At 42.4% G+C, this 65,224-nt stretch overlaps 1 protein-coding gene and 1 non-coding gene across 2 annotated transcripts; both read right to left on the bottom strand.

Moving 5' to 3' along the window:
• Positions 1-5,706: 5,706 nt before the first annotated feature.
• On the bottom strand, positions 5,707-31,269 carry Spdl1 (spindle apparatus coiled-coil protein 1). Its single transcript, XM_052196370.1, has 12 exons — positions 31,110-31,269; positions 28,539-28,710; positions 23,340-23,516; positions 21,303-21,500; positions 20,643-20,792; positions 20,460-20,558; positions 20,267-20,377; positions 18,969-19,109; positions 17,880-17,989; positions 17,238-17,425; positions 8,872-9,205; positions 5,707-6,373 (listed from the first exon to the last, which is right to left on the bottom strand). The coding sequence occupies exons 2-12, from the start codon at positions 28,692-28,694 to the stop codon at positions 6,226-6,228; spliced, it is 1,812 nt and encodes a 603-aa protein (XP_052052330.1). The 5' UTR covers positions 28,695-28,710; positions 31,110-31,269; the 3' UTR covers positions 5,707-6,225.
• A 9,895-nt stretch (positions 31,270-41,164) lies between these two features.
• LOC127695715 (small nucleolar RNA SNORA17) lies at positions 41,165-41,292 on the bottom strand. Its single transcript, XR_007980080.1, has one exon. It is a non-coding gene; the product is annotated as a small nucleolar RNA SNORA17 (small nucleolar RNA).
• Between the last annotated feature and the right edge of the window lie 23,932 nt (positions 41,293-65,224).

The following is a 65,224-nucleotide window of genomic DNA, read 5'->3' as shown; positions in this document are numbered from 1 at the left end:
AACTGTTGGGGAAGAGAGAAGGACATTTCAAGCCTGAGTTAAAGGTAAGGACCTTTTGAATAAAACTCTAAATAAAGCCAAAAGAAAAGAAGCAAGAGAAAAGAAAAAGAAAGAAAAAATTTAAAAAAGACCTCATGGAACTAAAAGCTTCTATGCAGCAAAAGAAACTTAATTAGCTGAAGAGACAGCCTATAGAAGGAAATCTTTACCAGCTACACCTGCGGTGGGGGATTAATATGCAGAACATACAAAGAACAAAACTAAACAATAAGAAAAGAAAAAAAACCCAATTAAAAAAAAAAAAAAACGGGTAAAGCAACTCAACAGAGTACTCATGGGAAATGTAAATGGCCAAGAAATATTTTAGCAAGTGTTTAAAATCCACAGCTACAGGGAAGTGTAAATGAACACTACCTAAATGCCACAGCACTCCAGGCAGAGTATCTATTATCAAGAGGACAATTGGCAACAGATTCTAGTGAGGTCATAGGGACAGGGGTGCTCATATTCACTGCTAGGAGGAGGGCACCAGTCCCAGCAGCCACTATAGAAATCAGCATGTAGGTTTCTCAAAAAACTAAAAGGAGAACTACCATATACCATTACTTGATACACGCCCAAAGGACTCTCTATCCCACCACAGAGATACCTGTGAGCCCGACCATGTTCATATGGCTCTGGTCACAATCACTAGGAAAGGGAATCATCCTAGATGGATGGATAAGGAAACTGTGGTTCATAAACAGTAGAATTTTAGTTGTCTGTAAAGAAAATCCAGATTGTGGAGTTTATAGGAAAATGGATGAAATTGGACAATACTACACCGAATGAGGAAACCCAGGCAAATAATGCATGTTTTCCCCTGTATAGAGATTGTGGCTTTGACTTCTCAGTGTGTTTAATTTAGAAAGCTTATAGGGTTAGGAAGCTAGAAAGGAGACTGGGGGAGGTGGGATAAAGACAGTAAGGAGGGAGGGATAGTGATATGAATGCAGGAGGAGGGGGCTAAAATAAACCTGGCAGAAACAACAAAGACATTCTAAAGAGATACTTGTCTCTCAATAGAACCTTCAGACTACTGATTTTTTTTTTATTTATTTATTTTTTTATTTATTTATTTTTTTTTTTTTTTTGGTTTTTTCAAGACAGGGTTTCTCTGTGTAGCCCTGGCTGTCCTGGAACTCACTCTGTAGACTAGGCTGGCCTTGAAATCAGAGATCCGCCTGCCCCTGCTTCCCAAGTGCTCCACCCCTGCCTGGCACCTTCTGACTGTGAAACAATGGAGCGCCCATTTAACAACTTGTTGGGCCACAATGAGATTGACACCCAAACAAAGAGGGCCAGATCACACCTTGACCAAGCGGGATGGTTTGTATATGCTTGGCCCAGCAAGTGGTAAAACCCTAAGACATCAAGACCACTTAGATGTGTATATCTCTTCTTTGGCCCTCTATTTAAACTTTAACCTCACTTCAGGACCTCCAAAGACTTGCAGGCTGTCTTAGTCAGTGTCCCACTGTGGTGAAGAAACACAACAACCACAGCACATTTTATAAAATTCGGGCATTTCATTGGGGCTGGCTTATAGTTTCAGAAGTATAGTCCATGTCTGTTACTGCTGTGAACAGACACCGTGACCAAGGCAACTCTTATAAAGGACATTTAATTGGACCTTGCTAATAGGTTCAGAGTTTCAGTCCATTATCATCAAGACGGGAGCATGGCAGTGTCCAGGCAGGCATGGTGCAGGAGGGGCTGAGAGTTCTACATCTTGTTCCAAAGGCAGCTAGGAGACTGGCTCCCAGACAGCTAGGAGGAGGGTCTTAAAGCCCACACCCACTGTGACACACCTACTCCAACAAGGCCATACCTCTTATGGTGCCGTGCCCTGGGCCAAGCATATGCAAAGCACCACAGTCCCCTATCCAATGGCAGGTGCATGGCTGCACATGGCAGGCAGACATGGTGCTGGAGAAGCAGCTGAGAGTTCTACATCCAGATCCACAGGCAGCGGAAGGACAAGAGCCACTTGGCTTGGCTCAGGCTTTTGGAATCTCAAAGCCAACAGATTTCTTCCAACACGGCTACATCTCGAAATCCTTTCAAACAGTGCCACTCCCTGGTGACCAAGTATTCAAATCTAGAGGGGATTCTCATTCAAAGCACCACAGGGGGCATCCCCAGATATGTCTGTCCTCCTTGCAATGTGGCCACTTATACGAAATTATCCTGTTCTATTATTAATTTGAGCCTTTCATTGTCATCACCATTGCTGAGGATGGGTGACTGGAACCGTTTAGAGAACACTAGGACTGTGTCCCTAGGCTATGAACAGGCTGTGAGCACTAGGAATGAAGATCTTTAAGCAAGAATGGGAGTGCTCTAGAGAAAGGAAGAGAACAGGGTATGAGGAACGATTAGCCAAAACCAAGGATATATATAAAAAAACAAACAAACAAACAAAAAACCCCTAGTGGGTATCTATTCATTTATAATCTTATTAAATATATATGTATATATTATAATTTATACATATATATACACATGTAATATATGTATACATTATAACCTAAACATACACATATATTTATATATTATAATTTATACATACATATACATGTAATATATGTATATAATTTATGCATACACATGTAATATATGTATATATTATAATATTTATATATTAATATGTGGGTAAATAATACTCCCCAAAGAAGGCATGAGGTTAACCAAAAATCTCAGTGTCAACTGTGAGATACCCGGTTATGAATCTTTGGTCAGGGAGACCTCACCCCCAGTACAGACTATGGCCATGGCTTTTGGTTGGCTAACAGAACTGCATAGTAAGCACCGACTGCTGAAGAGAACACACACTGGTTTCAGGACACAAGAAATCAAGCTGGGACCCAGATGGAAGGTTCTTCTTGTTGGCTACCATTATCATGCCTGAAAGGCGTTATGTAGGTAGGCTGCAGGAGAAGAAAAGTCATCAAAGGTCTTACCCAGCAGTGGATCCTGCAATTTAAAATAGCTTGCCAGGCAAGTTGTGCCCCCTGGCACAATAGTGGTGTGATGTTATGGGACTAAGCAGTCATATATTTTTTAAATAGGACTTGAGGACCACTTAAACAGAGGGCGCTCAAGCCAAGTCCTGCAAACCTGGTCAAGGGCTCATGGGTGGGCGGTCATAGACCCTATTACTGCTCATTTGCAAACACTGTCCAACTGCCCTCTGAATACTTATCTTTATACTCACAGATGATGACTATGGTCAGCTTTTGTCAGGGAAACTTCTTTTGCACTAGGCAGTGGCTGATGGAGAGTCTCATCTGGCTAAGACACAGAGTCAGAGCCATTGAAGTTCAGCCCTGGTAGGGCATTCTTACAACCGTTCTAAGGCTCTGGGAGTATTTTTGAAGAGGGGATAGAAGGAACGTAACTGCTGGAGGGTGGAGAGGAGCGCTACAGAACAGACATGGCTGTCACACTGGTAAACTCCCAGCAGCTGTGGTTGCATGCACAAGACCTGCACTGCATTGTGATTGTTTATATCCCATCATGGAGGACAGTCTCATGATACCCCTGCCCCTACTGATGTTTTAGTGGCTGCTGGAAGTAGGTAGGTCACTTTCCCCAGGTGTGTGACCACCGGTAAGTTGCTCATGCTTTGGTAAATAAGCCTTCACCCATATTCGTACATGCAACTCTAAACTCAGTGGGTCATACACTCCAAGACATGAAAGCAAAAGAGGCGACTGCTGGGTTTCATGGGAGACAGGTGGCGATCAATGAGATGGTAAAGATAATCAAATTCATCATATATACATATAAAACTGCCCCAAACAGTTCACATCTACACTCTGAATATTCTATGATACCATCCTCCCTATGTCTTAGGAAAATATATAACAGCCTAGACAGCTTGCTTCTCCAGCACTCTAACGTAAGCTGACTAGTCCTTTCCATTGTCATCACTCCTGACCTTGATAGGCAAGCTTTTACAGTCTTAGTCACGCTGCTTATCTTCAACATGAGGCTATTGCACAGTCAGGTGATATGTCCAGTTACATGTAGTAGAGTGTAGAGTATCATTTATGCACTGGGGATTTGCACAGGGAAGGCTGATCATAATGAACTCTGGCACTACCACAGCCATCTCTTCTCATCCATTTAATGGTGAGCTCTGAGGGATTCTTTTGTTTATGGAGATGCTCACATAAGAACCGTGTGTGTGCTGGCTGGTTTTATGTCAACTTGACACAAGTCAGAGTCATTTGGAAAGGAACTTCAATAGAGAAAATGGCCCTATCAGATTGGCCCCGGGGGTGCATTTTCTTGACTAGTGTGAGAGGGTCCAGTTCACTGTGGGTGGTGCTACCCCTGGGTGCAGGATGAGGAAGGCAGGAGGAGCCAGCACTCCTTTATGGCTCTGGTATTAGCTCCTGCCTCCAGGTTCCTGCCAACTTCTATGGTGGACTGTAGTGTGGGACTGTAAGCTGAAGGAAACCCTTTCCTCCCCAAGTTGCTTTTGGTTACGGTTTTGTGTCATAGCAGTAGAAACCCAGCTAAGACTGTTGGAAGAAACTGATACGCATTTCTCCAACACACCATCTAAACAGACTCTAATTTGATACTATCCTCAGGTTGAAATTGTTATTTATTCCCTAGTGCTTTACCTACTATTTTGTGAGATATTAAACATAAATATTCTAATTTCCTAAAGTATGCTCTTTGCAAATTATAACAAGCATGCTTACTATTGGATCTATTTGAATGCTAGAGGCAATTTGCTGTTACCTAACATGTTTTAATAGACTTATTTGAAATTGTCTTTAATTTTATGCCTAGGCAATGGTGTTCAAGCATATATGGTCAAACATTTTTCACTGTTTTGGGGTGAAAGGCAAAAAAGGTTGCTTTTCTAACATGGGTGGATCTCCCAATGTTGAGCAGTCTGTGGGCAGCTGGGTCCCTGGGATTGACTTTGAGGATATGAAGAAAGCACGGACATGATGTCTGACAAGGCTTTTTTTTTATTGAGTATCTTCTTCATTTACATTGCCAATGGTAAAACCTTTCCAAATTTCCCCCCTTCCAGAAGCCCCCCTCCCCAAAGATTCCCTAGCCCTCCTCCCACCCCTGCCTCCATGTATATGCCCCTCTACCCAACACACTCCCACCTCCTCCCACCCTCACCCCTGTCTGTTTTAACATTTTCAATGTATGATAAATATCTTTAAGGCTGACAAAAAGGCCCAGGAAGGCCTAAATAAAAATATTAAATAAAATGGGGTTCCAATCACAGCCAGAGACCAAAGCTGGGAGCGCTCTCACCTCTTCTCAAGCCTGCCAATCCCCAGTGTGTTTAGACTGAGCCTATGAGCTAACTCCTGAAATGCAGTCTCCTCTCCACCATCTATACATACCCTGCTAGTTTTCTGAAGAGGCCTAAACTACTCTCTATAGGAAAGTAGTCATGAAATTAAGTTATAGACAAATCTATAATCACTTAAATTAAAAAAAAAAAACTGCTTAGCAAATTCAGACTCAAGTATGTTTTACTATATGTGTGACCATAAGTTACATAAGAGATAAATTAAAAAATATATACAACTATGTTATCAGGAAGAGTCCAGGAAGCTCAAGTTTCTTCTCATTGTCTTTCATTAGCATCCTATTGTTTACACAGAATTAAAAAAATACAAATAGAAGAAATTGTTGTAATTTTATTTTAAATTTCAAAATTATTTAGATGCTTGAGTCATGAAAACCTAAATTATACATATGAATATAGGTACTTCAAACTTTAAAAACATTTTGTAATAATACATCTTTTAAGCCATTTTCACTATTTTTACAAGACAAAGAAAATATAAGTCCAAAAAGATGTACAAAGAAAATTATAATAATTGTTTTAATTTTCTAATTTTTGGTTCTTAAGATAGATTAATCACATAATGCTCAAATTCCATATCCAACACAGCAAATAGGTTTAAATTATAACATTCTCTTCCGAAAATAGTCTGTTCCCTGTGATTCACAGTCCTGAGAAGGATTATCAGTTAAGGAACCTGTGGTAAGAATCACAGCCACATCTGAATTCTTGGTCACAGAGGTATGAGCACACCAGGTCTCAGAGCTGCACTGGCTCATGCAAATGCTCCACAAGGGTGTCCCATGCATAGGAGTGAGTGACGGTTAGCACAGCCAATACACAGCACCTTACTACTGCTGGGGGCACTGCATCTCTGGGGTTGACTTTGAAGACACATACATGATGTTGGGTGGCTTCTTACAAGCTCCTTTTTCCAATTTGCTTGTAGTTTCTTTCCTTTCCGTCACTTTTGTTGGAAGCCTTGACTCTGCAGTTAACCTACCAACATTAAAGAATATATTCTGAATTCAAGTATGGTTAAGAAAAAGAAGAACATGCCTAGTAGAGGGGGTGCCCAAAAGGGGGAGTGCTATTTTATATACAGAGGACAAAAGCAATTAGTAGACTCCATTATGATACTAAGTGGCTGACTCTAAAGTTATTTTTTATATCAGTAAGTTTAACTTTTAAAAAATGTTTAGTATTTTTAAGTCTGATAAAAGATCAAGGGATGCCTAAGCTAAAGTATTAAGTAAAAGAAGATACCCATCATAAGAACATGGAATTCAAAATTCAAAATGCTAAAGCAATATTTTAAGGTTGATACCACATTTAAAAATTTCAGCACAAAGATAAAAACCAGAACCCCAGGCTTCCCAAGTACATGCCTGTCTCAGACAAGAAAGCAGAAAAAACAAACGAACAAACAAAAACCTTTCAACTGAGTTTCCATCAGGCAAGCAGTAACAAACAGTGCAGGAGATGTTTGAAAGAATGTAAATTCTCCATGAAGAGCATTCATTAAAGCAGGCAGGATCACAGTTCTCAGCAAAGCACATCTTTACCGTGACAAAGTTAACTTTGAACTGTGTGTCTAAGCTAAATAAGTAGAAAAGATGTAAGGTTAAAAAAAATTTTTTTATTAAGAGATTTATTTGTTTGTTTATTTATTATACGGTGTTCTATGTGCATGTATGCCTGCCCACCAGAAGAGGGCATCAGATCTTATCATACATAGTTGTGAGGCACCATGTGGTTGCTGGGAATTGAATTCAGGACCTCTGGAAGAGCAGCCAACACTCTTAACCTCTGAGGTTAAGCTCTCCAGCTGGGATGCAAATGTTTTAAGTTAGTAGGTAGACTTAAACACTTGTTTTGTTGTTGTTGTTTTTTAATCAGACAAAAATTTTCCAGTGTGCATTTTAAGACCATTAGTGGTATGCATCTATGTACTGTTTCTCAAGCGACAAAGGGCAGGAAGATTAACGAGCACTCCAGACAGCAAGGTGCAGTGGCCATCTAGAAGTCCTCTAGAGACACACCATCAGACAGGCATCACAGGCAGTGCCTGCTAAACTCCTCTCAGAACTGTTTGAGGCTGGAGATATGTGCTAGAATATCAGGTTTTAATTTCTTGTGTCTTATAGATTTAAGCATTATTTTAAAAATCTAACAAACTAATGTAATAGTAGTGGCTGATGTTTTTCCTGGTGAATACTTTGTTTAGTAGCACTGGAAACATAAAATCCCATGCAGTACCAGGAGGCCCTAGTGATGGGCTGTCACTCGCTATCTCATTAAATGTCTGATTCTGCACTCACTCTGTAGAGATTCCTGGAGCCCTAGCAGTTCCCAGAGAGCTCATCTCATGCTGCTAATGCCCGTGACTATGCTCAACTTTAAATGTGTGCAGGTTCATTTTAAATACATTATCACTGCACTGCATGCAGACATCATTTGTCTCCTTAAAACTACCTGAGTCCTTCATTTTCCTTATTTGCTTCTTAAAACTTTTTGTACAAGTGTGTGGGTTCATGTGTTCCACCCTTTCTTGTGCCTGTCCCTTCCAACTTTGCTTCTGTTTTCATGTCACATGCACATATATGATTTTATCTACATATAAAGTCTGGGTGTCACAAATGAGAGAAACATGCACTGTTGGCCTGAGACCGGTTTAATTAGTTTAGCATGAACATCTCCACTTGTATTCATCTTTCTCCAAATTACCCAGCTCTGGGCCACACACCCTCCACCCATGCCTGGGTTGCTGGGTACCTAGGTCAGGTCTACACTTACTACTGTCCTGATCCTACTGTGATCAGACCTTCCTTCTGTCAGGTGCCTGGGCTCCAGTCACTTCTCATCTCTATGAGTTTTACTTTCCCAAAGGACAGAGCCCTTGAACAATGATTCCTTCACATACCCTCCAATACTTTCTGTTAGTCACAAACTCAATTACACACAAAGCTGGAAGCTTTGAAGTTTTGAAATAAAAATGAAACGAAATTAGCTTTGATATTTAAAAATGTCAAGTAGGCATTAAAGCTCATTTCTGAAGGGTTAATATAAATATGGAAAACCATATTTATCTTACCAAAAACCTTAAGTCTAAATGTTTTAGACTACTGGAAAGCCCTCTGAGAAAGTTGGTTTTTCTTTCATGGCTACTCTTAAACTGAAAGTACATTTATCCACCCAGTGAGACCCTGTGGCATGCTGGGCTAGACTGTCTTTGCTCTGTGGATTGGGAAGTGTGACTGCCTACATCACTTGTTCGAAGGCCACTCATCTTGCAGTCACTTTAGTCTGCCTGACCCTCTGAAAAGAACCAAAGGAAGGCCACTCACACTGCAGAACTCCGAGGCTCACAATGCCCAGGCCACAGAGCTCCAGGGCACATAGTGCTGGGAACACCGAGAGTCACACGATATAGCGTAGGCAGCGAGAAAGGAAAGATGGAGAAGGCTGCTGGCAGCCAGGCAGAGAGCCGCACTGACCTGGGAGAACTGGGGGTGTTCCCACTTTGTTCATGTAAGGCCTCAGATTTGGCTGGACTATCCACAAGCTTCACACACTTCTTCTCCTTCCTCGGCTGTGTATCCAGATGCAGGCTCTTATGAGGAGAGAGGCTGGCTGGCTGCATGCATGCGGAAGCCTGCTGTGTCCACTGCACAGCATTATCTTTTAAGTTACTAAGACAGGACTCCTCCTCCCTCTGAAGTGGGGGTTTAGAAAATTCTTCTCCAGTGGTAGCAGCTGTTTCTTCTGGGGTGGGTATATCCAACGGCAGCACCTCACGCCTCTTTTTGAGTACAGGTACTTCAATTTTCTCTGAAAAAAGTCATTAAAATAAATTCTTATTGAATAAAAACAAAGATACACCCAAGGAAACTCAGTGAGTTATACATAAACTCACTTCCCTTCTTGGTACTCTGAAGATACACTTTTCTCTTTGATAAAATATATACTTTTAAATCAATTTTCATATAAGTACATATTGCATGTTGAGCACCCCACACACGTGGTGTGCCCCGCTCCCTTGGCCCTCCTTCCAGTCCTCCTCCCATGTTCTCGGTTCTCCTTCTGCCTCCTTCCCTCTCCTGGTCACCTTCTTTCCGCTTCCGCCTTCTGTCTTCACCCTAGGCACTCTACACTGTTTTGTTTCTGTGGTCCAGGAAAGGAGTCCAGGCTTTACCCTCACTGAATCCCAGCTCTGGCCCCACACCATCAACTCTGTCTTTTAAGATTCTCTGCAGCCTCTTGTCAGTTCTGTAACATATAGAGCCCAGGGTGACCAGGCTGTGCAGGTGACAGGAGGAGAGCAGGATGTCCTCCTGAAGCCTCTGGGAGGCAAAGCACAGTGGCTGAGTCCAGGAGTTCTGGGCCGAGTCCCACACTGCAGCCAGGTGACCTCAGGCAGTAACTTCTCTGCACTTCAGTATCTTTAAATTGAAGAACACCAAACCTGCTTTATTCAGTACTGTCGCACAGAGATGAAATGAAGGATGGAACTCTGAATGTTGGCAATGTATGTCTACAGGACTCATCTATAAAATGTATTCAGACTCTGGTCACTTCTGTGATGCAGCTCTCTTAGTTCCAACCACACTGCTTCACAGCAGCTACTGCTAAGCCTCTATCCTCATGGCCTGCTGATGCCCTATGAGGGTCCCACAGCCACTTGACGACTTGCTCTAATGCCTTTCTCCCACCGACATCAATGTCCTTCACTTTGAACATCAGACCATCAGCAGTCTGAGGTCCTGCAGCAGGAGGGCTCCTCGCTCACACTGCTGCTCTCAGTTTAGCAAGCACCCCTACCCCCCTTTCTTTTGCACTGTGTTTCTGAATCACCCAGACCCACACCACCTCAAATGTTTGCTGGGTTGGCAGACCTTTGAAATTCATAATGCATTATTCTTAATCAGAGGAGCCTATTGGAGTCAAAGAAAAAAAGGATAGAGAAAAGAAGCCTTTTAAAAACTAAATATATATACATACACACATATAAACTTCCTGTTGTGAACAATCTCCCTCTAGTGGTGAGACTTATGGGATGACTGCAGAGTTAGGCAAAGGTAACCTGGTTAAGAATCCTTAAACCAAAACATGCTAACCCAGCCTTTGGGGGTGGAGATGGGTCAGAACCACAGCATTCATACATTTTTTAATACTGACTTTCTAATTTTCAACTTACACACAATAAAACCCACTGTTTGTAATATATCAGCTGCAAAGACGGTGTAGGTACGCTATTTTCTAAGTAATTAGAATTAATTTAATTCCCCCATCGAAATGTTTTTACCTAAAAGTAGAACTCTTGAGCCAGGCATGATGGTGCATGCCTTTAATTCCAGTACTGAGCGGGCGTCAGCAGTAGGTTCTTGAATTCAAGTCTAGATTATACAATGTCTATGCTCACCAGGACTACATAGTGAGACCCTGTCTCAAAGCAAAGTAGGAAGGAAGGAAGGAAGGAAGGAAGGAAGGAAGGAAGGAAGGAAGGAAGGAAGGAAGGAAGGAAGGAAGGAAGGAAGGAAAGAAGGAGAAAGGAAGGAAGGAATTCAAGATGAAAGGTGGAAGAAGATGGTAGAATCCCCTCAATTATCCTCCCATGTACTCAAAAATATTTCATACAGCTCAGCAAGCCAAAAGTCAAAAGTAAGACAGTGAAGACTGGGCACACACCCCAAAGCATACACACACACACACACACACACACACACACACACACACACACACACAGAGCAAGAGAGAGAAAGACAGACAGACACACACACACACAGAGAGAGAAAAAGACAGACACACACACAGAGAGAGAGAAAGAGAGAAAGACAAACACAGAGACACACACACACACACACACACACACACACAGAGAGAGAGAGAGAGAGAGAGAGAGAGAGAGAGAGAGAGAGAGAGAGAGAGAGAGACTGAACTATAAACTGTTCTCCATGCCTAAGATTTCCTTTTCCCCAGCCACTATGGGATCATGCACAGAATTCAGTGACTATGCTCAAAGAATGATGTGAAGATGGAGACATTTGACTTCCCTGTCATCCTAATTCACTTTGTGGGGGTTTTAATCCTGCACTGTTCCATAGTGGAGTCTACCAGAGGGCTTTTCTACCCCAAGTCAAAGGAAAGCAAGCTAACAGAAATTAATATCCAGATTTTGACAGCAGCCTTTTGTCCCTGCCAAACATTGCTGACAGATTACACATAGGTTTTATTCACACCGCTGGAGGCATAGGCCACACGGCCTTTGGACTTGTGTGTGTGTCTGACCCTCCCACGTCCTAGGTGCCCTCTTATGGATTGTCCACAGGCCCATCCAGAGTGGATACTGTACCAGCCACAGAGCTATCGCAAAACTGATGGCTAAGCTGTGCTGATCCTGACTTATAAATGCTGAAGTGGAATGTAAAGAGTGGGCCTGCTCAGTTCCCAAACAACCAACCCCACTACCAACAAAGCAATGAAACAGAAGTCACGGGCACAGACAAATGGCAAGGAATGTAACAAACACCTAATTCATCAATCCATCACATTTTGGAACTGAGAAAGCCAAGAATGGAGTTCCTTAATGTACAGAGCCATATTGGGGCAGTCTTGCACTTGGTCAGAGTTTGACTTTGGTCAAGGTTAACTTCTCCCAGTTAGCCAGGATCCTGCTCCACCTAGGGTGGAGCGCTCGTAGTAAAGGTTAAGTTCATTGTTCCTCCAGGTATAGGAATCCCTGAATTAAACAGGTGACCCACCCAGCTGCCGGAGCAGTCAAGGCGAAGACCTCCAAGAGAAGCTAGACAACTTCCACCGGAACTCAGCCTGGAGTCTGAGGGGAAGGGTTTGCCCAAACTGTTAAAAGGTCCGGCGCCATTAAAGTTTACGGCTTTGATCAGTGAACATTGACTTGGCCACACGTTCGTTCTTTTCGCCCCTCTTCCCTATAACCCCAAAATTCTCTCAACAGGTAACCCGGTTTACATGTGGCTGCGGGCAGCTACACCTTAAAAAGGGCAAAACAAGGTGCTCATGACAGAACTTAAGACAGGCATGTGAGTGGTCTGCTGGACAAAGAATGTAACCATTTAAGAAAATCTAGAAAACTTCAAACCAGATGCAGATAATGAAACATATGAGGGAAAAAAAAAAAAACAGTAACTGAAAAGTGAAGTAGATGACAATAAAGGCCAGAACTGGTCAAGCAGAGTACAGAACAGTCAGTCTTAATGACAGGCTGTTTGAAAATAAAGAAAGAGAAAATGAGTGAGAAGGAAGGAAGAAAGAAAACACCAGCAGTTTAGGAGATGTGTCAATGCTGATGACACAGAAGAGAACTCGAGAATGACAATAGTGCAAAGTTTATTCAAAGAAATAACAGGAAACCTTATAAACCCAAGACATGTAAAAAGGCGAGAAGGTCAAAAGTCTGGTCAGACCTAGCTCAGAGTCAAATTCTCAAAGGTTAAAGAGAACATCCTATGAGCAGCACGGGGTGGGTGAGGGGACGGCAGCGTCCCAGTGAACCTCAGAGAACCAAAGAAAAAAGCCACCGACACCACTCCCCAATAAAAGCTAAAGGATGCTCAAAAGGAAAGGGAGAAGATGCTAATGTGTCCCATGAAACCATGTGAGGTGGGGTGGAAGGACACGGCTCAGTGGTTCACGGCACTAGCTGCTCTTCCGAGGCCCTGAGTTCAATTCTCAACACTCACAGCAGCTCACAACTATCCTGAACTCCAGTTCCAGGTTACTCATCTAACCAGGTTATCCTCTTCTGACCTCTGCAGGTGCCAGGCATGTACATGGTGTATAGACATACATGCAGACAAAACACCCATACACATGGAAATAAACAAATCTCGGGTGGGGGAGAAGACACATCTGAAGGTTTAACACCCGAAATGCTTAGAGAAAATCCTTGGCTATTCAGACTTGAGAGCCTCAGCTCCTATTCCCTGAGCAGGGAGATTTAAAAACAACACTAACAAAGGAACAATTCAATCAATTGTTATGGGATAAGAAATATAAAAAGATTTGAAACTTGACAACAAAATTAAAACCAAGGAGAGAAATGGAGCTAAGTGAAGGGTTTTTTTTTCCTTTGTATTTAAAACTGTCACAGTTCTGTTCAATATAACTTGTTTTAATTATTAAATGTTCTTTACAAGCCTCATGGTAATTATAAATAAAAAAGTTAAAATCTAAGGCATGGAACCAAACATAATGAATGAGAAACATCACTCAGCAATGAAGACAGTAGGAGAGAAGAAAGGAAGAAAAGACCTACCAGAAAACAACCAGGGGTGTGGCAGCACCAAGTTCTTAGCGATCAGTAATTGTCCTGGATGCAGATTACATAATCTAATTAAAAGACAGAGAGTGGCTGAAGGGATTAGAAAAACAAGAGCAAATCATGCTGCTGACATGACACTCGCTTCATCTGCAAGGATAAGAATGAATAAAAATGTACTCCACCAGAGAAAGTGAGGTATTTGTGTCAAGTCAAATAAACTTCACATCAAAACCAGAAGACTGGGACATTAAAGAATGATCAAGGGGCCCAGACCAGGTCTGTAGCATAACTCTAAATAGAAGCACTGCATGCAAGCGTGATCAGATCTGTATTAGAGAGACAGCGGGATAAGCAACTGTGGAGGGCAACACTCCACTTACAGCCATGGAAGTCATCCAGACAAAGTCAGCAACACTGCATTTCAAGTGCACGCTAGCCTTCAAGGGAGCTGATATAAATTCTACAGCTGTCTATCCAACAGCTGTAGAATTTCCATCTTCTCTACTGCATATGAAGAGCACACAGTAGGGAAAAAAACAGTTCTGAAGAGAAACAAACAAGAACCAAACTCAAACCAAGGCCCCATCAAATGTTTTCTGACCCCAAGGAAACCAGCAATAGAAGAAACACTGAGTAACAGAGCTGAACAGAACCAGACCTCAAGCAGTACTACAGAGCAATAGTGTTAAAAACCACATGGTATTGGCACAGCAACAGATAAGTGGACCAATGGAATAGAATTGAAGACCCAGAAATGAATCCACACACCTATGGTCACTTGATCTTCGACAAAGGAGCAGAAAACATCCAGTGGAAAAAAGATAGCCCTCTCAACAAATGGTGCTGGTTCAACTGGAGGTCAGCATGCAGAAGATTGCAAATTGATCCATTCTTATCTCCTTGTACTAAGCTCAACTCCAAGTGGATCAAGAACCTCCATGTAAAACCAGACACATTGAAACTAATAAAAAAGAAACTGGGGAAGACCCTTGAGGACATGGGCACAGGGGAAAAGTTCCTGAACAGAAGAACACCAATAGCTTATGCGCTAAGATCAAGAATTGATAAATGGGACCTCATAAAATTACAAAGTTTCTGTAAGGCAAAGGACACTGTCAAAAGGACAAAACGGCAACCAACGAACTGGGAAAAGATCTCACCAACCCTACATCCGATAGAGGGCTAATATCCAATATATACAAGAAACTAAAGAAGCTAGACCCCAGGGAACCAAATAACCCTATTAAAAAATGGGGTGCAGATCTAAACAAAGAATTTTCACCTGAAGAAATTTGGATGGCTAAGAAGCACCTTAAGAAATGCTTAACATCATTAGTCATTAGGGAAATGCAAATCAAAACAACCCTAAGATTTCACCTCACACCAGTCAGAATGGCTAAGGTTAAAAACTCAGGAGACAACAGGTGTTGGCGAGGATGTGGAGAAAGAGGAACACTCCTCCACTGCTAGTGGGATTGCAAGAAGGTACAACCACTCTGGAAATCAGTCTGGAGGTTCCTCAGAAAACTGGGCATGTCACTTCCTGAGGACCCTGTTATACCACTACTGGGCATATATCCAGAGGATTCTTCAGCATGCAATAAGGACACATGCTCCACTATGTTCATAGCAGCCCTATTTGTAGTAGCCAGAAGCTGGAAAGAACCCAGATGTCCCTCAATGGAGGAATGGATACAGAAAATGTGGTATATTTACACAATGGAATACTACTCAGCAATTAAAAACAATGAATTCATGAAATTTTAAGCAAATGGTTGGAACTGGAAAATATCACCCTAAGTGAGATAACCCAATCACAAAAGAATATACGTGGAATGCAATCACTGATAAGTGGATATTAACTAGCCCAGAAGCTCTGACTACCCAAGACACAAGTAGCATATCAAATGACTCCCATGAAGAAGTATGGAGAGGGTCCTGATCCTGGAAAGGCCTGATCCAGCATTGTAGGGGAATACCAGGACAGAGAAAAAGGAGGGAGGTGGTTGGAGTATGGGTGTAGAGAAGGCTTATGGGACATATGGGGAGGGGGGAACTGGGAAAGGGGAAAGTGTTTTGGAATATAAACAAAGAATTTAGAAAAGAAAAAAAAAAAGAAATCCGGGAAGTAATTAACCCACCAACACACAGCCCCTATGCTCACAAAGTCCAAACATGTAACAGGGAAAGGAGGATTTTTTCAATTCATTGCACTAAGAAAACAGGGTGATCGCTCCATGACTACACTAGTGAAGAAAGTGTGAGCAATCAAAGCAAAAAGAAACATGAGGGAGGCCCTATCACCCCAACACTCCTGCAACAGCAAAGGCAAGAATGAAGAGAATCTACAGGGTGCAAGGAAACGTCGGCAAATTACACACCTGATAAAACATGAGCACCTACAAGTGATAAAAACCCAAAAGCAAAATACCTCACAAACTATGTGATTTTATACAAGGGCAAAATAGGCACTAGTGAGATGGCTCACTGCGTAGCTGCTTGTCTCTATCTGAGAATGGAACTTCAAGATCCAGAAACTACAGAGGCAGAAAGAGGAAACCAGCCTTACAATGTTGGTATCCCATCACCACAATCATGCACACATACATGCTAGAGTAATAAATACATGTTTAAAAATGGAAGCTCTAACAGCCACAGTCAACAGTAATGTACTATGCATGACAGAGTTAGAAAGAAAACTTTCAGAGTTTTCCCAACTTCAAAGGGATAAAAGTATAAGATAAAACTTAAATCATGAGTAGTTCTGAGATGTATCTACAGGGATGGATATTAATTTACCTTGATTTGATCATTATACAACACATACATAAGTGGAAACATCACATCGCCCCTAATAATTGTGTCCAATCACTTTGTGTCAGAAGAAAAACAGTAAGAACTCTCAATACAGATAGCTTCTGAGGCCAACACTTCATCTTCTCAGCATTTCTTGTGGTGAGTCCTGGGACACATGACTAATTTCTGCTCAGGAGAATGACAGCAGACAACCTCTACAGAGCCTGGATCCTAAGATGCACAGTACTCCACCAGTCCTGGAATGCTCCTCCAGAGGTTCAGAGGGGAGAGGAAGGAAGATGTAAGTCACTGAACCTAAGCCTGGCTTAGTTCTTCTATAATCAAACTTAATTGGTCTAGCTCTCAGATTCAGCTGCTTCACAAAAATGAACTCTTTGAGTTGGGCTTGGGCAACTATGATCTCACTCAGGAGAATAAATAAGATTATGAATATGAGGCTAGCCTGAACTATGCAGTGAGACCCTTCCTCAAAGTACCTTCAAAACTCTTTGGGACACCCTAAGATACTACAATCTTAAAGGAGAAAACATTAAGCCCTTGCTATTCATTGTGTTGAACTCAGATATCCTAAGAGAAAACATGACTATATTCATGTTTATGTAGTAACCAATTCTCTTAATTTTCCTACACATTTGACAGCTACACTGTACTACAAATACATAATAACAAGTTGGTTTATAGTGACACAAAATACTTTGTTTCTCAGAGCTACTCTCGATTTGAAAGGTAAGAGCCTACTAAACACACCTTCGGGTTCGTACTTCAGCTTGAGTTCGTCTACCTTAGCTCTCAGTTTCATGTTTTCACTTTCTGAGAGCTGCAGGTGTCTTTCATTTGCAAACAGTTTCCGCTCAAGATCCAGGGCCCGCTGGCTCTCAAATAATGCCTTCATCCTCTGGATGGACAGCTCGCCCTTCGTGCTTTCATTTTCTTTGCTACAGTAACAGGAAAGAATAATTAATGAATATGAAAATAATACATGCCACAGACATGGTGGGATAAACCTTGTGTGTTAAAAAGGCACTTTTTCTGAGATTTTAGCAATAAAGAAACAATGAACAATTAAATAAGTCCTAGCAATGCAACCTCCACGTGCTTTTTACAGCATCCTTTAAGAAAATGGAGAAAATATTTTTCCCAAATGAACACGTACATTTTTGAATTATTTGGAATTTATTCTTAAATTCTAACTGAGAAATTTAGAATCCCTTTCACTTAGTAACTAGATGCTGAACATAAAATACATACTTTATATAAACCCATATGCTGCACAAAGATTTTTATTGACTTTCTTCTGAAATTTTTGACAGTTAAAAAAGAAATCAGTATTATAAGTATTATAAGCAAGCAAACCCCTTCATCTGTGTCTTCACAATCACAAACACTTACTTTAGTTTATCAAGCTTCAGCTGAAGTAACTCTGCATAATAGGTGCTGTCTTCTAGAGTACAATCGTGGTCTGATGCAGAAGGTTTGGAGTCCACACTTTCATATAAGCTCTAGTGAAAGCAAGCACTCTTGTTACACAAAGCAGACTGCAGCCCAGGTCTGCTCCAGGGGCAGCAGCACCACTAAGGTACTCATCAGCTAGAAGCTGCCATGCTAGCCTAATCTTCCTAATCCACCTCCTTCTGGGGTAGGGAGAATCAGCAGCCTCCCTTTTTCACGTAAGGAAAGTGGCTCAATTTGACATGGACATGAAAATAATATGTTTAATTCTGAGACTAAGGCTCCCAACCACACCAGCTCCCACCCCTCCCCTCTTCTAGCTCTTACAATGGAAAAGCAATGACTGCTGGGTCCAATTCTGGACTTTAGAGAAAGTCATTAAACGGAAAGCCATGGAGAGGAAACTTAAGCTCCTTTGATAGCCCACCATCCATTTCCCAGCACTGAAGAAAATTCTCTGTATTTCTCTTGGGGATGGGGGTGGGGGTAAATTTCTTCAAAAAATTGCAAGCAATTTTATAGGCCACAGAAACCCCAATCCTCCTAATTTCAAAGTACAGTGTGTGTGTGTGGGGGGGGGGGCTATTGTGCATTAGACAACAGGAAAGCAAACATGTAGAGCATCAACAAAAATAACTGGAGCATCATGAAGAAAAAACTAAGGGAAATAAAGTCTAAAACTAAAAATAAAAGCATATCCTACATAACCCCTGTAACTTAAATAATAACACTGCTCTACAGAGGTAAACCAATACCCAGAAAATGTCAAGAGATGCATGCACACGTAGCAACTCGGTTTCTGATAAACCTGCATCTCACTGGGGCCACATTTAACACATGAAGCTGTAACTGACTTCACATCATATATATAGGACTGAGAGATTGCTGTGAGTTCAAGAGAATTTAAACATTGGGTCAACTTGTACTGCAACAGAAAGTAGATTGCATAATAAACTATGGAAGCTAAAAAACATTGAGAAATTCAATTCACAGAATTTGACTATGCTTTTGAAAAGATGTTACATATACCTTAAATTTCTCCAGTTTATTAATTTCCCCTAAGAGGTGTTTTATTTCCCCATTCTTCTGTTCTACCATGGCAAACAACCGCTCCTGCTGCTCAAATTCAGTTTGTGATCCCCTCATCCTCAGCAACGTGGAGATTTGTAACTAGGAAAAAAAAAATCACATACCCCAATCAAATCGAGATCCTGGTAAACATATTTCTGGCATATGTTTTATGTTCCAAGATTTGAATTCATGTTGGAAAGTAAATAGTTCTTTTTCATCTCATAATCTGAAAACATTTGCATGAAAAGTTTTATTCTGAATCTAACTTTGGAGAATTTGACTATTTTTTCATGCTTATCTGAAATCTTTAATACAATTATTTATGTGTCCATGAGATGCACATTAGACTACATTCTGTAGGCCTGGGAGCATGCTGATTCTGACAGTGCAGGAGACTGGCCACACCACGCCTGCTCCACATGGCCTACGGGGAATTTTCCAAAATTTGTAATTAAGTGAGGAAATTGTTAAGTTATCTACAGAAATAAATGACAAAATTGGGAAGGTGTTTTACTACATGTCAAGTCCAGGACAACTCTAAGAGGTGAGTGGTGGCTACCACCCTCCCACTTACACATGAACCCTAACACCACATCTTGAGTAGCTCGTCTAACTCCCAAGTCCAATTCCTGAATTTGGTCATTGCTTTGTAAACACTTATAAAGAAAAAACAAGAAAATAGATGCCTTTCTAGCAATCCATTACTCCTTTAGCAGCATCGGGCAAAAGGGAGGAGGAGTCAGAGCCAAAGGACAGGTCCAGACACGACTGTATTTTTCTCAGTGCTACAAGCTTCTTCTTAACTTCTCGCTTGACTGGAATGAGGAAATGAAGAAAGAGCCTTCCAACTCAGACAGTCTACACCGACTTAATGAGCTGTAGGGACAAGGGGCCACGCGCAGTATAGATTCTAATAAAGCCTACTAGGCCTTCGTGTGAGAACTGGCGAGAGAGTAAGTCTAGATGAAGCAGGAAACAGTGTTATGCTCAAGAAGACACTGTGTTATGAGGGAAAAATCAACTATCTCTCATTCCAACTGGACAAGACTCAGTGTCTACCTGGCCAAGTCAGTGAGGAACTGCTAAAGCAATCAGCAGCTGCGGCCCCAAGATTTTTTTTTTTTTAAATAAAAAAATAAGAATCATGCAATTCAACAAATAATCATGTGAGTATACTTTCTGAAGGAAATGTTCCTGTATATACTTGCATACGCAGTGCTAGGGCTGCAGATGTGAAAGCCTTTACCAGTCTATACCTTCATCTTGTTCATCTGCTCTCTGGTGAACGCATTTTGCCTCTTCAGTGAGCGGTATTTGTCCTTCATCAAGGTGAGCTGCCGTTCCATTGCCACCCTTCGATCCTCCACCTGGAACAGATTAACGTGCGTGTTCTTATAGTAAATGAGAAGCCAGTCCAGTCAGCTCAGTCAGGAGAGCGCTTGCAAGTACCTCTGCGAAGAGAGAGTTTCCTTTGCTGTTGGGGTCTGCCGCCTGCTGAAGTGCATGCCCCAGCTGCACCTGAAGATCCTGATTTTCCACGCGAGCTTTCTAGGTGGAAAAGAAGCCAGTTTCAGTAGTGGAGCCCAGCAGAGGCATGGGGACTGCCGGGAAGCATGGTGGTCCTCGCCATACCTCCAAGGCATTACAGTAAGAGACCGCTTCCCTCTCTCGCTCCTCTTTCTCTTCCTTAAGCCTGTCGACCTGGTGCAGTAAGGAAGCATTGAGACACTCCAGCTGCTCTTGTTTGTACTGCAGTTCGTTCACCTCTTCTTTGAGGGCATTCTGTTCAACAGGAACACAGACATCATTTCTCACTCAGCAGTTGATCCAGTACTTATAACTGGTTCCCAACCTACACTAAAACAAAACCGTTCAAAGGTTGCCAAGTATATTTTATTTTTAGCAAAGAGCCAACAAAAATACCTTGGAAAAGCTCCCCTTTTCCTGTGAATTTTAAGTTTTAATTATCTTTAGTTGAAATGAAAACTCCATATTGACATGCACTTTAATTTCTACTGTGCTAATATTTTATCTAGGCTTTTAAGACCCAAACTCAGGTCAGAATAAATGCCTATAAATGATCCCAGAGTTTCCAGAATATAAATCTGCCTCACATAATCATAAAATACAAATTATTTTAAGAATGAAGCAATCCACACCTGAAAGTTCTGCAGCATGATTTTGGTTGCATCAAAAACCATTTCAGTCCTCAAACTAGTTCTTAAAAACAATTACAAGAACATGCAGGACTATTCTAAAGTACAACAAGACAACACCTGAGTTATAAATTACCTTCGCACCTTCCATGTCAGTTAGCTCAGCCTGCAGAGCCAGCAGCTCCGAAGACATGTTATTGAGTGCTCGCTGCTCAGACATTAGCCGAAGTTCTTCCGACTTGTGAGAGAGAAGTTCACCCTGGCGATCCAGCTTCTGCTGCAGCTGCTTTTCACTAAGCCTTGCTTCATCTAATTCCACTTTCAGACTTTCTAGCTAAATCCAGAAAAGAGACAAAGATTCACATTCTCCAAACCCAAAGGCTATCTCCCCTCTGAAAGCCCTAGAGAGTCCATACCTGACTTTGCAGTCGCTGTTCTACAGAACCTCGCTACATCTGGGTGACGTGAGCCAAGTAGCTCTCCCTCCTACCCACGGCTCTGTGAACTGGATGCAGGGTCTTGGGTTTTCAAGTTAAATATCTCCCACCAAGTTACAGCCCTACCCACTAAGTGTCTTTTCAACAAATTCAGGGATAACCCACACTAGTCATCTGAGTAGACCTGGTGGTCTTAGGAACAACTGAAGGTGGTCGAGGTAACCATGAGGCATCTGTAAAGATTGGGAAGTACTCCTCATCCCCAGGGAAGAGGAGGAGGAGGAGGAGGAGGAGGAGGAGGAGGAGGAGGAGGAGGAGGAGAAGGAAGAGGAATAGCAGCAGCAGCAGCAACAGCATGGGTAATAGTGTTGCTGGCAGCTAACCTGACCAGAAAACCACAGTAGTGTGATGGCAGTCTTCCTGATCTGGACTACAGGGACAGGAGCTACCATAACATTTTATAAGTCAATTCCTTGTAACTCAATGACAGATTAAATGTGAGAAGTAAGAAAAATGAATAAACCATGAAGATATTAAAAACAAATGGTTTGAGAATATCAGCAACACCATAATTTTTTTAAATTTATTTTTCTTCTATAAAAAGTCCATCTTTATGATTATCTTTGCTTTACCTAGTCCCCAAATATTTCCTTTATCATATCTACTTAGATAATTAGGAGCTATTGCTCATTCCATGTGGGAATGAAGATCATCATTTTCAGTTCTCCATGTCTCAGATCAGATTAGCTGCAAACAGGATTACTACCTATCAAAGCCATAGGCAAGATGCACAAAAGCATTATTTACATGAATATGATTTCATTGATACCATTACTTAAAATGGAAAAATATAGTTTGTTGAATGAAAAATTATAGGTGAAAACAGATGTGGAAAAATATTAAGAGACACTATATAAAATACTAAGAATTGAAAAACTGACTTCTGAGAAAATAAGGCATTAAAAAATCTTATCAAGTTTTCATAGAGTAGGATCTGAAAAACTCAGGTTACAAATTTTATATGCGTAAGCAAAGCCCTACATTATTTCTTAGATGCAAACTGAAGGCACTGGGTGCTGGGGTTCTGAGGGTGACTGGACTCAGTCAACAGCTGCCCACTCTGTACCTAGAATGGAGCCAGTGCGCAAGGCACCACTACTCCAAGTGCAGGAAGCCAGTTCCAGGCTATCCTGACAATCTGTGGTTCTTATCTTGTTCAATTTTCTCAGTTTGCCTAGACATTAGCATCCTTGTCTGCCATAGTGGAGAGTTACCTCCTTCAGAGTCCTTGTGAGGACTGGTCATCCATATTTCTTCTATAAACACATTACAAAGTTTCACCTCTAAAGCACATTCCCTTACCACGCAGGACGCTTTGTACTGAACAACAGCTGCACAAAACTGCAGCAAACGCTGCAGTTATCTTGCAAGGTGAACCACATCACATGCTGTACGGAGGCTACACTGGTCACTAATATTACAAATATTTCAAATACAAATATTCAGCTACCCGATTTAAATAATTAAATAAATTATTGCATGTAATTAGAAGATGTAATTAGAAGACGAGTATCTATACAAATTCTTTAATGCTTGTTTCTCAGTATTTCCACTCAAAACATTAAGATAGAGAACCTTACCTTAGCTGTTCTGCAGAGTTAGTACTTGAGCCCCAACACCCAGTCCCTACAGCAGCCATTCGAGCTCAAGATATGTTACCCTGAACAGATGCAAACCTTGTTCCTCAGGTCGCTCACTTCCTGCCTGTGGCTTCTGTGTAGCTGCATCTCTAACTGCTCCAGCTGCGTTTTCTGCTGCTGTTTCAGAGCTTCACACTCACAGCTCAGACTTTCCAGCATCCGACTCTTGAGCTCTACTTCTCTCTGAAGGGCATACTTCTCTTGGTTATAACTCTGAAAACACAGTTAAATGCATAAAAACCTTCAGTCACTGGATATTATCGATGATCAGCAGTTAGCACCTTAAGCTGGTTCACACCTGTTTCCTTTGCTGCTTTCCAAGGAACAACCACCTGTCAAATTGGGACTAGCAGAGCTAATCTGTCTTTCACTTTTTGAGGTGGGGGCAGGGTTACATGCATGTTCACATCAGGAAGCACACATATATATGTATGTTACTGTAGGAGAGATGACAACCTCAGGTGTTATTCCTCAGCTAATGACCACCGTATTTTGGGGACAAAGTCTCTCACTGACCTGAAACCTGCCTGCTAAGGAGGGCAGGAGGGATAGCCAGTGGGCAGAGCCCTAGGGATCCACCTACTTCTGACTCTCCTGTGCTGGGATGGATAACAGTAAGACACTGGACCACTGTGTCTGGGAACCATACTCAGGAAAGCATTTTGCCAAATGACCTAGGAGCCCTGCTAATCAGTCTTAACAAACCTCAGAAGGTGTATCTGAGGACTTCAGGGATCTCAAGTTCTCAAGCTGAAAGAAGGAAAGGCACTGTCCCAGGAGAGCACTAACTTATGCTTTCCAGTCTGTGATCTCTGCTTCCCTGAAAGCCAACAGTGCCAACAGTAATGGAGGAGGCAGTCTCAAGGCTTCAAAATCCAAAAGAAACCTCATAGTGCTAAATGTTAAGGATTTCCTGAAAAATTCTAGCTCTTGGCTAAACAATAACTGTCATGGTGGTAAGCCTTATCACACACGGATCAAAAACTAAGAATTTGGCTGGTTATTAGAACAGTAAGTTATTTTTTATTTAATACAGTACAATAAGGGAATCTTTCCATAATTAGAATCTACTTGAGAGACAACAAGAAAAAGCAAAGGACCCTTTGGTATCACCAGACCAGAAACCCGCAGCCCTCATTCCTCTGCAAGACTTGAACAGCTAGCAAACGTGCCGGGTAACAATCCCAGAAATAGCTAAAAGATCCATCTAAACCCTCTAAGCCACAGTGAGTGGTTCTGCAGACAAGGGCAGGGTGAGAAGAGGCTCTCTAAGGGAACTGGAATGGGAACCCATTCTCAAAGCAGCAGGAGAAAATGCTCATGGATGCTGGAAGCTGGGATACAGAATTCAAGGGGAGCATGTCAGACACACCACCCTGTGCAGACATCAAAGCTCACACTGGATGTCACGTGCATCTTACCTGCCAGGACACGCTTCCAGAACCCCTGCCTGATGGTTGGATCACAAATATTACCAAACTCTACATATACCAGGCTCACCCACACCCACTATATAGTGTTTGACCCGACAAAATTTAATTTTAAATTTGACACAGTAAGATATTAATGATATAACCAATAATAAAAAAGAGCAATTTAAAAAGTTATGTGTCATTTTTCTCTCAAAATCTTACTGTACTATACTCACTAGTCTTAGATGCTAGATAGTATAACATCCATGTGATGAGATGAAATGTGTGACAGGTGTAGTGTAAGGCGCAAGACATCGTGTTAGATGGCTCACGACCTTACAAGACATCAACATCTTACAAGACCTTACAACACCTGCTTCACCCTGGACAGCGATTCATGTTCCAAGCAGAATGTAACCATTACAGATTTATAAATTATTATTTTACATAAATTATTTATATCTAGAATTGTCCATGTATTATTTATGGACAGCAGTAGACAGGAGAAGTATGCCAAAGTCCGTGCTGAGGGAATAGCAATTGCTGCAGTTCTGTCAAGAAAGGATAAACCGCTTGGCATGCTGGTCTATCAATCCCTAAGGAAAGAGAAAAGAGGATACTTTACCAGCACTCAAATGTTCCTGGTAAGCGTTATTAGTTGATAATGAGATGTTCTTCCTTAACAGCTTTGAAAAGCAGTGAAAAAGACGGAGAAAAAGGAAAAATACTAAATACTTTCAGAGCATTGTTATATTTACAAAATCACTATAGACATGCCATGGTTTAAAAAAGCACTTCAGTTCCTTCCAATTTTTTTTTGTTTGTTTGTTTTTAATGAGATAAAGCAGAGTAGCGGAGGGATTAGGGGGAGGAACAACTAACACTGAAAATCTGGCAAAAACTCCTATAAAAGGTTCCTAAGATGTATGCATCTGTAGAAAGGCTATTTAACAGTGTCACCATATAATTCTGGGTAGCTGTAAGACCCAAACCAGACAGCATATACTACCAAATAAAACCCAACACCAGCAATGGGTTACACATCTTTGAGTTGTTGGACAATAGACTTCCATAGGTGTCTTCCCCACCAGCAGTATTACAGACTATTGCCAAGGTTATTGGTTGTCCTCCACAACTTGCTGTAAGACCTGTTACTAGAGACACCAACATGGAGAAATCTAGAAGCTTCACGTGACTGGCTGGTGTTTAATATGCTATGCACAATACCAGAGGAGAAAAGTAATAACTGATTTCACTCAGTTAAAACCCCTGTGAGCTACACCTTCCTGAATTCCTGGATGTTAGGTGCAGTAGTGGCTTGAGTGTTAGGAGAGGAAACAGCCACCTTCTAACCTGAATTTGAGCTCTCCTATCCTCTTTTACCAGACAAAATCCATACCTGACACTGTCAATGAAGCCAAGAATCTGAGGCTAGAAAGATGGGTCATTGGCCCTAGGGGAAAACCTATAACTATTATTCTGCTAAAAGAACACAGACCTCAAGGTTCAGGGATCCATTTGGAAGAGGGGACAGAAAGAGTTTAAGAGCCAGAGATGGTAAATAATCTCAAGAAACAACACTTTCCAGACATGACAGGGCAGATACGCATATAAACACAGAAGCTCTGACAGCACATTTGAGGCCTTCATAAACAGGCAGAGAAAACCTCAGCTCAGGAGGGAAAAGTGGGTACAATTTGCCACTGACAGCTGTTGGGGGAGGGTAAAGTCAGTTTTCTTCAATGGAGTGACATTGGATAAATCAACCACATTCTAGGACATGCCCCATCCCCAGGAGTAGTCAGCCAACACAAACTGAACTCCGTGGCTTTGTTTGCTGTTTCAAGAAAGAGAAAAAAAATATATAGGTGGAGAGGTAGAGAGAATCTGAGGAGGGTTTGGGGGTGGCAGAAGAACATGATCAAAATATACTGCATTTTCAAAGAATAACTAAAAACATTAAAACAAAACTAAAATAAAATAAACAAAATTCAATTAAATTAGGGAAAAGAGGCTAGAATTATTTTTCATCACCCCACCCCCCCAAGCTCTATTTTAAAAGAAACCTAAAGTTCATGAGCTATTTTCAAAATAATTGTGCAATATGACTTTATTTCCATTCTGAGATACATAATCTTTGTTTCATGATTTGGCATTGAGTACTTATTAAGAATAGTAGTACTTGGAAAAATGACAGCTGCCATTAGTGATGTCTACCCGTTATATTTATAATTCTGAAATTCAGTTTTAAGAGACTAAACATTTAATATTAAACTGATTTAGTAATTTTAAAAATTTGTGTGCCAGGCAACAGGTGTATTAATTAGTGAGTAAGAATAGACAAAATTTCCTCTCACGAAGCTTGCAACTTTGAAGATAATCAGCAGGAGAGAATTAAGAGGGCATGACAACTTTACATTATACAGTGTTAGCCATCATGCAGATAGGACATTTAACTGACAATCTGTGGTTGAGGACAGAGTCAAGAAGAGTAGTTGGGTAACTCCAGAAGAAACATCCAATATAAAGCCAGTATAGGAAAGACTACAGAAAACACATTTGAAATGTGGTGCTCACTTAGGCAGAGGTCAGAATACGAGAATATACAAGGCCAAGTAAATGGCTCAGACTCTGCTAAAAATACAATAGAAAGCCCCATGTGAGCAGGGCAGTGGTGGTGCACGCCTTTAATCCCAGCACTTGGGAGGCAGAGGCAGGCGGATTTCTGAGTTTGAGGCCAGCCTGGTCTACAGAGTGAGTTCCAGGACAGCCAGGGTTACACAGAGAAACCCTGTCTCGAACCTGCCCCCCCCACAATAAAAAAAGAAAAAAAAGAAAAAGAAAGCCCCATGTGGCTTTTGGAAGAAAGGGGACCTCATGACCACTTGGATGTGTGATGTACGAATGGTAATGATGGAAGTTGGCAACCAGTTAGAAGCTCCTGGAGTCAGGTGGAAAGACGGCTGTGGTCTGGACTAGAGCAGCAGTATCTCAAGCAGATGTTTTGGTTGTGCGGGTTGTTTGTTTTTTGACAAATTAACACAAACCTAGATATATGTGTGAGGAGGAAATCGTAACCAAGAAAACGCCTTCTTAAGACTGACCTGCAGGCAAGTCTGGGAGGCATCTTACTCACTAATGATGGAAGTAAGAGGGCCCAGCTCACTGTGGGTGGTGTCACCCCAGCACACGTGGTTCTGGATAGTATCAGAAAACAGGCTCCCTAAGACAGTAAGCAGCATCCCCCCAGAGCCTCTGCATCAGTTCCTGCCTCCAGGCTCCTGTTCTGACTTCTCTAGATGAAATCAACTGTTTCCTCCCAAGCTTCTTTTGGTCATGGTGTTTTATCACAGCAATAGAAACCTAACTAAGATGTAAGTCAAGTCCTTAGATTTATTGATGGATAAAATGTGGGAACCCCTTGACTTCAGGCTCAAGCAACTGGATGAAAGCCAAGCTACTTACCAAAGCAAGTGAACAACCAGTTAGCAGACAGAACAGCTGTGTCAAGCTTGAGACGTCCATTAACGGCAGGCACTTGAATACACCAATTTGGCCTTCAGGGAGAAGTGAAGGCTTGGTGATATGCCAGGGAGTGCGCAGAGGTTCAGAACTACAAAAGGAGTGAGATCACAGAAGCAGAGCATGGGCCGAACGACACCTGGCAGTAAATGTAGATGGGAAAGCAGGCTGACCGCAGAGCCAGCCAAGTGTTGGAAAGGACACTGGAAGTTTAGGTCTTCAAAAGAGAATGGGACAGTTACCACACAAAACAAGCTTAGTTCCTAAGCACATCCTTGTACACAGGTGTACTGGATCCTACCTCGGCTGTGGACATCATCTCTTCATGACATTTATCCAACTGACTCTGCAGTTCCGCCTGCCTCTCCAGGAGCTGTAGGCCATAGTGTGCGGCCTTCAGTCGCTCGTCTTCACACTCTTTGAGCTTGTTTCGAAGACTTGTGATATCTGCCTCCATGTTTTCTGTTTTCAACCTAAAGACAAAATGTAACTACTTGAGATGAACTTGGAACTAAATGTAGTGACATCTGAGCAAGAGAAGAAACATATATAGTCAACAGTCTCGCCATATAAAACCAAAAGGATTAGTGTTTGCTTTCTGAACTGTATGACAATTTCTCTTATCAGCGATAGCACAGGGTAGTGAGAAATGACTGAACTCTACAAAACGTGTGAAGTTAACTTCAATACAATTTTCTAATAGGTGAATTCTGGGAGGTAAAAAGGGAAATGAATATAGACCTCTGGCCTAGCAATTACTAGAATGGGGCTAGCCCCAGTTGAGGCACTGAGGTAAAGAATGTTACAGGGAAGAAAGCAAGAATTCCTATTTTGAGTATGACATGGCTAAGCACTTAAATATATTGGGCTAAAAATACACAGTTGGACAGTGCCAACCCTAAGTCCTTACTTAAGATTCCTTATCACTAGAACATGAGCATAATTGCTGACGAGTCTCAGAACTGAAGGCCGCCATGAAGGAAGACCGGAAATATCCTCAGGTACAACTCATGAAGTATGCACAAAGCGTTTAATGTTCTGGGAGCCAAAAAGACAAAATTTCTCCAAGAGGTGGAAAGAAACCATCATGGCAAATGATTCTAAGGTAAATTAGGTGAGAAACTGGAAACTGCAGGTCACTGGCCCAAGGTGCTCTGGTGGAGAAATGAGCCGAACCTGGCTGGGTTAGGTTTGAGAGGAAATAGTAGGCGATACACAGAGGTGGCTAAATAACATAAAAATCAAAGTGGAGTTCCAAAGCCTGGTGTGCTAACCACTTCTCAGCCCAACTTCTCAAAAACACTGTATAGGGCATTAAAGTGACAGGAAGTTCTGTGGATGCGCTAGCTATCCGAGTTCAAAGCTCACTTCCACCTCCAACTGGCTACATCAATGTGGAAAAAGTTTTGTAAACATCTTGTCTCAACTATCTTACAGATTCTATAAGATAAGAAGAGAAAAGGGGGGCTGGTGAGATGGCTCTGTGTTTAAGAGCACTGACTGCTCTTCCGTAGGTCATGAGTTCAAATCCCAGCAACCACATGGTGGCTCACAACCATCCATAATGAGAAAAAACAAACAAACAAACAAACAAACTATGGGCCAGAGCTGGGGCCCAGAGCGAGTTGGGGCCAGAGGGAGAAAGGAAGTGGGGAAAGAAAAAAAAAAAAAAGAGTAAAAAGCCTCTAACTAGATTAAAAACACACACATTCTGACTAGGCATCAACAGCAATATCATGCCAGTCAAACATTTTAAATTTTCTGAGGGGGGGGGGTCACATGTTCACAAATAAGTGAAAACATTTAACCCAAACATCCAAAATGTTACAACTGCAATCTCTCATCATTGAATAAATAAATAAACTCATAAATAAACCCACACGCAAAACTTTCAACCCCACAGTTCTCCTGCCTGTAGGATGCACAGGGATAAAGATGGAGCAGAACCATTGACTGGCCCTACTTGAAACCCATCCCATGAGAGAGAGCCAATCCCTGCCACTATTAATGACACTGTGTTATGTTTGCAGACAGGAACCTAACATAACTGTTTCCCGGGAGGCTTCATCGAGCAGCAGACGGAAGCTGATGCAGAGACCCACAGCCCAGCATCGGCTCTGGGAGCCTTGTGGGGATCAGTAGGGGATAGAATTGAGCAAGCTGAAGGGGTGGGGGTCACCACAGGAAGACCTAAGAGTCAATCAACCTGGATCCACAACCAGGGAGGATGCTGGGGCTGGACCTACGCCCCCTACACACTTGTAGCAGATATGCGGCTTGAAATTGAAGTGGGTTTGTCTCTGACTCTGTTGCCCTCCACTGGACCCCTTACCCTATCTGGTTCCAACACTGCGTGCTTGGAACACACCCTGCTGGGACTCGATGGCCCAGGATGGAGTGGTACTGGGGTTTGGGAGGGGACTTCCCCTTCTCTGAGAAAAGAGGGAGGGGTAGTGGAGACAGGGATTTGGAGGGGGGACTGGGAGGAGAGAAAAGAGGAGGGCTGCGATTGGGATGTAATGTAAATAACAAAAAATAAATAACAAAAAATTAAATAAGTAAAAAATAAGCGATTGAGATGCTACAATGGGACTCCCCGTCGTGTATGTTTGTTACCTACTTGCAAGTTAATTCAGGCTGCACCACTGGCAAGGGGTTAAAGTACTGGAGAACTCAAGACTCGGAGGTCACAGAAATAGTTATCAAGATCACCCAGCACCGTATTTATCTATCTGCAGTCAAACCCGCAGGGAAGCGGTCCGGCCGAAAAACTACACCGACCCGGAAGGCAGCTCCTGCGAATTCAGGTTCCGGGAGATCAGGAGTTCCGCCTGCAGCCGCCCGGTTCGCCCTTCCCGCTGCTCGCCCTTACCTCTCTCCTCACGCTTTCTGGCTGCTGCAACGCGAGACCTGTCCGGAGAGCACTGGACGCCCAGACTCGTGATACTGAATCCACCTCAGCATAGAAAATTCACCCTCTTCCTTCGCCCGAAACACAGCTAAGTAAGCGCCAGGATTTTTGAATAGTGTTCCCGCGAGAACTCGCGTTTCTCACGAGATGTCTTGTCCAATCCGCGCCTCGTCTTGCAGCGACTGCGCATGTGCGTACTACGCGACTTGGGCTATTCGGCGTTTCTGCTGGTCAGTTTTCCTGGGAACTGTTTTTTACTCAGCGGCTGCTTTTAGTGACGTGTGTTTCTCAGATTTATTCATTTGTTGTCGTCTTTAGCAGCGCCCGCGTCGCCGGGTCAGAAGGTAGGGTCAGCACCACCCTGGCCCGGCTGCAGTCGCCTTTAATAGCTAAGGCGTCAAGTCTCACCCGGGCCCGTCCGGGGCCACATTCCACTGGGATCCTCCCAGTTAGGACCGGGAACCACCCTGCGAGGTCCACGGCATCTTGCCCTTTCGCGGAGGAAAGCAAACCTAAGTAAATCAAAGTCAAAGCAATAGGACTGCCATTCAGACGAACCCAGCTGGTTCTGCTTACAGCTCGAGTGCGTGCGCGTCTAAATAGAAATACCTTGTAAACGTATTCTTTACACTTTTAAGCAATCGGAAATATGGAGAGTTCTAGTAACTGGCACCTGTCATCCTATCTTTTTTTTTATCGAAAGACTTGGCGCTGTCCTTTTATCGTATTTTATTGTGTTAAATCTTTCCCGTCAGAAGACGAAGGTGCTGAAATGACTCTTTGTGGAAAGTTAATCTAAAACTTCTCCATAGCCGGGCAAGGGTGGCACACGCCTTTAATCCCAGCACTTGGGAGGCAGAGGCAGGCGGATTTCTGAGTTCAAGGCCAGCCTGGTCTACAGAGTGAATTCCAGGACAGCAAGAGCTACACAGAGAAACCCTGTCTCGAAAAACAACAACAACAACAACAACAACAAAAAGGCGAAGACAGAAGAAAACTTCTTTGACTCCTGTCAACCACATTCCCATTTTGTTTTTCTTTATATAACAAAACGTCTGAGAAGGTTTTCACTATTCAGTTTCATCATCATCATTATTATTTAGATTTTTGAGACAGGGTCTCTATGTAGTCCTGACTGTCTTGGAACTCTCCCTGCAGACCAGACAAGCGATGATGAACGCAACAGAGATCCTCCAGTTTCTGCCTCTGGAGTGCTGGGATCAGTTTGTTTTACTCTTTTGTATCCCACCAGTGGTCCAGTCTTAAGCCAGTACGGTAAACTGTCTCTTCACAAGATCACCAGCGTTTCTTTCTGTTTTATCCTGCAGGCCAAACCTGTACTTACCCCAGTGATTTACCTTCAGTGTCCAGTAGTCAATGTTTAATTTTCCCCTTTCCTGCATTTGGTAGAGATGAGTGCCTCCATTAAGTTTTAATATCTTGATGCTCCATACCCTTTAACTTTCTGCCTCATTTTCCTTTGTAGACTGTTATTTCTGATGATTAAAGACTAGACTTTAAAGGATTGAACTAGTTTTTAAGATAACAACGATCCATCAAGCAGATATAATCATCATTGTGTTCTTCATTAAGTGAAGCAAATTGTATTTCTTCTGTTGCGGGAAATATTAAAAAAGATCCTGCCATCTTTCCTGCCCTGCCAGGCCACAGCACCATGTCCCGGCAGGGTCCCTAGCTCCCACAGCATCCCAGCTGTGTTCCCTCTCCACCATAAACCCCTGTAATCGGCAGACCCACATTCCAGTAACCAAGTAAATCAAAACTCCTAAAGCTTAATTAACCAATCAGATTTATGTATAAATAATATTATAGTATGAAATGTTAATGCAATAATTTTAGAGCTGATTGATAATGATAAAAGGTTTATCCCAATATTTCTTACCTTATAAAAACATAGCTGTTCGTGGCTAGTAAATGCCATGCAGGTCCACATCTGGAAGCCATCTCTTCTCCCTTCTGCAACTTCTCTGTCTCCCCAACTCCTAGCTCCACCTCCCCTTTCCTGTCCAATAAAAGGCCTTCCACTGCCCTAATGTGATTGGACGAGGAAAATCCTGCAACTTCTATCATTCTCAAATTCTTCAACTCAGGAGTCAGGAAGATAACCTCTAGCCTTGGCTGGTCATGACTAGTTAATACATGTAACTAAAATCTTTATAAACTCCTTGTCTTGATCTTTGATTCAAGAGAGGATAAATCACTCAGGACTGCAGTGATGTAGACCTTGGAAGGATGTGATTAAATGTGCTATTGGGGAGTTGTTCACAACACAGTATATTATTTACATATATTTAATATTCTTGAGGCCTACCCTCCCCAGCATAGCTGTATCCATTTTGTTCCATGCCTGCCAACTCTTTCATATTGTTGCTGTGATATGCCTGACACTCACTGACACAGAAAAATGACTCAGAGCAAGATCATATTGATCACATATCTTGTTCTGTATGACAGTTGTTAATCTTAAGAAATTCCACAAAGCTATAGGACCCATCAAATTAAAAGTCAATATGAACTGTTATGTCTAAAATAGCTTGAGTCAGAGCTGACCGCTGAGCAGCACTTCTAGCACCTGCACACGAACGGGCTCATTGTGGCTTTTCCCTTTTATAAGCCCACACTGAGAAATGTTCGGAGCTGTAGCCTTAGCCACCGGATTCTGAGCTATGGCCCTGATCAATCAGTCTTAGGGTGTGTGTTCAGTAAACCATCCCTGTCTGACTGAGCTTGGTGTTGGTGTAGTTTGTGGGAAACTCCTGAACCCCAACAAATATATATTTAAAATCATGGCTGTAAAAATTCACACACACACACACACACACACACACACACACATATAATATATATTTAAAATGATGGCTGTAAAAATTCACACACACACACACACACATATAATATATATTTAAAATCATGGCTGTAAAAATTCACACACACTCACACTCACACACACACACACACATAATATATATTTAAAATCATGGCTGTAAAAATTCACACACACACACACACACACACACACACACACACACACACACACACACACATATATCAGAAATTCATATGGCCCTACATAGAAGAAGCTGTGTAAAAGGAAAATTGTATTTTGTCTAGATATTCATTTAAAAAGTTACAAATGCACTGGCCCTAAGCAGGGCCTTGAAAGATGGCAGAACTAAGGAACAATGGGCTTGAGGGAGAGGACCATGTTCACAGAGTCTTAAAGGCCACTCATTCTCCCTGTAATTGTTATAGGCAGTTTATAGAAGAGCACTGATGTGGACTTGTCTTTCTGCACTGGCCCACCACATGAAAATAACGTGGAATCACTTGCGCTAACTGGCACACAAATAATTGAGCTTTAAGACCATCTTCAGTGGTCAGATGATTAAAATCAACTGGATGCTGAGCTGGGACCTGAAGAGGTCTCTGTCTCCCTTGTTTTCTGTCCACAAATGCTTCCTGATCTTGTTGAAAGGAGTTGTTAGAATGACTTCTGGTCCTGAGGACTTCTGTAACTTAGCATCATAAATAAAAGTCAGTTATGATCTTTAAATTAAATTGTTTTGGTTTTTATCTTTCTCGCATAGTTAAAAGTCACTGTTTAGGGATGTCCTGGAAAGAGTACAGCCAGTACCAGCACCAGACACTAGATGTCGCAAATGAGACGATTTTTAGATAGCTTCCTGGATTAGCTTAAGCTCTTTAGTAGTTTGAAGTAGGTCTCTCAAATGAGACTGGGGTCCACATGCATGCCTGACATGCCAAAAGTTTAGGGCTAGGCGATTCTTCTGTGTCTGCCACTTTCATTTCACATCAGAGATGGCATATTCCTCCTCACATGATTGTGGATTCACAGAGCACAGGAAAGGCTTCTGGAGTCTGAGAAGCAACAAAAATATCCACTCTAACCTCCATTAACATTCCTAATACTGTAGCTACTCACGTGCAGGCTGGCTGCTCTCACAAGCACGTCATCATTCTTTCAGTGTGACCATACTCACGTGTGAGAAATGCCGTTCTGGGAGTGCTGTGTTTTGAAAAGGCATTATTTTGATGCAGACCTGTTTCATGATTGTTTAGGGTACCACAGAGGAAAGGCATGTAGTCAAAAGGCTTAGAGCTTAGTGGAAGAGACATCTGCCAAACAATTCTTGCCCAGAGGATGTCTCTGGGGCCTTGCTCTTCCATTATTAAATAAAGCTGTAAGGTAGACTTCTTTGGGGCCAGGCAAAAACAAGTATAGGACTCTGAGACACCAAGGAGTCTGAAATAAAACTGCATTAATTAATAAAGTTCCATGATTGGTAGAAAGGGCTGAGAGATGATGTTGTGGAAGTTATGATAAAGGTTGTGTTCACTGAAGCTTGTAGACAAGATGCAGAAAGCAAAGAGAATAGCTGTTTGGGTGCAAGACACAGGGATCGTCCTCATCCATGGACTAGATTGGGTAGGTAATAAGGATCTAACAGTAGTTTTCAACCTACTGCTGAGAGCCTTTAATACAGTTCCTCATTTTCCAGTAACCCCCAGCCCTAAATTTATTTTTATTCCTACATCATAACAGTAATTTTGCCACTGTTAGGAATTATAATTGTAAATAGCTCTCCCCCCACCCCAATTTCTTAGGTGACCCCTATAAAAGGGTCATTTGGCCCCAAACAGGTTGCAACCCACAGGTTGAGGACCACTGATATAATAAGAGAAAGAAGAAACATGAGACAGACTGGAAATGTAATCATCATAGCTCCCAATGTGGCAGGCAGTTTTTAGAAAGGAAAACCATCCAAGCTGGCAGCTGTGGCTGCTTAATCCTGCACGGATTAATCTCTTCCTGCAGCACCGTTAACTCCCAACAAGCCTAATGGCTGTGTTCTGTCTGTCTGTCGGAATAGATGAAGCCTTCGCTCAGCCATGCTCTTCTGTCTCGACAGTGTATTGATTAACTTGCTCTTGTCCCTGCCCAAATCATTGTGTATTTCATAAGCAATCCACCTTTCCCTCCTTGTCCCACCCTGTGGCGTCTGCACAGCTGATTCTGCCCTTCAGTTTCCGTGGGCCTCCCTCTAATGGCTTCTGAATGACAAGGGGTTCTCACCATCCTGGTGACAGAGACTGGTTGAGAGATGGCTTCTGAATGACAAGCCAGTGTGATTTTTTTTCTTTTATTTTCTTTTGTGATTTTTTTCCCACTGGGACTTTGGGAGAAATAGATTGTGTTGATTCCCGTTTGGACTGAAGTATGGCTACCTGAGAAGACAGCATTGTGCTCTCTCTAGCTTCCAGCTGCCTTCTGGCTTGAGAAATGAATAACAAACTGAATGTCAGGGTCCTGCCCGTGCCATCTGAGTGCTGCAAGCCTTCCACGAAGCTATAGCTGCCCATCATTCTGTATGGCTGTTGTTCAAACAGTTTCGATTTAAGGTCTCTGCTGTTTGGAAGTTAAACTATTTTAACCGATACACAGTAATGCTTCTATCTGAGAATAAGGGTCTCCAAGTGCTCAGTCCAAATAAAAAATCTCTACCAACCTCCTCCTCTGAAGGCTCAGAACTCATTGCTCAAGGGGGGCTGGAAGAATGGCAAGAGCCAAGGGTTAGGGTGAGTGAGTGCAGTGGGTCCCTCCCACCCACGAACTCAGAGCTGCTGTGACTTCACTGCAAGACCAAGGCACCAAGGGGAAAGCAAGTGATTACAAAGCCCCACCCCAGCCCCAGCACAGGAGCAACTGGTGATCAGTGGCAGCTGGGAGAGTCCATTTTCTTCACAAATGCAACCACTGAGGGCTGCCCATGCTTCGAAAAATGGCCCTGCACCCATCCATACACACACTGGCAGCACTAAGCAGACTCAGTGCATTTAGAAAAAGAACATGTGACATTGGAAAAGAAGGCGTGATGGGGTGATGGGTAGGGACTGGAGGAGGGAAGTGGGGATGGGTCTGATCACAACACTTTACATTTATATATAATATTATTAAAATAAAATAATAATACCCCCCGTCAGAGCTTGAGTAGACCCAGATTATTCGCTTCCAAATTTACATAGGAGTTCTATTTACTTCCAGACAGGATGGCTTCTTTGAGGGGAAAAGGGGGCTGGCCTGAAGGAAAGGAAGGCTTATCCTTGGTCAAGGGACCAGTGAATGGTAAAGGAAATCAGACATTTGAACTCTTAGTTCCATATCAGCTTGACACAAGCTAGAGTCGTCAGAGAGGAGGGAGCCTTGGTTGAGAAAATGCCTCTACAAGATCCGATTGTAGGCAAGCCTTGTAGGGCATTTCCGTAATTAGTGATTGATATGGAAAGGCCCAGCCCATCCTGGGTGCTGCCACCTTTGGGCTGGTGGTACTGAGTTCTGTCAGAAAGCAGACTGAGCTAGCCATGGGGAGCAAGCCAGTAAGCAGCATAGCACCCCTTGTGGCTTCTGCTTGTAGGTTTCTGCCCTGTTGGAGTGTCTGTCCTGACTTCCTTTAATGATGAACTGTGATGTAGGAGCACAGGCTGAATAAACCCCTTCCACAAGTTGCTTTGGTCATGGTGTCTCATCACAGCAATAGCCACCCTGACTAAGACAGACATCTTGTGAATAATCCTTTTTCTTGTTCTTGCTTTGACAACCTCCTGGCTACATTTAAATTGACTCCCCCCTCCCCAGATAATCTTAGGATCTATGCACACTAGAATTAAGATCAATGATCAATGTTTACATCCCTTAGGTCTTTTACTTACTGAGAACAGAGCATAACTTTTAGTGTGCTTATGTATAAAGAACAAAACATCTCATTTTTATTTACAAGATTGATTCTATTTCCACTTGCAAGATTGTATTTATGTGTACAACCATTTTCCAGCATCCATTCCATATTCCTTGAGTTTTCACTGAAGTTCCTGGTCTAGAATGAGAATTCTCATTCATAAAACACAGAATCCTCATTCATTAAAAAAACAAAAACAAAAACAAAAAAACACGTTACCTAGTTATACCGATCCTCCTCTTAACTTCCATCTGTTTGATCTATATCAAAGCGCAGTGCAGTGTCTCAAGTCTTAAGGTCTCTCTGAGGTCTTGAATTTGTCACACTTAACTTTTCTGGGGGCGGGGGTGAATTCAGATGAGTATTCCGATGGCCTAATTCTTTTTTTTAAATTAGATATATTCTTTATTTACATTTCAAATGATTTCCCCTTTCTTGGTTCCCCCCTCCCTGAAAGTCCCATAAGCCCTGATCCCTTCCCCTGTTCCTGAATCAACCCCTCCCGCTTCCCTGTCCTGGTATTCCCCTACACTGCTGCATTGAGCCTTTCCAGGACCAGGGGCATCTCCTTCCTTCTTCTTGGGCATCATTTTTTTTTTAATTTTTTTTAATTGTTTAGAATGTCTTTTTTTAAAGATTTATTATTATATGCAAGTACACTGTAGCTGTCTTTAGACAGACGAGAAGAGGGCGTCAGATCTCATTACAGATGGTTGTGAGCCATCGTGTGGTTGCTGGGATTTGAACTCAGGACCTTCAGAAAAGCAGTTTGTGCTCTTAACCGCTGAGCCATCTCACCAGCCCTCTTCTTGGGCATCATTTGATATGTGAATTGTGTCTTGGGTATTTTGAGCTTCTGGGCTAATATCCACTTATCAATGAGTGCATTCCATGTGTGTTCTTTTTTGATTGGGTTACCTCACTTAGGATGTGATTTTCCAGTTCCACCCATATGCCTAAGAATTTCATGAATTCATTGTTTTTAATAGCTGAGTAGTATTCCATAGTGTAAATATACCACATTTTCCGTATCCATTCCTATGTTGAGGGACATCTGGGTTCTTTCCAGCTTCTGGCTATTATAAATAGGGCTGCTATGAACGTAGTGGAGCATGTGTCCTTATTACATGCTGGGGAATCCTCTGGGTATATGCCCAGGAGTGGTATAGCAGGGTCCTCCAGAAGTGTCATGTCCAGTTTTCTGAGGAACCACTCAGCTGATTTCCAGAGTGGTTGTACCTAGAATGAGAATCCCACCAGCAGTGGAGGAGTGTTCCTCTTTCTCCACATCCTCGCCAGTACCTGCTGTCTCCTGGGTTTTTGATCTTAGCCATTTTGACTGGTGTGAGGTGAAATCTCAGGGTTGTTTTCATTTGCATTTCCCTGATGACTAAGGATAGTCACCATTTCTTTGATGGCTTAATTCTTACTGTGTGTGTGCGTGCGCATCTTACTTCCCTACCGCAGTTTCCCCTCCCTCCTCTCCTGTTACCCGCTCTAAACCTCCCTTCTCCCTCCCATCCATTCCTCCTCTGTTTCTCTTCATAAAAGGGCAGGCCTTCCATGGACATCAGCCAGCCATGGCGTATATCACGTTCCAGTATGACTAGGCACCTCCTCTCCTATTAAGGCTAAGTAAGACAAGCCTGTATGCAGAGAGGGTATCAAACGCAGGCAGCAAAGTCAGAGACACCCCTCCTCTCACTGTTGGGAGCCCCACGTGAAGACCAAGCTGTACAACTGTAACATGTGCAGATCGCCCAGGCCAGTTCCATGCAGGCTCCCTGGTTGGCACTTCAGTCTCTGTGAGCCACCATGGGCTCAGGTTAGTTGATTCTGTGGGGTTTTGTGTGATGTCCTTGACCCCCCTGACTCCTACAGTCTCCCCTACGCATGCATCTTCCACAGGATTCCCCAAGCCAATGTTTGGCAGTAAGTCTCTGCATCTGTTTCCACCAGCTCCTGGATGAAGCATCTCTGATGATAATTGGGCTAGGCATCAATAGGGTAGAGCATCATAAACAGAGCAGCATATCACTAGGAACCACTTCACTGACCTTCTTTCTTTTACCAGTTATATTTGATTCTATCCTAAGCTCTCTAGCCTGTGGGTCCTGGCCCTCCAGGTAGTGTTAGGGGTGGGCTCCCTCTCATAGCCTGGGTCTTAAGCTGGACCAGTCATTGGTTGGCCACTGCCACAATTTATGAGCCACCATTACCCCAGCATATCTTATAGGCCGGATAAATTGCAGGTCGAAGGTTTTGTGGTTGGGTTGGTGTCCCAGTCCTTCTAGTGGAAGTCTTGCCTGGTTACAGGAGATAACTGGTTTAGGTTCCATATCCTCCACTACTAGGGCTCTTAGCTAGGGTCACCCTTGTTGATTTCTGCGAGTTTCCATGGCATTGGGTTTCTAGCTCATCCCAGAGATGCACCCCCCCATTCTACTTGGCTCTCACAGTAATCTCTCTCTGTCGTCCCCCAACTTGGTCCCTCCTGTTTCTACTGTCCCACCCACCCCATCCAAACCCCTTCCCCATCCACCCTCCATGTCTATGCTAGTTCCCCTTCCCAGTTAGATTTATGTATCAATCCTCGAGCCCTCCTTGTTACCTAGCTTCTCAAGGTCTGTGGATTACAGCATAGTTATCCTTTACTTTATGGCTAATATCCACTTACAAATGAGTACACACCTTGTTTGTTTTTCTGGGTTTGGGTTACCTCACTGTCTTAGTGAGGGTTTCATTGCTGGGAAGAGACACCATGACCAAGGAAAACATATAATTGGGGCTGTCTTACAGTTTTAGAAACTTAGTCCATTCTTGTCATGGCGGGAAGCATGGCGGCACGCAGGCGGACGTGGCACTGGAGGATCAGAGAGTTCTACATTTGGTCCACAGGCAGCAGAAGGAGACTGTGTGACTGGGCATAGCTTGAGCTTACATAAACTGAAAACCTGCCTCCATGATGGCACACTTCTTTCAACAAGGCCACACCTACTCCAACGGGGCTTGTGGACTACAGCTTGGTGGCAGAGGGGCCGGCTTAGCTCTCCAGCTCTCTCGGCTCTAGGGCCATGGTGCCCAGGGGAGGGGCGGGGCCAGTTCTGCACAGCCCTCAGACATCAGCATGGAGTCTGTCCAGGCCTGCCTGGCTACAGACTGGTGGTGGTCTCAGGCCCCTGTCCCTATTGCTAGACTGGTAGTGATCTCAGGCTCCCGTCCCCACCCTCCACCCCTTTTTTTCAAAGAATGCTAATCAGATATTCCTAGGACTGAACACTAAGCATAGACATAGCCTCTCTCCTCTCTGCCACCTTCTGACACACATGGGACACAGCAGCCACACCTGCAACGCCTCTAAGGGCAGTCCCTTTGCTCTTTTGACATGCCCCTTGCCTTACAGATGCTTACTAGTTTCATGAGGTCCCATTTATTAATTGTAGATCTTCGTCCCTACATGATTTGGTGTTCTGTTCAGGGAGTTGTCTCCTGAATCCTGTGCCAATGAGTTTAAAACTATTTCCCACTTTCTCTTCAATCAGATTTAGTGTATCTAGTTTTATGTTGAGGTTTTTGATCCACATGGACTAGAGCTTTGCGCAGGGTGATGGATATGGGTCTGTTTTCATTCTTCTACATGCAGACATCCAGTTCGGCCAGCACCATTTGTTGAAGATACTTCCCCCCCCCCCATTGTATAATTTTGGTTTCTTTGTCAAAACTCAAGTGTCCATACATGTGTGTATTTAATTCTGAGTCTTTGTGATTTCATCAATCAACCTGTATATTCTTATGCAGTTTTTTATTACTATAGCCCTGTAGTACAGCTTGAAATCAGGGATGGTGATACCTCTGGAAGTTCTTTTTTACTATTATTATTATTATTATTAGGATTGTTTAGCAGTCCTGAGTTTTTTGTTTTTCCAATATGAAGTTGAGTATTGTTCTTTCAAGGTCTATATAATGTATTTACTTATAGGGAAAGCTATTAGCATTAGACAAGGAAATAGAAGTCAACTCTACCAGGCAAGCATCTAGTACTATTTTGTAATTGATTTTATAGCCACTTCCTGCCTATTGGCACTAGGTGGCAGTGTTGGCAAATATTTTATGGGAAGAAACCATCTGTCTAGAATCTAGATTCTGCTGTTGGAAGTATCCCCAGCAAGTGACTCTTGCTGGTGTCCCTTAGATTAGTCAAGTGCCCGTGTACACACACACACACACACACACACACACACACACACACATAACATCCATTGTTAAATAGCATCCATCTGACCACGGTTCTACCTTAACTGGAGTAGTCTTTCTCTCCTTCTATTTAATTCATTTGCCTCATCCTTTTCACTGAAGAGGCCAGATGAACAATGGATAAGAATATAATATAGAAAGAGATGTTATAATATAGATGTTATCATTTAGAAATAAATGAAAAATAATAAAGAGAGATGCTCTGGATCTAGCATGGACACTCAAGTTCTCGTTGCATGACAAGTGCTAGCCTTTGTAAACTTCCATTTCTCTGGGGATAATCAAAGCATCCAACCTAGCAGGCAGTTGTGCATTTAAACAGGCAGTCACTTCTAGCATAGCATCAATAAGTAGTAATTATTCTTATTAGCACTATCTTTCAGTTCAGGACCCGTTCCTGGGTCCTTACCCTAGAGCTTACCTCCTATGTGTGATTCATAGTACCCTACACGTGCACTTCAGAACACGAATTGTTTGTGGTAATTTGCATCTGCCTTCAGCACTAAACTGTAAATCTTTTGAACCCAGAGAAGAGCTTTATCTATTTTGCTCACTACAGTTCTTTCCCCCCAGAAATTGTCACAGTGACTTGAACCATGCTAGGACTTAAAGTTAAGTTTGAAGAAAGAACTTTAAAAATATGTACCACTAATATTAAATGCAGATTAATTCATTTAAATGGGAATCTATAACCTCTTGGATCTCTGAGGGATCAAAGCTTCTTACAAAAGATATATATGCTAAACATTTATGAATTAGCTTGCATTAGGTAGCCTTTGGTCTATACTCCAAGTAAGTATGTGGGGATATTTGATACCCCTGAAGCTTAATTGCTTCCTGTACCAGAACAATATAGGTATCCCTTACTTAAACCAGCATTTCTTCATTAAAACTTTATATTTTGATATTATTTCTGTAATTCCAACAATACTTCCTTCTTTTCCTTCCACCTTTCCTTCCTTCACCCCCTTTCCTTATTTCTTGGTGTATTGAAGATGAATCCCAGCGTCTCTCACATTCCAGACAAGAACGCTATCATTGTGCTGGGCTTCTAACTCTATCAAGAATTTTCAATATACTAGAGAATGCAGTATGTAAACTAGCTCTGTCGGAGAGGCCCAGGAGGCACTGAAGCCTTGGCTGAGGTATATGCTCACTATGTAAACACCAATTCTGCATATTACGTTTTCTTTAAGGGAAGAGCTGTACTTAAAGTTCTCTAACATTTTATCAAGGTCATGGACAGGCTTACTTACATTCTTCAAACAAGTCCAATCTATGTCCTGTTCGTTTCTTCAGCTAGGAAATATTTGATTCTATCATTTCAGAGCCCTTAAGGTCCCTGAGTATGATCAACGCAGCAAGCAAGAAGGCTCAGGGACAGCTATGGGAAATACTAGAGAAAGATCGGTTTGCTTCTAAAAGATAATGTTTTTGTTTTCAAACCTTTCTCCCACTATGAAAACGAGGAAGCGTTGCTTTGGGGTACTATGTACGCTGCACAGAGCATCTCAACTCCCCCTTTCCTGCCCTGCTGATAAAACTTTAAGCGCTCTGTTAGTAGATGTGTTCATTTCTTTGCTCCAGTCATTCTTTCCTGGTTGTACTTAACCCCACCACCTGGCAGGGCACGGAGACCATTGCTTCATTGCAGATGAATCCCATCAACCACCCACGATAAACTGTGGGCTGCTGGCTGTATGTGACTGCTTTTGATAAATCGGTCAGTCTTGTGAAATAGTTCCCTGAAATGAAGTTCTGGAACTCATCAGGTATCTTCTCTGACAGTCGTATCTTCTTCCAGCGCTCAGATTTCCCAAGCAGCTGGGGAAGGGCCCACATCCTCCCACAGTGCGTGCGTCTTGGCAAATTCAGATCTGTGAGCTTTGGACACTAAAGTTACGCTCTTTTTGCTCTGTGTTAGCTCAGGGCTAAGAAATCTCTTAAGGGTGAGTAAGCTTTTAAATGTTAGAGGACAAACAGTTCCAGGATCCGCGTGCGTTTAGCAATTTGCAAGAAAGGCTGCTGTCCCTTATCACTGCGTTTACATCTGCAACGCCCACATTGTGCTTGGTCTTGGTGAGCCGGGCTGGAGGCTGACATTGTTGTCTTTTCATGTAAGTCTGGCGGAGAGATGACCCTGTTGGTGCAGTCTCCACCCAGGAATGAAGCATGGCTTCTGGTTAAGTCTGTGTGTAGTTTTAAAGTTTTCTTTATTCTATAGTCATGAACTGCTTAGGGATATAAACACCTTCTGAGAACTGTGGCACTTGTGCCACCGTATGGACACTATAGAGTGCAGTTACACAACTTACTTCACCCAGGTCAGTCACGTGATGTGCTTTCTTAACGTTAACAGGGAAAGTCAATGTTTCAGAATGTGCCTATGGTCTCAGCACTCAGGGAACCAAAGCAGGAGGTTTACAAGGTCTAGGCCCACCTGACCTATGTAATGATACCCTCTTTCAGGAAGAGGGAGTGCAGGGGAAGCAGGTGATGCACAGAGCTTCTGTCAGTCTAAGGTGTGCTTGTGTTTCAGTAACTGCCAAACAGTTTAATTTTCAGTGCTGGTGATCGAAACAAGAGCTTTGTGCATGTCAGGTCGGTGCATCTGCCAAGCCACACCCAGTCCTAAACATTAGTTGTTAAGTCTTTTTAAACTTATTTATTTATGATTTTATTTTAAGTGTAGGGGTGCTCTGTCTGCATGTATACCTGCATGCCAGAAGCAGGCGCCAGATGGTTTTATAGATGGTCATGAGCCACTATGTGGTTGCTGGGAATTGAACTCAGGACCTGTGGAAGAACAGCCAGTGTTCTTAATTGCTGAGCCATCTCTCCAGTTGTTGGTTCTGTGTGTGTGTAATCAGCTCTCTAACACCTGTTGTTATTGTCAACGTCATTATTTAATAAGTAGGAGCACACTCCAAATACTTCTAGAAAGTGTGTGCTTTAGTTTGCTGTGAAGAGATACCATGGCCAACTCTTATAAAGGACAACATTTGATTGGGGCTGGCTTACAGGCTCAGATTCAGTATATTGTCATCTCGGCAGGAACCACGGCAGCATGCAGTCAGACATGGTGCAGGAGGAGGCAAGAGGGAGGTCTACATCTTGGTCCAAAGGCAGCAGAAGGGGACTCAAGGCATCCAGGAGGAGTCTCTTCCACACTGGATGGAGCCTGAACATAGGAGACCTTAAAGCCCATCTACAGAGTGGCACACTTCTTCCAACAGGGCCACACACCTCCTATTAGTGACACTCCGTATGTCAAGCATTCAAACACGTGAATCTACAGGGACAAATCCTATTCAAACCACCAAAGTGTGGGATAGTAAATACATAAACCAAAACATGATCATTTATTATTATCCTGATGAAGCACTGTGTATGATTGAATGTGTGATACACTTATATGACAGAGAGAATGGATTTGTTTTCCCCAGCATTGCTACAGACACGTACATGAGTAATGCATTTCTGTGGCCCTCCGATAGCTGCAGTACCATTCAGTGCTGTTCTTGTTCACCTTGTTCACCTCCTTCCTAAATACATGGCCCACTGTTGTGTATGTGTTCACTCACAGACACTGTTATGGCCACCGACCGCTACGTGTGACTCAAGGTGCTTTGCTATGCAAAGATCTTGTGCGACTATCATTTGCACTACAGAATTCCTGGCAGGGGTTAACATGCATTCTCCAAACAAAGCCAGGTTAAAATTCTCGAAAACGACACCCAGTTCATAAAATTTGAGTCTTCCAGCCAATGTAGGGAAAATGGGTTTGCAAAGTCATAACTCATTTGTTTCATAATTTGGTTAGAAGGTTAGGCTTTATTTCTGTAAAAAAGTCATTAGTCAGCTCTCATCCTAAAAGAATGGTTTCCAAATCTTGCTGCACATTAGAAATACCTTCATTAGAGGGTCGGCATATCCTAATGCCTACAGACTATACTAATTAAATTAGAATCTGCCAGACATCAGTAAGTTTTGCAAATTCCCACATGAGTTCAATGGGCGGCAGAGTTTGAGAACTTTACACTGAAGTAACCACGCATGGTAGAGCTACCGTGTCATTGAGCTCCGTTGCCTCTGTAGCTCAGTGGTTCTCTGTCTAGCTGCTCATCAGCATTGCCCTCACGATAAGTCCCACTCCGATTCATTACATAAGGGATGCATCAAAATGTTTAACTGCTTTCCCAAGTGACTCTCCTGTCAGCCAGTGCTGTAGAATCTCCTTGTCCACAGATCATTTAAAGTTGAAGTGCAGTGTGAGCCCCTTAGCATTTTTATGGCAGTTAAGAGCTTTATACTGGGTAGTGGTGGCGCACACCTTTAATCCCAGTACTTGGGAGGCAGAGGCAGGCAGATTTCTGAGTTCGAGGCCAGCCTGGTCTACAGAGTGAGGTCCAGGACAGCCAGGGCTACACAAAGAAACCCTGTCTTGAAAAACAAACAAACAAACAAAAAAACAGCTGGGCGGGGGTGGCACAGCCTTTAATCCCAGAAGTTGGGGGGCAGAGACAGGCAGATTTCTGAGTTCAAGGCCAGCCTGGTCTACAGAGTGAGTTCCAGGACAGCCAGGGCTACACAGAGAGACCTTGTCTTGAAAAAACCAACCAACCAACCAACCAACCAAAAAACAACCACCCCTCAAAAAAATAGTTTTATACATTATTAAAATTCTTATTCATCACTAATTTTATAGAACCTATGGAATGCTCATTTTTCTTAAGATTTCTCCGCTTTAATGTCCAATCATTTTGTTTAATCTTCACTGAAGGCTTGCCCAATAAAATACAGCTACACCAAGTTTCATTTTGTCTATTTGTAAGTGCTTCCACACAATATTTGGAATGGATAATACAAACTTACCATCTATCTAAAAATCATATTTCGCCAGCATCCACTCTTTCCATGCATGAGCTCACAGTAATTAGCAGGAGAACATGGGTTTTCCTTGGGAAGGTTGGCGCCTGGGAAGATGCTGGGGAGAGCTTTGTGTCATTCAGGGTTGGAGACTGTTAGAGTTCATTCCCTTCCAACTAATGGTGGTATATAATAAGGCAGGGGTGGAGCATGGGTTTCGCATCCATAAGGCCTAGGTTCAGTCACCTACTTCACCTCCCCCAAACACCTCACCCCCCCTGCAAAAGATCAGCACTTTGAAAATTAAAAATAAGTTTGAAATTCCCCATGAATATGTCTACTTTCGTCTTCCTCAGTAGTGCAGGAAAGGTGAGGTCTTGCTGTGCACGGAGGTGAAGACCTTCGTCCTGCATCTGGGCAATGGCTGTACATACAGCTTCCAACTCCAGTCCCACAGCTCTGACCGCAAGAGAACTGTCACCTTATCATTCTGGACCTAGGGTAAATGCTCAGCCAGAATTCAGGTTCAGGAAAGTTGCATGCATCAATAATCAATAGGACTTTTAGGATGCCATCTCTGAGAAGCACAGAGGTACATGTCTGTGCACAAGCAGAGAAGACAGTCCAGTTATCGATCATTAAAAGTGCTTAACATTCATAGGCGAACAAACCTGAAGATCCATCTTCTCAGGTGTAAACACATTGTTTTAGGACAATGGACAGTTAGTCCTCCCTTCCCAGACTGACTTGGTATTTTACTTCATGCTTCAATGTTTCACTAGTTATCTATGTAATTTGTCTTACAGGACATGGAGTACTTTGTGTATATTGAGACCATTCTATTCCCCATTCACAATGCAAGGGAGAGAAGAATCTTTAAGCAAAATTAGAAAGCTGGGAATGTGCACACAGAGTCTGCGTTTCCCGTTTATTTTCCAAAGCTCAGCATGGTTTTTAATTCGATCCCAGTGCCCGTATCCACTGTGACGGTAGCTCAGTAGCTCTTGCTGTCGCCTTCCGTGTACGTTTTCCAGTTCACTCACTGCGGCCTCCTCCGTTACACGTGGGCTTGCTCCTTTAGCAGAGTGAGTAAGATGTAAGGAGAAAATTAGATTTCTGTGCATGGCTTCCTATATGTATTTGAGTTTGCCGTCCCTGCTGCGAAGCAAGATTAGATTACAGTATTGCTCCATTGTCCCCCAAACTGAGTCTGAGATTCTTTTCTATACAAATGGAGTTCTTTGTATTGTTACAGGTTATCTGATAACCACTTGAGAAGAGAACGCAAGTCATTTCTGTCATATTTCAACTGAGACTGCTTAGAGCATGAATAAAATTTGTCCCCAACAGAATAGTTGTCAAGTCGGGTTTTCTTTCACCATGTTTTCATTGATTGAATAAAAGTAGCCATTAGGAGAAGATCATCAACACATAGAGACAAAAGTTAATAATTTGAAAAATCTGAAGTATTTGCCAATGTCTAAACAGTCTAGTAAGACGCCCACCCATTGGATCTGTGCCACTTGGCATCAGATGTTAACACGGGAAGAATCTTCAAGATGAGGCTTTTATTGTTCATATGAAACAATTTAGCAGAGGCAAAACACTTATTCTTGAGCGCGTTGTGGGTTAATGTCAGAAGTCATCATTTGACTTTAAGCAAGACCAATGTTATTACTATTATCCTTAATGGTCTCTGGTATGTAGTAGACACCATTTCAGGTTTATTTTCTGTTCCCCAATGACGTTGAGTTCACTAACACTATAAGAATTATAACATCGTCATAACCTTCATTTTTAAGTAACAAGATTTTATCATGAAATTATGAGCCATTACATACTTAGTTTTGTTTGTTTGTTTGTTTGCTTGTTTTTAATATGAAGATGATTCTGAGTGATGAAAGCCTCCTGGTTCATGATTTTGGGAAAGTTGCATAACTCTCGATGGTCCCTCCGCTTATTCCTTTCACTCTCTGTGTGTCCAGTTAACCCCCTGAGGAAGCCGCTTTTTAAATTGTTAGAATGTCTGCGTGTCTATGTAAAAGCAACAAAGGCAAATCAGCCTGATAAAGACGTGAAACATTTTTAGGAAATTCTCACACCTCATTCATCCCAGAGTAGGATGTGAAGTCCATTTCCTGTGACTCAAATATACACACAAAGAGAGAAAGGGCCTGACACTTTCCCACAGTGAAAGAAAAATGTCTGGTGGCCATGACTGCAAGGGGTATCGCAGAGAGCCGTGACCTAGGGTACATTCCAGGCTGAGCAGCGTTTGCTTTAAAGTAGAAAACCCAGCAGTTTCCTTTCTCAGTGAGGACCCCTTCAAAGAATATGGTCGATGGACTCAGCCTGATGTGCTAGGAGGGATTTGGATTTTCTCTGAAGACTGAGAAGAACTGAAGAGCTGGCATCCCTTTGCCTCCTCCCAGAGTAGAGAATGGAGTAAAGAGAGACCCCTCCCCTCCCCCAGGGCTGGCAGCAGCTGCTTGGTTACCCAGGGAAGAGTTTACTTGGGTGGGGAGGAAATACTTCTTTATAAATAATGTGCTTTATGACTCCTGTTTCTGGGAAACCTGATACAATGCAACTACAAGTATTTAGGGTCAAGTTCCAGCGATTTTAATTAAATGTTTGACTGTTTTATGTGCTATTGTAATTGACTGGGTTTGAGACCTGGGTTATTAAGAAGTCAGAAATTTGCTGGTGTGTGTGTGTGTGTGTGTGTGTCTGTGTGTGTGTGTGTCTGTGTGTGTGTGTGTGTGTGTGTGTGTGTGTGTGTGTGTGTCTGTGTATCTGTATTGTATGTTCTGTTCTGTCTCTCTTCCTCCTCCTCTGTCTTCCCTTCTCCATCCCAATTTTCTCCCTCCCTCCCTCCCCTCTCTAGTCTGCATCCACAGTCTACAGTTTCAGTTGTGATGGGCTGGGTTGATAGAGATGGAGAAGGGAGCCCTCAGGCCTGGGTTGGTGATACTTCATAAGGCATGGAAGTAAAATCCTCTCTCTCTGATTTTCTTAGTCTTTCAGGGAATCTCTTTTTCTTCAGAACAGGGACAGTGAGCAAGGGCTTCACTCTGCTCAGATCCATAGGCAGGCACGCATCGAGAAGGGGCACACAACAGCTCCATTCAGAAGCAAGAGGAACTGACAAAACCAGACCTCATTGAGTTCATTGCTAGAAACAGTCAGAGACAGTCAAAATCTCTCCTTCTCTGTTAGTCATCTTGCTTCCTCCCTACAACATGTGTGCTTCTGCAAGCCTGCAGCTCTTCATCTGATGTAAATGCATTCACTGTGCAGATGGTCTAAAAGAGAAGTTGAAGGGAAAACTTTACTACAAAATTTGGGTTCTTTGAGAAGTCTTGTAAAAATAGTTTTATAAATCATTGCTAGCTTAAAGTATTATTGATGTTGGAAGACTAGTGAATCTTTCATAATGCTTGATGGTTGAACAAGCACAAACACACTGTATTATGTAGTGCAAGAAAAATAAGATTGTTCCTTATGTAGGAAATGGGTTAGGTAATCTATCCAAATTCCTGGTTTCCTTTGAGAGTTTAATGATCAGTTCCACCTGCAGTTCAGGGAATGGAAACCCAGACAGGCTTGGCTTCGTCACCAGAGCAAAGATGAGCTCTGAAAGTCCCAAGCTGGCACTGAGAACCATGAGCTCCTGCTGCTAACAGCCTTACCAATCCCCGATCTACTCTTTACAGAGTGGGCCCTTGGCACCCCACTTCTCGGATCCAATTGGGCTTTCATTACGTATTCTGTGATGCTGTGCAGCCTCCTAATGCTTCTTATCCGAGGCATAAAAAATAATAGCTCGTGACTCACAGCACTGCGAAGACCCAATGAGACAGCAGTGTGGGGGAAAGGCTCTGGCATATGGTAAATAATACAGTTATATTACACTGCAAAGCTACACTGGAATATTCATAAAGCCTCTGTAAATAATGGCTCCTCGTCTCATTCTATCGTATGTAAAACCAGAGAAAAATAGCACTGTAAGGACTGGAGCCATGTAGTATCCTAATTTACGCTTTATTTTAAAAGTTATGCATGTCCACAAATGCAGGGAGGCTAATGTAGTGACCTCCATGTGCCCATTGTTGACCTTCAATAATGGTCACTTTTATAGTTTTCTTCCACCTATTTCCCCACCAATATTTTTCTGACATGTTCTGCAGCAAATCACAGATAACATTTTTTTTTAGTCATAAATTCTTGAGTATGCAGCTGCAATAGGGCAGTTGCAAGGTGGACAATGTGATTTTTCTACATGTGGCCCCTTTGCCACGTGACTCTGTCACTCATCCTAGAAGGATGAGTGAAGGAAGAGATCCTAGGCAGGATCTCTTTCTCAAGCTCCATCCTATAGGCACTCATCTCGGGAGCCTATAAATCTAGTCACTCTTGAGGTTAAGGCAGGAAGATTCTGAGTCTGAGATCAGCTTGGGCTACATAGTGAGGCATTGTCTCAACAGCCATCATAAAAAGTGCTGTGTAATTGCTAGGCAAAAGAATGCTTCAGATGAACGTGATCTATGATACTGACCTTAGTGGATTTTAAGCAAGAATCAGTCATCCGGTTTTGTTTGGCTTCAGACTCAGGACAAGGGTTTGAGGCACATATTTTACATAACCAAAGTAAAACTGGCCTCCAGGTTCTCCCAGCATCCCTCACTCCCTACCTAGCATACCCTGTCCACAACCCTGAACTTTCCAGCCAAGGGGCTGGGCTCTTCCCTATATAATCCAGATATTTTGGACTCACTCTCTTCTTCTCCTCTTCTCTATCTACACATGTTCCCCCTTTTCTCTTTCTCTCTTCCCCACCCCACTCTCTTTTCCCCATGGGGACTTCCTTGACCTTGGTCCTTGGGGCCAGTGAACTCAACCACTTAAGAGCAGCTTCCCAATAAACCTGCCTTTAATATTATCTAATCTGTCTTAAATTGGCTCGATTTCACCCTCAGCAGAGAAATAACCTATCAGGTTTGGGTGAGTTTTTAACGAATGAATAGACAGCACAGTCATTACAGTAGTTTTTTAAGTGCTTAAGCCAGCTCTTCATATAATGAACATGATGCTTTTACCGTTCTTTAGGCATGTACACTTCATGACTGTGAAGGAGCATGACAGTGGGCTAGGGTCTGTTGGGAAATCCAGTTCTGTGGCATTCATCCTAAGAGCCTCTGTGGCTGAAGTCTACCTAACGGTCTAAAGTGGGTTGATATTTGATGCAAGATGGTCATTCTTGAGTTTTATTGGCTCATAGCCTTCTTTGAAAAATCTGATGAAATGTGTAGGTCTTTTTCCTAGAAAAAGATGCATGAGAGAGAGGGCACCCCCAATTTTCTAAACATAGAGTATTGCGCTCTGGGGTAGTGCTCACAGGCTAGTTGAAAGGGCTTAAAAGGGGGAGAGTATAGGGGGTTAGGTGAGTGTGGCTAGGCGGCGTGGGGGAAGGTGTCCAGGCGGGCCCTTGCCTGGGCACCTCTGCCCCTGAGGGACCACACACACACAGGCATAGTATAGAATAGAGTTTATTCAGAGTAGGGGATGGGAGTTAGTGGTAGAGAGAGGTAGAGAGAGAAAGAGAGAGAGAGAGAGAGAGAGAGAGAGAATAGAGAGTAGAGTGGAGGCCATGACCACGTGGAGGGGGGAAGAGCCCCAGGGGAAGAGAGGTGAGAATGTGGGAGAACGGAGAGCAAAGAGAGAGAGGAGGAGCAAGTAGCCCCTCTTATAGTGGGCCAGATCTCTGGGGCGGGGCATACCTGGCTATTGCCAGGTAGGTGTGGGGTGGAGCTTAGACAAAACCCCAACACTAGTCAGTGTGGACATATGGGAGGAAAGGATGATCTTGATGGAGCATCCTTGAATCCCTAGGGCTACATGGTTGTCTTTTAACTGCCAAAGACTCTTTATGTTTGCCAGGTGTGTATTTTCACTGTTGTTACTGTTACAGCTACTTTTGAAGGGGAGGAGGGGAGCTGTTGGCACAAGCTTCTGGCTGGATCTCAGCTTTCTTGACCAGATATATTTCCCTGTCTTCCAAAGTGTCAGTGCATTCCTGCAGCTCCCACTCCTAGACCTTCCTTTGGCCCAAAGCCCTGAGTGATGGAATGAACAGGAAGTGGGGAGGGGGGGCTCAGATGAGCCTTCATCCCTGCACCTGACCACCGCTGATGCTGTCTGATGGACTGGATGCTCTGTGGAACTAGGGCTGAGCCTCTTCATGGCTCTAGGTGATAACGTATTAGGCTTAATACCACCTTGGTTCAAATTTCTCCCCCCATCTTGAGTGTTGTCTGCCTTGTACGGTACACATAACGAAGGGCAATCTTTTTTCTGTTGCTTCTTCTTCTCTTGCTGGTACTCCACATGACCAGTTGTCTATGAAACTGGGACGAAAAGACGCAAGGAGTGAGGGCTGGAGATCCAGCACCAAGCTCAGGTAACTGGAAGATTATAATGCCTCTAGGGTGGTTACTTTATTGTTTCTAAGAGTGATAGATAACAGGTATTATAAATCATCAGGTAAAGAGCTCCCCATCTGCATACTCTCCTCACACGTTGTTTTGGTTTTAATAATAGCACGCACTGCCCTGCACTGTGTTAACGTATGTACTTACTGATACATCACAGACTTCGCTACTGCATAGACTGCTGAGTTCGGTGTTATATCTCTGTCACAGTAGCTGGCATGATAGGTGGTCACCCACTTCAATTATGTGTTTGACAGACAGGTGAACAGTTAAGTAAAGTGACATTGACTAGCTGGCATTTCCGGAAGATCTGTCGCTGGCCTGTGTAAGAATACCCGGAAGGGCATTTCAAAGATGCAGCTGTTCCCCCTGTGCCTTTAGTAACCCCTAGGCTTAGTGTGAGACCTGGGCTTCAGGAGAAGGTGCCGGGTTACATCCTGATGCTGAGGAAATGACCCTGCAAAGCAGTGTGAAAAGACTATTGTCATACGGCTTCTGTGGCCTCCAAATGTGTAAAGCAGGAGAGGTTCACTCTTTGTCCCTAAATGATTTGGGACAAGTCAAAACAATGCTGAGCCACATGAAAGTCTGCTGGAAATAACAATGGTGGACCAGGTGGCTCCCTAAGGCAGTGTCCTTAAAGGGAGCATTCTTCAGTACCCGGCCCCACCCCCAATGCTTCCAAATAAGCACGTACTAGGAGATGCATATTTTACAAATATTCTTCCTAGCTATGTATTTCTTTCAGGCTGTAAAATGTTCAGTAGCAATGAGAATAATAAAAAATTAAGTAAAGAAAATTTTCACTGGAGTCTTCAATTTAAAAGGCATGTAGGCAAGGTAATACCTCCAATAGAAAACAAATTTAGTTAAGTCCTACAGGGTATCATTAAATAATTAAACATAGGCATGGTTAAAACCATGTTAAAAGTTATAATTCTTTTTTTTTTTTTTTGCTGACCAAAGACATGTAAATTAAGGGAGTAATGACCGTTTTTTTTTTTGTTTGTTTGTTTTTTGTTTTTTTTTTTTTTTTGTTACTGACCAACTTGGCAAAGTTATTACCTAGTACAGCAGAAGAACGGTTATGCCAAGACACAAAACATGTGCAGCTGAAAACAAGGAAGTGAGTTCTACGGAGGCAGCGTGGAGATGGGCGGCTGAACCTTAAATGTGGACATCCTTTGTCCCAGAAATTATCCTGGGGACTAGATCTTTAGGATATAGTCAAAAATATATTTTCAAGGCTATTAATGGATGGGCCATTTATAAAATCAAATATTTAAAAGATGTGAATACCCACCCACACATTCAGGAGTAATAAAACTGCCTGACATATTTCCACACACTAAAAATAGCTGACCTTTATTCAGTCCTGCTGCTTGGCTGGCACCATACTGAACGCATCGTTAAGAATTAGCTCAGTTTTCACAACAATCATCTGCATAAATGGCAATATTACCTCCTATGATAAACAAAGAGGCCGGGTCGTCTGCTCAGGGTTCTGTGAGTGCTGAGGGACGCGATTACAGATGACAGTCTGGCTTGAGTTAGTGCTCATTGCACCATCCATGGATATAACACAGCAACCATGCAGAGAAGGAATAAAGATATGTTCAATAGAGGAAAACAGATTTCAGAAGGAGCTACAGAAGGAGCAGACAAAGAATGAGAACACATAGACTGCTTAGACAAAATGGGTCAGAGGATCTTACAGTAGATGCCCTACATCGAGAGCTATTTGGAGTGGCTTACTTTGTTCTTTTAAACTTACCATAGTCTAAGATTATTATTCGATAGGTTATATTGCTGGGAGGATCATAAAACATATCTTTAAAAAATCAGCCAACTATTAGCCTTATTTATTTACAGCAAATGTTGAGGCCCCGGATGGACTCAGTTGGCATTGGCTTTCCTTGTTCATATTCCCTACAGCCATCTCTTCACAAATTTCAATCATTTTACCATTTGATTTTGGTTCTATGTCTTTATTATGTAAGAGCCTGAGTAAATCTGCTAGGATTAATCACTGAAATGCAAATGGGTATGGACATAGAGAACTGAATTGATTGTCATGAACATATTACTTGGATAACCCAAGGAACATTGAAGAAACCAAGATCTCCACTCTTCTCTGCAAAGTAAAGATTCTCACACTTGCCTTTGGCTGTAGACTGGACCAGGTGATATATGAGGAATTGGCTGCTAGAGGATTTTCTATAAAATGCCATGCTGGGGTTTGAGGATGGCTCAGGGTTCCCCTTAGAAGTCCTAAGTTTGCAACCACATGGGCCACTCACAACCATAGGCAACTCCGCTTCCAGGGCATCCAAAACCCTCTCTGGCTTCGGAGGATACTGTGTGTCTGTGATAGGCAGACACACACATGTAGGCAAGGCATCGGTGTTGCCCTCTCCCCCAGCCTGTCACTGACCTATGAAAACATGAGCTGACCCAGATACTGTTGTGCTGCTCAGCCAAAGCCAGCTGAAGCCGACCCTCAGCTTCTTGTTTGTTATGTAAGAGGCTACTGCTGACTCGGTCTTTGGTTGCAGCCAAGAAGATTTCCAATGGATACAGAGATCAGCATCCCCAGAGGTGGTTCCCCCTCACATTTAAACAAATGTTTAATATCCTACCATGCAAAAGCCATATTGTCTTAATCATTCCGATGGGATGTTAGAAGGCTAGTGTTGGAATTTATAGTTCTCCCTTATTGCTCCTGTGAGTGTACGGAGCAGTGACTGAAGGAAAGGCCACCCAGAGACTGCCCTACCTGGGGACTCATCCTATAAACAGTCACCAAACCCCGACACTACTAAGGACGACAAGAAGCATATACCAAAAGGAGCATGCCATGGTTGTCTCCGGAGGGGCTCTGCCAGAACTTTACAAATACAGGGGCAGAAACTAGCAACCAACTATTGGACTGGGCATGGGATCCCCAATGGAGGAGCTGGAGGATGGTCCAGAGGAACTGAAGGGGTTTACAGCCCCATGGGAAGAACAATGACTTCGACTACTGAGACACCCCAAGACTCCCAAGGACTGAACCACAACCAAGGGGCACACATGGCTTCAGCCCAAAATGTGGCAGAGGAAGGCTTTGTTGGGCATCAGTGGGAGGAGTGAATCGGTAAAGGCTCACTAGAAGCCTTTACCCAACAAAAGGAAACCGAGGGGGGTGGAGGTGAGAGTGCGTCAGGTGGAGGGGCATATACGTGGAGGCAGGGGGTGAGAGGAGGGGTTGGGGGTCTTTGGGGAGGGGGGAAATCAGGAAAGGTTTGACCATTGGCAATGTAAATGAAGACGATATTCAATAAAAAAAGAATTTATAGTTCTGTGCTTACAATTTCTTCTTTTCATATATAAAAATGGGCATTTAAGGAGAGTAAGTGACTATCATGAGATTGCACAACTAGTGGTTATTTTACACGCTGCAGACCTTTGCACGGGGTCACCTGCAGGCAGACATCTCTGTTGACTCCAATCATAAATCACAAAGGGTTATGCACTGTGAGGAATATTTAAGAATACAGCATCTCATAGACAAACCTCCTGGTGAGAAGTATGTCTGTCCCTAACTCTGAGCAGGGGAACTGCGGGCTGTGAATCCACAGCAGATTTGAGTGTAAGAGTGCCCGCACCCGAGCAGTCGTTTTGTTGGAGGACGTGAGTTGATGATAGCAGCTGAGATGTGTGAGCCTGTGGCAGCTGGCGCAGCAATGAACTCATTATTTTTGTCTAAAAGGCCAGCTCAGTCCCTGCAGGAACATCTTTTGGGTATTTTTATATCACTTATAACTAATGGGTCTAGATTTGCCACTTAACTCCAAAAATGAATTTGAGTAATATAAGGGCATTTTAAAATGAGACTTAAATTGAGGTAGGGAGAAGCCAAGGATGTAATATTGAGTCAAACATGAACACTTGACTTAAATGAAGATTTTTTTTTTATGGCCAACAGAATAAAAGAAACCTGAAACTCAAACATGTTGCTGTAATCTAAACATTTGTGAGTCAGTCCCAGCTCAAAAGCCATTACTGCTGGAAAGTTCTTTGAACCTTCAATCTGGTGCATTCCCAATAACTGTATGAAAGAATACTCTTGGTTCCTCCTTGACTCATTCACCCTCTAATCATTATTTTATTAATTCAGTCTTTGTCCCCTCCGTGCCCTCACTGACCTGTTGGAGGCTGTGGGATCCATTCTCTGTCGTTTACTATGTAGCCCCTAGTGAAGTGACTGGGCCTCAGAAACTTCAAGAACAGATTTGTTGAGTCCTTGAAGGATGTTTACAACACTGCTACTTAGTCAAGTCAACAAATGATCCTTCTCAGAGGAGATGGAGAGGAATTCCCTTTTCATTTGGGTCATAGTATGGATTGGCACACTACAGGCACATGTGCATTCCCGGCCACAGGTGTAAGTGTGTGGGAGAGCACTGTAGTGACAGGAATGTGTCTTAGTCACAACAAAGTTCCTGTCAAGTTCTGTTTTTTTTTTTTTTAACTTACTTTTGAGTGAACAACAAGGAGGAGACGGCTCTTAACTGTACTCTGTAGGATACTGAGATGTTTTTACACATCGCAGAACAGTGCTTCTCCAGTTGGTCCTGCGCTCTCGGTGTATGTATGCATCGATCTGCTACCCCGATAGAAAAAGCATCAGCAGCCTGGCAAACATTAGCTTAGCTTACAAAGACTGCAGGGAGAGTGAGTGAATGGAAACTTGGGTTTTCGTAAACATTGCATAACAGGACCGAGAGGGTGCCTCATCGCCTGAGAAGGAAGGCCCTGAGAGAGTGCCACCCACTCCACCCACACTCGGGATGGAGACTCGTGTGAGATATGCTGTGGGAAGATCATTATTCAGCTCCAAGGAGCAGCTGAGTTGCTAGCAAGCTGAGTTTTCGGAATAAGATAAAATGTTAATTACAGACATCAAGATTAGAGTCGCTTTTTCTGCAAATTCCATGGGGTCTCCAAGCAACTTGATCTTTGAATCCCTGGGGGAACTAAAAACTTACACAGAAGAGATTCTTATCTTGATGTTATAAGAATCCCCACCTCGACTGCTGCCAAGAAAAGATCTTGCCTTATGACACGAACTACACAGAATATGTCTAGGCTCTTTCAGAGGGATGGCGTTTAAAACACAATTTAAGCTTCATCTAAAATATTCAGAGTGTATGTACAAGGTGCTGTGCCAGATGCTGTGCCAGAGCTCAAGGAAACACTGCAGTCACCAAGCCTGAAGTCTTGTGTCGGAAAGCCTCTCAACATGCTACATGAAAAAATATTTCTCAGTTTAAAAGTCGTTTGCCATTTTACCAGAGAGACACATCCCAGAGGAGGAATTTGGCTGCTGGAAGACAAAAAGCCAAGGCCTTGCATTTGGAACTCATAAATGTGAGTCACCACCTCCTTTCTTGCCCCAGTCCATTAGTACTGATCATAAGGGTTTCCTGAGAACAAAATACAGTTTATATCACAAGTGCCCAGAGTCCTGAATCATCCCTAACACCCAGCAGAATCTGTTTGTTGGAAAGAAATGTTGGTTCTGTGAGTAGAGTCACGTGCTACAGAAATGCAGATGTACAAGAACTTGATCACTGTTTTGTTTGGTTTTCATAAAAACCTAACTTCACACCAATACCTAGGATCAATTCTTTTGAGTGGAAATAAAAATACAACATCATAAAATCAGAACTAAACTGAGTCTTTTCCTGATTTAAACTTGGTAGGGTGAGCATTTCTTTCCCTCATTTTTCCTGGAGGGGCAGATCAAACCCTGGCATCAGGGGATGAGCCTGGAACTCACAGTGATCTGCCTGCTTCTCTGTCCTCAGGTCGCTGGAATAAAGCTGCCACCATCTAACTTTCTCTTTTTTAAATTCTACCTAAAAATGCATGTTTGAGAAACTCCACCATAATTTAGGTTCAGAAAAAGTTTACATTTGGCCCTGGTTACTTCATTTGTCTTTCTGCATGTAATCACACACACACACAGGCTTATATTTTTTCTGAATCAAAAGACTTTCTTACCTGTGCCATGCCATCTTCCCTTGAAATACATAACAATTTATCTCCATGTAAAGGTAGGAGAGAACAGACACCACAAATGTTTTCTGACCTCACATACACACCAGGGCATACATGCCACTCCACATATGATGATAATGATACAAGTTAAAAATTAAGCATTATGTGTCCTTACTAAAACTCATGTTGAGGCTTGGTCCCCTGTGTGTCAATGTTAAATCATACATCCTTTAAAAGTGTTTGTGGTTATGAGGACATCACCCCAGGAGGGAGTTATTGTTTGGTGCTAGGTAGTGGTTTAAGCATCCTGAGACCATCTTACTTATCACCAGCAGGGTCTGTTAAAATGATCTTACCATGTGTGTGATCTTGGTCTCTTCTGCACACACCTGCTTCTCTGCATACAGAATGCAGTCATGCGTTCTCAGCAGTCTGGAGCCTTGCTGGTTGGGGCTTCCAGACCCCAGAACTTTGAATCGGGTGAGCTCTTTTTCTTTTTAAACATGCAGTTTTGCAAGTTTGCCTATGTTGACCCAGATTTGCTGGGTTCAAATTATCCTCCTGTCTCGGACCCCCAAACATCTGTAGCTGGGACTACAGTTGTACACAGCTCTGCTTACCTATCTCTTTTCTTTATGCCAAGAATCCTATTACAGCGATACAAAATTGTGTCAGAAAGTAATACTACATACATGGATATAAAGCAAAACAAAACCCTAAGTTGTTTGTTCCTACAACTTCCTTTTTAGAATATCATCTGGGATCATATACTACATTTAGTCATCATGGATTTGAACAGTTCTTTAATTGAGACTATCACTGAAGAACTTAGTTTCCTGTGAGTACAGGGAGGAGAGGAGGGAAATCTTGTTCTATTCTTCAGGTCAGATGCTCAGCTTTTAAAGTCCAGAAGCTAAGAAATCAATTCTTTCACCACTGTTTATACTTTTGCTCATAGATGCCTTTCCTGTGAGCAGTATGTGCCTGCAAAAGAAAATGTGGTGCAGGTGATATGGTATTTGCCATAATATCCCATCTGATGGTGTTATATAAAAATGGGCTTGTAACTGTAATTCTGAGGGCTTTTCTATGCACCCTTGTTCCCAAATAAATGACACAGACACTATATATATGTATATATACATATATATTGATACAATTTATATAACAATAAATATAGTTAAATAAGTTGATATATATGCTATATATACATATACATAAACACAGATACGCACACACACACATATGAAAATCAGTGATAACTGCTGATGAAAATTTTCAGGACCCTGGTATTGATATGAAATTCTCTGGCTGGAATCGTCAGTGGCAGCCTTGAATTTAGAGTGCTTTCACTTGGTGATGTCCTTCTGAAAGTGATATTTTGAAGATGAACTCACTTTACTAATTAAAGCCAATAACTTCTTAACTTTAAATCAGTTGCAGATTTTGTGTAAGGCAACTCTGTATTTTCTGAGAGGCTTTTATTATAAAGCCAGCAGGTTTTTTTTTTTTTAAAATAACAATGATCTAAGGGACCTTGCGATGTTCTTAACAGTTTTTTATTTGACATAGGGGAGATATTTTGTGCGTCTTTCGCTGGTGAAAACACAGAAGACTAATTATCCTAGTTCATATAACATCATAAACAACTCAGAGTCTGAGACACACTGAACTAACTCTCGGAATGTGCGTTGTGGCTAAGATGTACAGAAAATGAAAAAAAACCTTTTATTTCTGTTTTTTAAGATTTTTCCCTCTTTGTGTGTATGTGTCTCATATATACATACATACACATGAGTACAGGTCTGTGGATGCCAGAAGAGGGATGCAGGTCTCCTGGATCTGGAGTTACAGGCAGTTGTGAACCACCATGTACACACTGGAAAGTAAATTCACATCCTCTGGAAGAGCAGCAAGCTCTCTTAACCACTGAGCCATCGTTATGGCTCAAAATCTTGTTCTTTGAAAGAAATATTAGGACATGAAAAATATCGTCTAAGCATCTCCATGACAAAGACGTATACCAAGAATAAACAAGTAACTCTTGTGGTTCGTAATAGGAATGCAAACAACCAAATCTAAAACGAGTAAGAGATGCAGACAAATTTACTAAGTACACACCAAGCAGAGAAGAAAACCACGCTGCGGGGCCACTTCCCAGCCACTGGAGTGGCTAAAGCTAAAAAGGCTGTTGATACCAAATGCTAGCAGTCAGCATGCCCATCAACACATGGGCAGATGGGCCAAGTCTGCTGTGTATGCAATAGAATTCTAGTTAGGAGAACAATAAAAAGGGATGAAGCCAGAGCGCGGCTGAATCTCAAAACAATTTTGCCAAGTAAAACAGCCAGGCCAAAAATGAGTACATATTGTACTTTCCCCCTTCATGCAATGCTCCAGAAGAACAGAATCATCTACAGTGATTGAAAGCATACCAGTGGGTGCCTGAGAATGGGGCTGGGAAGCTAAGAGGGTGAGGCAGGATGGGAACACAGAGACATTTTCCCACGTGTTGGTTATTTATGCTGATGGTTTCATGTTACCTAGACATGTCAAAACTCATCGAACTGTCCTTAGGACATGTGTGAAGTTCACCATATGTCACAGATGCCTCAATAAAGCTGTTCTTAAGAGAGAAGCATGGGTTGGATGGACATGTTTCTAATATATCACCAATAAAGAGCAGAATAAGAAGAAAATGTAAAAAGATAGAACGAAATCAGAAGGAGAAAGGGTAACCAGCAGGAGAAGGGGCAGATATGTCCAGTGGAATGTGGATCTGACCACAAGACAAACACATGTGGCAAAAGAGAGAGACCCACAATAACCACGCAAGAGAGAGGTAAGTCACGCCAAGCCTTCTCACAAGCATTCTCAAGCACTGAATTGATTTGGGCTACAGCAAACTACACATTCGTATTAGATTTAAACACATTAAAATATTGTAATTTCCAGGAGAATCATTTTAGGTTAGAAATGTATGATAATAAGATAGAGAAAAGAAATATTATAATAAAGATACTCCATCTAAAAGATAAAATAAGAGAAAAGAAAGTTACTAGACCAGGAGAGAGATTCTAAAGTTTGCATAATTTAAAACTACAGCAAATTTCTGTTATTATTTTAGACACACATTCACACACACACACACACAGCACACACACACACATACACACACTTTGATATTTTCATGTTTGCCATCACTCAGTCTTATATCTTGGATTTCATAGCTACATTTGATCTGGTATCAATTTCCTTCCACTTAAGAAACTTGCTGTATTGTTCTCTACTGATGGTAAATTCTTTTAGTGCCAATTGCATAAGAATATCTTCTCTTTGCTGCAGCTCAATTTTTTTGTGGCCAGTGGTGTGCTAAGATTTAATTTTCAAACCCTGTTTGTCTAATATAGTTCCCTTGGTTTATGTTGAGAAGACACTATTGTTTTTGGCTTCTTTGTTAATAATATAGTTTTCCCTTTGCCAACTTTTCTCCTTTTGTTTTAAAAAAGAGAGAGAGAAACTGTGGAAAAATAAGATACTACAGTGGAAACCTATTTATACTTTACCAATATATGCCTATTGTTAACATATTTATTTTTGTTCTCTCTCTCTCTCTCTCTCTCTCTCTCTCTCTCTCTCTCTCTCTCTCTCTCTCTCTCTCTCTCTCTCTCATGTATGTATGTTTCTATTGACACATTACATACTGAATTTCCAAGCAAAGTTAACTTCACAAATGATTATACTAAAGTCATACTTGTTAACAGGAAAGGATAAATCCCCTATAAGATTCTTTGATGCTTCAATATCATTCAGGCATCTGAAAAGGCCCATGTAAATCTCTTCAACTCAGAATCTTTTGTTTGTTTGCTTGCTTGCTTGAATTTTCTCAGGAGACATTCCCAAAGGGAAGAGTGAACAGCTAAGAGGTTCATGAGACTTTTCTGTAGTTTATACTCTTAAGAGACATTACATGGGACATTATAGATATCAAAAGATTAAATTATTGATCATTTTGTGATTTAAGAAGGATATGAGGAGTAAAAAGGCTATAGTGGGCATGTCAGAACTCTGGATTTGTTCTACTAATAAGGAGGTTCTTTGATTGTGGCCATATTAGATCAACATCAGGTCTAAAGTTCATGTGCAGCATGGCCCTGAAAGAGTGGCCCTCTTAAGTCTCTCCAGTACACATAGCCTGACTCATCTCCCATCTGCACTTGGGTTTGACCCTTGAGCACAGATTGAAGACCCCACCTTCCCTTTTCCTTGAGCAATTATCTTTCTACACTGTTGTAATTTTAGTTATTCGTTTTCCTTTATTTGTACATGTATTCTATTTACAAATTGTTATCTTTAAAGAACATCAACAACATAACATTAGGTTGGCTTAAAATTTCAAAACCTACTTTTAATAAGGGTTCTTAAAACTTCCTGCTAGCCCACCTGCCACCAGAGGTAGTGGAAAAGAAAATCTATTAGGATACGAGGGGAAGTGGACTTGTTTAGAAATAGTCTTTAGAGCAAATTGAATCTGCATTTTCAGGATATCAACAGTTCGGTTCACATAAGTCAACAGAAGCAGCTGGATCTGCTGGCAAACGCCACTCACATATCAGCATCCGCAGGTCAACACAGAAGAAGCGGTGAGGCTCTGCTGTGTGATGTTTAGAAGTAGTTCCTTGGAGGAGATGTCAATCTCCAATTGTCAGAATACCAGCAGTTTAGTTCCTCTGCTGAGCTGTCAGGAGTCAGCAGGAGCAACCAGAACCACCAGGGACAAGTTCTCTACTGTGCCTCTCTCAACAAAGTAAAGATCAGTGAAAACAAAGACTCAAAACCAACGAAGCATTGCAAAGCTGGCTATGCAAGCCTGCAGTCACTGTCCATTAAGTCCTATTTATACTCCCTCCAAATATCGCCTCTCCCATGGGCCTTGCCTTAGCAAAACTCCACATGAGTCTGTATCAGCTGACATATCCAGAAACTTCCACTTCACTTTACCAGTCTGCCTGAATCCTCGGAAGCATCAATAAGCCACCAGAACACCACCAGATTTTTTTTGGTGCATTTCTTTCTATGATGTCATGACAAATGATGTCCAGGAAGGAATGCAAGGCATACTAATACCATGTTGTGCCTCGTTCAGGAGCTCCAAGAGACCACACAGGTGCAGGCTCCAATGCAATTGCACTAGGGTCTCTTTAGTACAAACTTGAGCTTGGGCTAACTCACTCACTGACCATGACACAGAAGGACAATTTTCTGAAGCATCCCCAAAACATCAGTGGGACAAGGTTTGAGAGGGGGTATCCAGCCTGGCAAGCATCTAATTGAATGACTATTATAGCCAACAGGTGGGTGCTCTGAAGCCAAACTGTGAACAATCACAAACAACCTGAAAGTAGATATGAAAAGATCAGGCTTATCTTGATTGACTGTTGCTAGGAAGCAGCTCGGGAGAAACTCTGTAGTATGGCCAAGGACAAGGTATAGGGTCCTTCTTGGTACTTGGGTACAGCTTGGGTTCAGCGGTGGGTCAAGTTCTCAGGCTTTTTTCTTTTCTTTTTTTCTAAGATGGAGTCCAGTCCCAAGATGGAGTAGGTTTGGCCTCTCACTGTCTAGCATCATTCACCATCTGTTG

Source organism: Apodemus sylvaticus, chromosome 10 (genome assembly GCF_947179515.1).
Source record: "Apodemus sylvaticus chromosome 10, mApoSyl1.1, whole genome shotgun sequence".
NCBI lineage: Eukaryota > Metazoa > Chordata > Mammalia > Rodentia > Muridae > Apodemus > Apodemus sylvaticus.
The sequence above is the reverse complement of the archived record's forward strand: the minus strand, read 5'-3'. Positions and strand labels throughout refer to the sequence as shown.

Coding starts and splice junctions, on each gene's coding strand:
- Spdl1 (XM_052196370.1), bottom strand. CDS start 28,694: ATGGAGGCAGATATCACAAGTCTTCGAAACAAGCTCAAAGAGTGTGAA. Junction 19,110..20,266: donor AGCAGATGAACAAGATGAAG/GTATAGACTGGT, acceptor TTTTTTTCCTAG/TTACAAATCTCCACGTTGCT. Junction 9,206..17,237: donor GCTGAAGTACGAACCCGAAG/GTGTGTTTAGTA, acceptor GACTTTTTTCAG/AGAAAATTGAAGTACCTGTA.